Source organism: Falco punctatus, assembly GCF_963210335.1.
Source record: "Falco punctatus genome assembly, contig: scaffold_27, whole genome shotgun sequence".
In the NCBI taxonomy this organism is placed as follows: Eukaryota; Metazoa; Chordata; class Aves; order Falconiformes; family Falconidae; genus Falco; species Falco punctatus.
This window is the reverse complement of record NW_027660117.1, coordinates 1047200-1117834: the sequence shown is the minus strand read 5'-3', so window position 1 is coordinate 1117834 and position 70635 is coordinate 1047200. Positions and strand designations below refer to the sequence as shown.

The 70635-nt window shown below is 43.4% G+C and overlaps 1 protein-coding gene across 6 annotated transcripts; it reads left to right on the top strand.

The window, feature by feature from the left end:
• Positions 1–16162: 16162 nt before the first annotated feature.
• LOC308057944 (uncharacterized protein) lies at positions 16163–70342 on the top strand. 6 transcript variants are annotated; one of them, XM_080411956.1, is made up of 4 exons: positions 16163–16608; positions 64131–64255; positions 67642–67868; positions 68714–70342. In XM_080411956.1, the coding sequence occupies exons 1-4, from the start codon at positions 16476–16478 to the stop codon at positions 68883–68885; spliced, it is 657 nt and encodes a 218-aa protein (XP_080268082.1). In that variant the 5' UTR covers positions 16163–16475; the 3' UTR covers positions 68886–70342. The 6 variants fall into 6 exon arrangements, with proteins under 6 accessions (XP_080268082.1, XP_080268084.1, XP_080268086.1 ...); XM_080411958.1 differs by having other exon boundaries at positions 16171–16608; positions 64131–64216; XM_080411960.1 differs by lacking the exon at positions 16163–16608 and adding an exon at positions 58105–58603.
• The last annotated feature ends 293 nt before the right edge of the window (positions 70343–70635 follow it).

The window sequence follows — 70635 nt, the reverse complement described above, 5'->3', positions numbered from 1 at the left end:
AGCTGCTGAAAAGCGCGGCTGAGAGCAATTCAGTGGACAGAGCCTGCCTGCTTGCTGCAGCCACTGCCCTCTGTACCAGCCATGGGGGTTGCAAGGCCACCTGTGCCCTCTTAGTGCTTGTGGGTGTGATGTGTGTTGTGAGTGACCACTGGATACAGCTGCATTTCAGGGCTTCATCGTGTTGGAAGACTTGATATCATTGGAAGTAGAGGTGAAGAATAGGAAATAATGCAAAGTAACGGCAAAAATGTGTGCATTGGTTGTATGACTATCTCAGGTTTGCTCCTCAGGATTTCCAAAAGCAAAATCTTGCACCAGGAACATGGCAAGTATCACACATACAAGTTCCTTCCATAAAGTGGGTCCTGTAGCCCATAAGACCTCCCGAAAGTGTGCTTGATACAGCATCAGTTAGGAGCAGGCAGCTTTCAGAGGTGGTCTAGCAAAACCTTCAGCCTCACTGACAAAGATGGGCAAAAGTCAGCACAGAGCTGGAAGCACTGCAGGCACAATGCCAGCTAGTCATGGATCCTGGGTCAGAGCTCATCGCTAAGGGAGATTTACCCTGTCAGCTGCCTGTCAGACTGAACTCCAGCGCTTTCATTGCTTGGCTTGTAGCTGCTGGGTTGTCGGCTCAAGGGCCATTCAAAGTGTGTACTGCCAACCTGCTGTTTCCCAGTGGGGTTGTTTCGTGGCTGCTCAGCATCAGCAGTTCTCTTCTACTCTGTAGGTGATCAGCATAGCAGCAGCAGGAGCAGGAACAGAATCTGGGCAGTGTCCCCAGGGTTGGGTGGCAAAAGAAGTTCGGTGTTACTGGAGGCCTCTTGCAGGGACAGGCAACCCTGAACACCGGTGTTCTCTGCCAGCCTGTTCCCTGAAGTGGATCTTCTGTGGAGCACAGCAGGCCTTGCTCCAAGCAGAGCCGTCTCCTGTTGACAGACTGAGAGGCTTGGTTGAGGAGGACAGCAACAAGTCCACAAGTTTTCTGAAGGCTTTTCTGTTTGCAGAGCTGATAGTGACTACTTCACGTCTGTCATGCTTCCTAGTGGTTGGTAGTAGCAGCTTTCAGATGATTGTGGACTCCTTCATAACCAGTCCTGGTTAGCTTTCAGATAATCTCAGCCATTCATTTCTTCAGAGATGAAGGATCCTGCATGTTTACATGGGAATTTCTCAAAAGTGGTGGTAGTTGCTCTTGAGCTACTCCTCTGTCAGTGCTCCAGTCTGTTCCCTGTCTGTAGCAAGACATTACAAGTGCTTTGAAGTTTTATGTATTTCTCTCATCCTCATCTTTGTTGCAGTGGAGGAGGCTTTTCAGCTGCCCTGTAACAAGTATCTGTGTTACAGATTACTGTGTTTCTGCATCACCTGCCACTGCATTTGTGTACCTCTCCCTTTCCATTCCCCCGTAGCCAGGGAGCTGTTGTGCTTCTGCCTCAGCAAGGTTGGTTGAGCTTTCCTAAATACAAGAAGGACCTACCCACAGTGATGTGGTTCAGAGCCAGTGCTGGTGTTCCCCTCAGTTCTTGAGGAACTGTGGGATTGTTACTGCATCACCTTCAAGGGAGGAAGGTCCCAGCTGTTTTCTAGCTTGTCTTCTGCTCTGTTGGGACAGGTGTCCTGCAGAGCAGCAGGTGCTTTGCCTTTGCACAGAGTGAAGCTTGTGCTGATTTGTGCCTCTGACTTAGGGGGAAACACATGCAAGGACTTTCTGGGCAATTTCTTTCAATATAAGTAGGCTGGTTAATTGACATCAGACCCAAGGTGTTCTGTGGTTTGAAGGAGTCCTTTTCTTTCTGGCAAGGCTTTAACTTGAAGAAAAGAGTTTCATTTTCTTATGCTGGTCATGTATTATGGAAACACAGTATTCCCTCCCTGGAGAGGACTTCCTCTGTAGTAGGCTTATTATGACTATTGTAGTTATACATATCTGAAGGATCAGGTATTACTTTCCTGTACTCAGGATTACAGTGTTCTGTCTGGTTTGCTGCATGTTATGGGGGGCACTTTGGTGCAAGTGAGTACTTGGTTTTGTTGCAGTAGTAAGCAAGCTAGAGAAAAAGCAGAAATTCTTGAAGTGCAGGGAAACGCTAATACTCTTTATATAAAGCCCATCTACATCTCTGATACTTCTGGCACATGAATAATTACAGAACTTAGAGGGTTGCTTGCCATAGTTCTCAGATTCCCAAACTTTGGTCTTTTTTGCTGCACCACAGGTGTAGTCCTGCTGGAGGCAGTGACCAACACCTGGGCACAGGAATCTGTGCAGATTAAGTTCTAGAGTGAAGGAAATGGCACCTTACTAAGCAGATGCTGCGGAGGGGTTTTGCTGGCCAGTCTCGGGTGTTTGGTGCGCAACTGCTGTTACTGGTAACGGAATGAGAAATCATTTCTTAAGCTTGCTTTGTGCAAAGTGAAACTTGTGGTCATATCAATTTATCAGAGCCTGAAATTATTTCTCTAGTTGTCTGTTTGTGCTAATTTAATATGTTTAATTTTTAGGACACCTCTGCATCTTGCTTCTGCGAATGGCCATGTGAATGTTGTTACATATCTCGTAGAAAACAAGTGTAAACTAAATCTTACTGACAGTGATAACAGATCGCCGCTGATGAAGGTATTTGGAATATGTTATGCTCTTTCAAGTGGGGCTTGCCAACTAAATGAGAGGTGGCTGGTAGGATTCTTTACACAGCTCAGCGTAGAAGCATGCATCTGGTAATCAGCGTGGAATAGGCATATGTTAGCTCAGCTTTGTAGGTGCTCTTATTTTCCAGCATTGGGAAGCTGGGGCAATTGTAACAGAGTGCTGGCAGTTCTTCCTTTTTTGCGTGTTGTTCCCAGGCAGTACAGTGCCAGCAAGAAGAATGTGTAGCTATTCTGCTAGAGCACGGTGCCAACCCACATCTGGCAGATGCTGACGGCAACACTGCCCTTCACCTTGCTGTCCGATCTCCTAATACAGCTGTAGTGGGGCTGTTACTTGAGCATAATGCCAATATTGATGCTCGGAATAAGGTAAATTTTTGTATTTGTTGAAGAAGTTCTTTCAAAAAGTTGTACTAGTATTTCTCTTGTAGGGTTGTTTTTTTTACTTTTATTTTTAAATGTATTTATCTGTCCTTTCAGGAGGGAAACACTCCGCTTATTCTTGCTATCTCTGAACGTCATGAAGATATAGCAGAGTTTCTTCTGCAGAGAGGAGCTGATGTGCATGCTCGAGATCACTGTGAAAGGTGAGTGGTTTGTCAAAACTCTGCATGGGTCTCTTCAGTATTCTTTAGGTTGGATTAATCGGAGGCCTGAGAATGAGCTCTGAAAAAAAAAACAACCCAGGGAGCCACATAGCAGCTATTTCTGTGTGACTTGTGAAAGAACATCTGCACTTGGCTGTTGTCATACCTCGGTGGGTGCTTTCCTCGTAGAGGATTACAAGAAGGCATTGTCTGTGGTGGCCCTTCTGGCAGGAAACATGCTGTTAACTCAGCAGCACTGCCTCGGTTTGAAAAGACATCTCCTGCATAGTGGCATAGTTTGTATGTGAGTGTTGTCTATGTGGAAGCTTTGTCTGAAGATTGAACGTTTGGTTGTTTTGACTCCCTCTTGCATTTTATGGTTGCTGTTAATATTTAATGAAAACTGCGTTTTCTTTTGCTCATTCAGTAATGAGGACAGTAGTTTTTGAGAGCAAATAGGAATAAAAATAATTACAGTGTCTGTGTCAAATGATCTACTTCATAACATATTTTTGGTGTTTCAGAACCCCACTTATGACTGCAGCATCTAGTGGACAGCTTAATTTAATAAAAGTTCTTCTTCGATATGGTGCTGATCTTTTCCATAAAGACACTAATGGATGGACAGCTGAGGATTATGCTGTTATTCATGGATATTCTAGGTAAATTTTTGACTTTATTGTTAGAATAGGTTGTCAGTTGTCAGTGTGGCTTTTGAATGTTTTCGGTAATAGCAGCACGGTTTAATGGTGTGTTGAAAGCTGTCCTGAAGCTGTGCTCAGTGGCGTCTTCTGATACATATCGTTCCCTGTGTCTAGTATTAATCTGGATGTTGAAGAAAATTTCCGCCCTGAATTGTCTGTAGATTTTAAGTTTTGACGCTAAGCTTGCACCTGCCCAATACAAACTCTAAAACATGTCTGTATCCTACAGTTACCCAGAGGTAGAACGTGGCAAACTGAAATGCATGTCAGTCCTCTCCTCAGACCAGCACCATTGTCCTTACTGACTTCCACTACAATGAGCAGGAACTACCAGCCTTTTGTTTCAGAGATCTAACATATCCCTTTTGTTAAAGTCTTAAGCAGTTTCACCCCTCTTATGGATAGCTTTGTACCTGTGCGTATCCCTTCTCTAAGGTGGTTATGTGTGCTTAACAGCTAAGCTGAAAATACTGTGCCGAGCGGGAGCTAATAGCTTCGTAGGTGTGGATATGCACCTCTAGAGTGAACATGACTGTAGTGAATATTGAAGTATGTAGTAGTCGTGCAGTAAGTTCTGTGTGTATTACTCTCAGTGAATGCATACAAGTATACGAATTCATACGGCTATGAATATGTGTAGGGTGGATAAGTGGCTGTTAACTGTTCTATTAAACTGTGTAAGCAAGTATGTGGTTGTTTTTACCAAATATGTTTCTTCTCTTTCCCTATATAGTCTTTGTAAACAACTGGTGGAATACGCATTCTGGGGAGACAGAGACGAAGGTGGTGCACAAGGCGACACAGTACCTGGCATTCCTCACCGGGCCAGAGCTGCTGGCTTGACGTTGGGTGCACCTGCTGTGGACAGAGGAGGTAGGATCTTTAATCACGCAGGAGCTCACGAGGAAAATCACTGTGGCCTTTCCTTTAGGGGGTTTGTGTTGTCAGCGCTCACTGTGTTTGCCGTTGACTTTAGTGGAGGCATCAGGTGGGGTAGCGCAAGAAGCTTTGTGAATATGCTGATTTGTTGCTGGTTGGAGGTGCTTCTTGTCAGGGGTGAAGGCAGCTGCGGTTTGTGTGCTACGGGCCCACTTACCGGGTTGTTGCGTTCTGCCTGCCAGATTGCCCATCTGTATAGGTTTTCATACAGAGAGAGAAGGGGGACAGGGAAGGAACTAGGTGAGAGTGGTTTTGGTTTTGGGGTGTGTACTTGTACCTGTAGATGGCCATTCAGATTGTGAAAATGAATTGCAAAAGCAGTAGGTTCGTCCTGAGTAGTTGTTCATCTTCCTGTAGCTGGGAAGCAACAGATGAGTTAGCAGGGCCGTACATGTCTTGTTGATTTCCACTGAGTTTGTGCGATGGTGTTTTAATATTAATAGTTTCACCTGCACTAAGCTGCCTTTAGTGAGTTGTCTTATTTCTCAGCATCAGTTACGATTGTTGCTGTGTAGGTGCTGTAGAGACATACTTAGGAAAAATCGTCTTGGAAAAGTCACTTTGTTAGAAACAATAATGCAACTTCTGTGTGTACTGTATCTTCATGGACATAGTTTGATTCCAGTAAAAATAAATAACACTTCTACTTCCAGTAATTTTATGAAATAAACATTAAAAAGTCCATATTAACTTGTGATCCAGAAAAACAATTGAATTGCCTTGTTATCAAAAAATTAGCTCCTTCAGTGAGTTCATTTTAAATTAAAAAAACCAACTCCTTAATTTTTAAGATCCAGTCTATGCTTACGAGCTCATATAGCCCTAGAGGAATCTTAGAAAACTAATCTTTTAATATAGTACAAGACAGTTTGATCTTTACCTCTCAGGCCCTACAGTGGGAAGTTCTATCCTTTCTGGTTTTTTTAAGGGTGTTACATCAGAACTTTGTGGCAAATGGGCAGCAGACAGTGTTCAAACACAGTTTATTACTCCTTTTTTAAATATGTCATGAAATATGAGCAAAACATGGGATATTTTTTCCGAATTCACTTTTCCCAGATAGGGGAGTTTAATTTAGAGCCAATCTTTGTTCCTTTGACTTGGAATAGTTGCTTTGATCTAGTCAGAGATTTGTAAAGTTTCTTGATAGATTGAAGGAAGATGTAGAGGTTTTTATTTTTTTTTTTATTTTGTTTTTGGAAAGCGCATGGTACAGGTAGTTTAATCAAGAAAATGTTGCTTTTACCCAAACAGCACTCTGTGGCTGCCTCCTGTGCACATAGATAATTGCTGTGGTACCACATTGTGATGACTGACAGGCCTGGGTTATGTTAAAGTATGTGGCTTGAAGAATAATACTGTTGTATATTCATTTTGGAATCACACCCTCAGGGAAATATGGCTTCTTGAACCAAGTAATTTGCTCGGTTCCTTGAAAACAGTAATACTACTAGCATAAGTCAACAATGTTACGGGAAATCCTCACTTGAAGAGGCCTAGTAAGTGTGAAGAGCATATTTATGTGGGTTAAGGACTTGGGAGGAGAAAGAGTGCGCTGTGGTCTCAGACTGTTTATAGTAGGGCTTGTTTTTCTTGAGTAGTACGAATCTTTTTCTCCTTGTGCTCAGTCTCCTAGAAAATGACCCCGGCCTGTTGAGTGAGAGGGATTAGTAGCATGCAGGGAACACTTGGTGGCATTGATTCTGCAGTCTCTTGCTTGCACACACAAAGCACAGGTCCTGCATCCTGAGTCCCTTTGATAGGCTGCAGTAAAAGCTTTGAAGCCCCTGTTAGAGGAGAAGCTAGACTGATCTTGAGACAACGCAGGAATACCCACTTTGAATTCTTTGTTTTAATCTTGCTCTTCATTCCTGTTTTTCTGGGATCTTCAATGTAGTCCTTATTCCTTTTGCACTTGTTGAACATTCTTCAAAATACTCGCTTCTAGTGAGCAAGTCGGTATATTTAAGAGGTTGGCTCATGCTTATTTGAGTGTTTACTTTTTGTCAGAACATGAACCTTTTCGTTGATTACAGACAGACTTGCAAAAACCTCCAAATGAATGGCTTCCACCTCTAGCATATCGAATGACAGACTTTTCAGATTTGAAGCTGGAATTTCTTTGGCAAAAAGTAATTATGCATTTTTTCTAAAAGCGAAGGTTCAGATTTCTAGTATGTCTTCAGTGGCAGCTTTTTTTAGCTGCCACACTGCATATTGGTGTATTGTTCCTTCAGCGTTTCCCTGAGTCCCTACAGAAACCATTGGTTTTTCATCATAGAGCTCTTGGAAAAGAAACAAGTGCTTCAGTGTGTTTCACATTGCTTCTTCATTTCTCGATTTTTGTAAAAAGTGATACAGGAGATATAAATCAATCTTGAGGTCCTTTTTTTAACTCTTACATGTGTATTTTCGATAGGAGTCCTCTTGCCACATCCATTCCATGTATTTGTGGTAACATCAATATAAGCGGGACTCCCTGTTGCTCTGAGGCAAATGTTATGGCCTTGTCACACAGACATTTGGTGTTGGGTAGCTGCAATAACAACCACACCATTCATTGACATAAAAAATAAAATTTTACTAAGTAGGATGGGTAGAGCAGGTGCATGGTGATTTATATTCTAAAGCTTCTGTTCCACAACATAGACACGCGTACACACACAAGCACACATGCATGACACTCACACCAGTCAGTGCACCCGTTCTGGCCCAGTTGTGGCCTGCCCTATAGCCCTGGGGGAACAGGATATTCACTCTGACTGCTTGTCATGCCTGCGTTCTGGCTGGTGGCGTAGCTTCTCTATGTGAACAGTTCAGCATGGTCAAATCAATATATGCAGGGCTTTTACCTTCAGACTGAGGTAGGAGGGGGCTGTGTTTGCTTCAGGCACCATCTGACACAACTGGCTAGCATATCTCCAAAGTTTGTTGGCACCTACAGATTTTTGGGATGCTTAGAGGGATTTTAAGTGTGCCGTATGTATAAAACACTCTACAAATACGAAGGAATTGCATTGGCAGTCAGTGCTGGGCAAGGACCAGTCAAGCTGAGAGAAATTCAAAGTTGACAGTACAGTAAACTGTCAAGAATCTGTTTCAGTGTTTCAAAATATTGGAATATAGGTATTCTACAATGGAGCAAGTAAATTAAGTTACACTGTTTGACACTGTCCCTTAAGAGTAGAGTTCTGTAGGTTGTGATAGGTTTGGCTTCTACTTCTTGTAACTGTAGAGTAGGCTGATGGTCACAGTACATTCTCCCATTGCTATAGCTTTGTTAATGTACTGGTTAGGTTTTCCAAATTTCTGGGAATTCACATTTATTCTGGTGCCCTTGTTTGGTCTGTCCTTGACACGCCTTTCCCTAAATGGATATAGGAATGCCACAATCTCCTAGCCAGACATCAAGAACAGGAAAAACAAAGAAAGGTATTCTATACAGTAGCATTTCAACTATGGAACATGTTGTGTGATGTACAAATACTAACACACCTGTGATGTTTATTATCTTAGAGGTCTCTATTCTGATGGTTTTGGTTTTATAAATCAGGTTTGAGAGCAGGGTTTGGGCACTTTTTGTTTGCGTGTTTTGCACGGGTCCTTTATTACTGAATTGAGTGATTGCTTTGTGTCATTAGTGATAGTAAATAATATTAAAAAAAATATATATGCTCTTCTGTTACTCCACAATGAAAATGGACTTCAATTAAAGTAGAAACAAGTGATCCCTAGATACTACTTTTCTAGATCCCATTTCTACAGTAGGGCATCAAGATCTGTCTGAAAACTAGCTCATAAACTTTCTCTCTTGCTTTTTAAAGGAGAATGGGAACTGGTTTTGATCATTGCTTAAAGTTACTATCCATGGAAAGCAAAAGTTCAGATAACTTACTCAACATGATATGCCCTTTGTTTTCTTTTCCTTCTAATGATTTTGTCTAAGACATTTTGTCTAAGGTTTGGCTGTCATCATACAACTTTATGGAAGGCCACCAATCTTCTATTTATAAGCAACTTCATTTTGTGATGATAGTTAACGAGAACTAATTATCGAGGACTTGAGGAATGCTGAAATAGATACGATGTGGAGGCTCTATTTGTTTTTTTCCTTTCTGTCCTGGGAATTGAAGAGGCCTTTTATTTCATCTTAGTTGTTGGTAATTGAGAGGTTTTCGCACTCTTCAGGCTGGATTCCTAGAGTTCAGGTTTCTTTAGTACATCAGTGGTGTGCTAGAGTGCGCTATCGTTGAGTTTGCAACATGTGCATCTGGGCCACGCTGCCATTCGGAGGGATCTTGACAAGCTGGGTAAATGGACTGTCAGGCCTGTCTTAACAGAATTCAGCAAGGGCAGATGCCAAGTCCTGCACATGGAAAGGAACAACCATTTGCTACAGCACGTGCTGGAGCTGCCTGGCTGGAGAGCTGCTTTGCTGGGAATAGCCAGAGGGTCTTGGCAGAAAGCGAGCTGAGAATGAGCCAGCAGGGTGCCCTGCCGGCTGAGAAGGTTAACGGTGTCCTGGGCTGTATGAAGAGCAGCATAGCCAGGGGACTGAGGAAGGGGATTGTACGCTGCTACCTGGCAGTCCCTGGGTTGTGTCCAGCTCCCTGGGTATAATTTTGAGCCCCCAGTGCAAGAGAGAGTGGTCTTTCATCCGTGAGCGAGTTCAGTGGAGGGCCATCAAACTTTGCCAGGAGCAGGACTACTTGCCTTTTGGGGAGAGACTGGGGGAACTGGGCTTGTTCAGTGTAGAGAAGAGATGACTTTGAAGGGGACCCAGCAGCAGCAGCTTCCAGTACGTGTATGGAGAAGACAGAGACAGGTGCCTCCCAGTGGTGTGTCACATGAAGCAAAGGTACAAGAGGCATAAATGGAAACAAGAGAATTTCTAACAGAATGTGGGCAGCTTCACCATGGTGAGAACAGTAAAACAGAGAGGTTGTGCAGTCTCCTTGAATGGTTCAAGATCAGACTGGCTAAAGCCCTGTGCAGCCTCATCTGACCTCAGAGCTGAGTCTGCTTTGAGGAGGCGGTTGGCTGAGAGACTTGCCGAGGTCCCTTGTGACCTGATTTATCCTGTGATCCTGTGTGCAAGTTGCTGTCTTAACATGGATGAAAGCTTGGAGCGTAGTATAGAGTGCCCTGGTTACGCCTGTTTTGCCTGTTGAATACCCTTTTTGGTGCAGTGTAGAGAACTGCTGGGGATTCTTCTATGTGAGGATAAGCTTTAGATCTTGGTTATGCTTTTTGATGTTTTTTACCTTTTCAGGATAACCTGTAAGTGGGTAGAGCACCAGCTAGTATAGTATATAAACCAGTAAAATCTCTGTCAACAGTGTGTGCTTGTGTGTGCAGTAGGAGTACTTCAGCAGTTCATTTATTTACTGTCTTGCTAAAGCACCAGTATTTTGTTAACTGTTTATTAACACAGCATATTCATGCTATGCTGGCTTTTTTTAGTTTAGAGGTAGTTCTTAAACTTTTGGGTATAAAAGTTCAAAGGAGATAAAACTCTGGTCTTTTTTGTTTTGTCAATTCAGTGTGACTTGAAAAAGCAGTTGTTTGGAAATGCATGCATTCATTCATGCTGTCTTACGTTAAGTTGACTCCCCAAAGTTTCATTCTGTTATGACATGTAGAGTTGTCCAGGTTAAATGTTTGTATGTGCTGGTTAATTTTTAGCATGCCAAATCTAATTTCAACATGTCAATTCGTGTTTGCACAGCAATAGATGACTTGTCGCAAGGAGACTCAATCAGGTAAGACTTTAAACATACCCAGCACATACCTGAGGAATGACTGGAGAGACACAGTACTCATTTTGCTTTACTTTTTAAGAAGCTTGGAGAAAGAGGGGAGTGATGTCAGTTGGCATACTTCTGAGGAAGAACTCGATTTTACTCCCAAGGTATGGTGTATTTACAGTAAATGTCCTATAGAAATAAGTGATCTGAAGGCAAGTTTTCTGGGGGATTGAAAGAAACTACAGTTCTAGCCAATATTGTTTTCTCCTTAGAAGCACTCTCTGACCTGCCAGCCTTTCTTCTGCTGTGAGTTTTTCCTAAAAGACCTTGTAGCTGTGGCAGATCATGCAGCAGATTTGTGGTTTGAGGCAAAAGAGCAATAGGCGACGAGATAAATCACCACAGTTTTATTTGTTCTTGGTCATTTGAGTCAGATTTTAAGTTTATAAGTTACTAATATAACCTGTTCTGTTCTTCCCCAAACACTGTTAATGTTTCCTGTAAATTTTTAGATAGAATCCTAACCGATAAAGGGCACTTTTTAGCGAAGATGTACTGAAATCCTTCATCACTTAGTTCTCCTTTCCTCCTCATCAGGTTACTCAAGAGTGCTCAGTGGATGAGTAACTCAAATGGGTCATGTTTTTTCTTCTATTGAGATGGCATTCTGTGCTTGCACGTAATCTCACACTGCATGTTTTCCCTCTTCTTTTTTTTTGAATGCTTAGGTAGTATTCTTTTTGTCAGCTACAAGCTCTCAGGCCTGCTTTTTTTGCTAGTGTTCTGAAGAATTATTAACTTCTGCAGTGATGTCTGGAACATCTGTTCTGTTGCTCTGGGATTCTGCAGCAATGAGGAACCAGTGTTCTAGTTCAGCCTACTCTGTAATACTGGAGGTGCAAGCATGTTTAGTTTTAACATGATTTCATTTTCTTGCACTGATTTAAATATAAATTATGCATTTTTTGGCATGTTTTTGAAATTTCAGGATATTCTGGTAAGTGTACTTGCAGGGACTAATTAATGCATTAAACCTAGGGTTCTTAACAGTTACTTCCCTTGTGCACAATTGCAAGTAATCATCCAGAAGCTGCGATCTTAAATATAACTGAATTTTACTGAAGTACTACAAATATTAAACCCAGATTTTTAAAACTGCTATGCATGTAACCATAGTTTTGGAAACAATTTTCAGAAGGGTGCCTGCATGGTATTTTGGGGGTGAAATACTCACTGAATTGCATATGTGAGGAGTGTTTTTGTAGTTAGAAGTATAGGATGGAGCCAGCACCTGACCACTATCAAAAGGACAGCCTGATTACATTTAGTGTTCAAGGTTTGATGTGACCAAAGGATTTGTTGTTGTCGTTAGTGTTCTAAAAGAAAATAATCATTTATTTACAGAAGCTGCAGAAGCCAAATTTGACATTGTTAATGAATGTTTCCCAGCAGTTCAGGAAAAACAGTAAGCTATTTGGAAAAGATTGCATAGTATACTAATATATAAAAGTAGATTTGCTAAGTAGTTTTTTAAACAATTCTTTTCCTATAGTAAATGAGAAAAGTAGCATTTTGAAAACACAGCACTTAGGCATTTCAGAAAAAATAAGTCATGCTGTTAAAATGAAGGTATTAATCCCCTCCTAAGCCTTTGTCCCTGGCCAAGTCCTTCCTCCATCCTGCCCATCCTTGACTTGGTTCCTTTTCCAGACATTCCCAGATTACTCCATTAATCTGGTAACATGCCTGTTGCCATTTACATAACTCCTTTTGTTGTTTTGACATAACTGCCATGTCTCCGAAGACGGTGAATAATGAAGTATCTTGCAAGTCAGTACCAAAGCAAACTGTCTGTCAAAATCTAAATAATTTGCAAGATAAACCAGAAAGTTGGAACAAGAAAAGCATGATTCAGGCGAAGTTTCACAGAAATGATGACTCCCTTTTTGCAGAATCTAAGATGACAAACTGGAAAAAAGAGACACCTCGGCTTCTCTCAGATAGTTGTGGTCTTAAGGAGAAAAAGTCAAGCTTCAGTAATGGCTTTGAAAGTGATAATAGTTCTTTGTCAGCAGGAAAAAACCCAAGGCTTGAAAGTCAAAGACCAAACTCTGTCTGTCTTGAACATGTGGATGATGAAGATACAGAAGAAGAGCAATGTGAAGTAGATAATAAAGTCTGTGAAGCACCGAAACAAGAAAGTGAACACTTGTGCTTGAATAGGCATGAAGAAAATGTAAGAGCAGCATTTCACTCAGGCACCAAAGTAAGTTATATAAGGATGATTCAATCACAAAGGTATTTTCTAAGGGGAATAAAGGTAAGAACGAAAAGGTAAACTGGATTTCTGTTGATATTTCACGTATATCCATCTTTTGATCATCCTTTTTTTATAATAGAAAATGCCTTTACTCCTAACCAAAGCAGTTTCTTAGGTATAAGAATAATATTGGGCAGTATTTTCAATATTTTTTTATTGGTTGCAGTGGTTTTGCAGGAAAACAAATAGGCAGTATAGTTTTTCTGAAATAAATTAATTTTTTTCTCAGTTGTATGTACAGTTTTTATCTGTCAAGATTTATTGCCATTTAGTAAAATGCCTGGTGTGATGGCTGAAAATGAGGAACGAAAAAGTTTGAGTAAGATTGAGAGCAGGAAGTTAGTGATTTTCCTGGAGCAAAGTAGAGGAAAAGGAGCATGTTCCAAAACAATGTAACTGAAATGAAAGCTAGAGTTAGGCTGACATGAAGAATTGCTTCTCTGGAGCTTTGCAGAGCCAGGGCTAATGACTTAGGGCTAATGTCATTGCTGTCTCCTCAGAGATTCCCATGGAAAAACTGAAGGCCTTGTAAAACAAAGCTCAACAAAGTTTCCCTGTTGTCTTACACAGGAGAAGCATTTTTAAAGTTGTCAATGGGTGGCTAAGAAGGTGCTTGTTTCTGCTATTTCCAGCTGTTTGGTCAATCTCTTTTAGGAAAAATCACCTGAACAGGAAGAAGAGGAGAAGGAGCAGGAAAAGGAAGACACTGGTGAAGGGCTACAAACTGCAGTTGTTGAGGGTGTGAAAAACTCTATTTGTAATGATAGCCATCAAGTCCACAGTGCTTCCAAAGACAACACTGGTGAGAGAAGTGAGTTAGTGAATACTGATCCCAGTTCTTCCTCTATAAATATTAATGCACAGTAAATGAACTGAAATGGTGATTGACTTCTGAAACAGTAAGTTTTTCCCTTGCCTGTGAACCCTAGTGGGCATTGGCAAGGAGGAAAGTAGCTTTTGTTCCTTTTCGTTCGTTCCTGAAGAACAAATTGTGGCCTTGGATTCCAAATGATGCTACATGGAGCACGTGTCATTCTTGGTTTTGTTGCTGTGTTCTCCCTGAAGCGATCAGAACAAAATGCACAGTTGAAAAAGAGGAGGATTAGAGAGTCTTGGGTGTGACAGTGGTATTCCCCTTTCTGGCCCGTACTGTCAGACTGAAAAGTTGTGATTGCTCTTGGCTGAAGCCTGGGAAAGATTTGAGTCGATCTGAGAGAAAGCTGTTCTGTTCCAGTGCCTCACCTTGTCCAGTTTTAAAACGTAGAAAGTCTCTCCAGTGCCACGCTTGAGTGTGCTTGAAAGCATTGCCATGTCAGTCAGGGCTGAGCACTCTGGTACTCACCTCAGGTCTTGGAGCAGGAGGAGAAGGCACACTTTCCACTGTCTGTCTCCAGAGAGTAGAGTGGTGTGGTAGATGTTACCAGAGCGTGTGTAGCTGCTGATCAAATGCTACAGAGCGGGCCTGGCAGAACCTGCTGTATTCCAGGTGTTGTGCCTATACATGCTCTTCTGTCGGTGCATTTTACCATAAGCCTGCATTTGGCACAGTGTGAGTAGTCCTAGCTGAGGCTGGAACCAGCAGTTCCCCTCTGCTAGGACGGGTGCCCTCACTGGTCTCTAGCTCCTTTCCCATTTTTTGTGTGCATGTCTCCACAAGAGCGAATCCTGAATCAGTTTTACCTAACGGACTAGCTTAAAACAGAGAAATGAAGATAGTTTAATCTGGCCAGGAACCTACTGAGACTGAGCCTTGCGTGTGCCTAGTAGAGAAGAGATTCGGATGTTAGCCCCCTGAGATAGAGACAAGTTGTGTGTTTGGGGTGAGATTTTGGGCTGTGAGCCTCTCCTCCTTTCAATGGCAATGCTTAGGTGTCTACCTTCTGGGAAGGTGCAGGGTAAAAACTGCTAGTCAAGGAAGGTCTTTTCTGGTAGTGCTACAAAAGGAGCATTGTTTCTTGGTGATTTTAGCGTGAAGATGTGTCGGGTGGTGTTTCTATGGTACTTCTTGTACAGTGGATGGTGGTAGTCAGTGGCAATTTCTGGAGCTGTGGACTGGAGAACAGGTGACCTAAACTCTGTATGCCACAGGGCTGCAGCGTGCTGGAGCCTTTTCCTGAGTGTGACCCAAACACGTCTTCAGTGCTGCTTGTAGCTGTGTCAGCTGTTGTGCATAGCCATCTTCTGCTGGAGAGGTGGCAATCCAAAGGAAGTACCATGATGTTGTGTGCTGGGTGTGAAGAAACCCTTGAATTCAACACTCACTCCTTAGTTTGTCCTCAGCAACAGAGCCGCTGTGCATCTTTTGGGTGCAGGGGTGCTGGGGAAAAGCAGAGTGAAATAGAAGGGCTCAGTGTCTCACCTCTTACTGCCTTTGTAGGTGCCCTGACTGCGGTGGGAGCAGAGGAAGAGGAAGATGCTGAATCTCCCTGGGATTCTGAGGTATTTCCCGTGAAGGACACCGGGGTTCCCAGTGGGGCGGGGGTGGGGAGCGAGATCCAGAAGCACTCGGAGCTTGGGCCCTGCCGCGGCTGAGGCTTATTTCCCCTTCTCCTGGTTCTGCTGTATGTTTGTAACTGGGGGCCCTTGAAATACTTGTGCTGTGTGCTAGCTGTTCAGCGAGGCTTGGGGTGAAGGTAGGTCGAGCTAATGATTTGGGTCTCATGGCAGCTGGCCCTTGGAGTTGGGTTTCTGGTACAGTATTGCGGCAGTGAAGTTTCTTGCTGCTTAAAATAGTCTGAGCTCCTCAGCGGGGCTGGCGGGATTGTTGCTTTTTCACCACACAACTCTATTCCGCTGACGTGTTCAGTGGTTGCCCTTAGGGTCTGCAGCCTAGATGATGAGCTGCTTTGGGAAAGAGCCTTTCTACCGTTTTGGCCCTTTTTGAAAGTAATGTTCAACAGAGATACCACACGTGCTGGCTGTGTTTGCCCTTTTAGTTCTTCCTGTCTGTGGGAATGGGTTAGAAGAAAGCGGGCAGAGTCTGTAGCTTACGCCCTCTGACTTCTCTTGTGAGGAAGAAGGAACTCTTCCCCACCCGCTTCTTAAAAATACAAGGCTAAAATGCTGCTGTGTTGTTTTGGGTTTTTTTTGTAGCCTTGGTTTCTGTAAGCTTTGTCTTGCTCGTCTTTGTTCAACCCTTGCAACTGGGAGTAGCAATGTGTTCGCTCCCCACTGCAGGACGTGTGCCTGGGGAACGTCAGCACAAATTTGAGTATCGGGTACCAGTTCAGTCCGAAAGTTGGGTCCCCCCCAGACCTGCAGTTACGGGTTGGCAACCCACAGCTCGAGTTACCGTGTTAATTCTCCCTTGCGGCTGTGCAGTTTGCCAGCGTGACAGACTAGTTTAGATGAGTTGTGAGGTTTTTGCCTAAGATCTGAAAACACACAAGTCTGCTGTGATTTTCCAATATACTGTGTCTTGACGTGCCCTTTCCAAGGGGCTGATCAAAGGCTTTTGTGATTCCATGCTGTGCAAGTTGGCTTAGCAGGAACATTTTGCGTAGAAATGAGTTGAGAATTTGTACCGATGCTCACGCCCGTGTTTTATGCTCTACAGACGGATTCTGAAAGTCCGGAAGAAGGATCACCTGGTGTGTTGCTTCCAGCTGCAGACAGACACGGAGCACGCTCACGGATTGTTTCAGGGGAGCGCCACACCGGTAACTTCCTGGTGGACTAAATGTTTGTCTGTAAACACGTACAGGCTGAAGTGAGCTTTTATCGATGTCTGCCTTAGGAATGCACTTACGGTGTGGGTGCGCGCTATAGCAATGAAGTGCTTAGTATTTGTTAATTAACACCAGCTGTCACGGCGCTTGCTGGCAAGTTGTAAAGGAAGTTACCTTGTTTGCGTTACGTGTGCCCTTTGGATGTGTTTGTATCTCTTTGGGTTCGGGTTCTTGTGGCATAGTGCTGAAAGTGTATGTGGTTTAGGGCTGACCTGTCTGAACACCTGGACATTCTTGGATGATAACGTAGCAGAAGAAAGCTATGATCTGGCCAAGCACTTTTCCCCCCGTCTTAATTTTTGATACCTTACTGTTACGCTTTGCCTAGGAGCTAAAACGTGACTGAAAGTTCAGGGTTTGTTGTGAAGGGCTTCTGCCTGTAGTTTGCGACGCTGTCTCTTGAGCATCTGGAGTGTAGAATGGCAGGGAAGTTTTGCTGTTGGCGTAGAACTCTCATCTGAAGGATTTCTCCTTTACTAAACGGTCAGTCCTGCTTGTAGTGTAAGTACAATAGAATAGCTGAAGAAGCGAATCCAGTTTTAGTTTAGTAAGCTGGAAGCAAAACTTTAAAAGCTCCTGGGAGCTTGTAAATCCCCTTGCTGAGTAGTTGTCGTGCTTTGTATGATTCTACTGAGAGAAGTTTAAAATCGGTGTAAAAAGGAGGTAAAAGGTGATTACGCTAATCTTTCTAAGGTTTTTCTATACTGCTAGACCACCAAGTTTACTGAAATCAAATGCTGTTTGCTTTTTAACCGTTTTTGTAAACATGAAAATAATGCTGTGGAGCCATTCTTAGTAACATTTCATGCACTTCTTTCATGAGAGGACTCAAACTGTAAGATGACTAAAGCAGAGGACTTGAGAAATATAGGTGGGCCAGTAGATTGTGTGGGTTTGTAAATGATTTCCATGTTGGACAAAAATTTTTTAAAAATTACATATTTGGAACTGTGCTATAAATGCAGATTACAACCAATTGTAATGGGTTGGTTTTTTTCCTTTCCACACAAGCTGGACCCGAACAACCTGATAAGAACTAGTTTGCTTCTACCTCATTGAATGATGTGTATGAGGTGTCTGTGTCTGCACCCACGTTTCCTCTGTCCCATCGATGGAAAGGAAAACACTCCTCAACATTAAACACTTGTAGGATAATCGCAGTCGTAGTGCTGCTGGACTGTTTTACGGTAGTTCGTTACAGCAGACCAGCTTTGGCTTTTGAAATGATCTTTGTAGAAGGCAGGGTTCAGCTCCTCAAAAGAAGTATTTTGATCTTGTTGTGCTAACAAGCATGTCCTTACTGCTTCCTATGGCTTGTCCTGGTTCTGTGAGTATTGTTTCTTAAATCCAAGGCGCACGATGGGAAGCGTGCATTGTCCATTTCTTGTATACTGATACAAATGCTGGATGTTGAAGTAGATTGAATGTTAAGTATCGCAGTCTCGATGGAATAAAGCTTGCGAGTAATACTTAGTTGTAGAAACTGCTGATGTTGAATGGAGTGAAAGGTGCCTTCAATTAAATGAAATAACACTTTCCAAAACATTTTTTACCTCCAGGCATTTTGGAGAACCCCGACAATTCCCAGGTAAGTATTTGTTCGTGTCAGACTGACTACTTGTCCTGCTCGTTAAATATTATGTAGTTACTTCAAGTCTGAATTTTTTTTTTTTTTTTTTTTTTTTTTTTTTTTTTTTGTCATTGGATTGTCTTTCATAGCTGAAGACCCCTGAATCTGTTTTGGAAATGAATGAAACCTCTCCTAAAAAAATGCAGCAGAAATCAGGTAATGTTCACGGCATGTAGTTCTGGGTTTAGCTTTGTAATCTTTCTAGATGGGAGTATTTAATAAAGCATCTGATTGATTTGTTTTGCGGATCTGTTGGAGGAATTTGGTTTAGGACACGCAGAAGATATTGAAGGTGTTCATAACAATCTCTTTGTAGTGTTCTTTTATGAACAGACCCATTGTACTTGCAATTTTCTTTCTAATACGAAATGAATGGCTCTAGCAAGGCATCCCGGGAGCAGAAGGTGTACTGAAATAATCCTCGGTGTATGTGTTTGCTCCCTCCTCTAGTCTGCTGTTCAGCACTGTCCATACCCTTCCGTGATGTACGCTTCCTACACCGTACTTGCTGTCATCTCCCCTTTTCAGGCAGTCCTGAAGTCTGCTTTTCTTTCCGTGGCTCACCCCCCCCCCCCCCCCTCCTGATTGTCTTGGTCCTTTGAGCATGTGCTGTGGCTGATTCCAGGCTAGGGATCTGTAGGCTAGGCTGTCCAGGAGCTGCCCGTGAGCCACAAAGGGTAATTCTTGGGCTCGTGCCGTAGCTGTAGTTTTCAGGAAATATTACTTGCCTGGCTTTATCTCTACCTGCCTGGCAGTTGTTTTGAAACATGTACAAACACGTTCCTCTGAGGCTTCCCTCTCTTGTTTCATGGAAAATGACCAGCAGGCTCAGAGGCAGGGGAGGGAGGTGAGGAAGAGAGACAAGATGGGAGGAAATTAGTGTCAGCGTGTTGTCAGGAATTCTTTTTTCTTTGGAAACAAGGCTAAAGTTGAGGCGGCTAGCTGGTCGGCTATGTATTGGAGAGAGGATATGTAACCTTAATGGGGTTTTTTTGTTTCTTTGTTCTGAGGTTTATTGATTTGTATAGTTGATAATTTGTGTTGTATTTTGTATTAATCACACTTGTTAATCGGATGAGAAACAATTTGCCATTCAGGTTTTAGAGTTTCTACAACTGTCTATTGACAATATAAACCAGAGAGAGGTGAACAGATATGCAGAAAAGTAAGCGGACTTGGAACTATTTGTGTTCTATACTTAGAAGTTACAAGTTCTTTGGCATCTTTGCTTTAGGCGAAGAAAAAAACCAGTATTGTTGTTCTTTTGACAATAATAGAGATGAAACTTCTCTCTAGGAGATGTATCTTCCTCCTTCTCCTCTCGCTCTTCTCCCTCTCCTGTATTTGCAATGGGTAAGCAACAGGTCCTCTCTTGCCCTTTATTTTGCAGTGACAGTGTTCTGGTAAGACACACAAATACTTGTTAGAGGTTGTTCGGTTAAAACTTGAGTTTTGGTTATGTCTGTATTCCACGGTAACGTGAAGTGTAGCCCCACAACGGACCAGTATGTTACGATATTACAAACACAGAAAGGTTGCCTTTTCGTGGCTCATTTCATGTCGGCTGTTTTTCCTGTGTGGCTTTATTCACCTGCGTCATGCTGGTTTTTAGCCATATGTTACCTTGAAGGTCGGGTGCTAAGAAGTAGGTGTAGATGTAAAAATTTCTTTCTTTCAAACAGTTTATGTTTGGATTTGGGTTTAAGGAATTTAGGTTGCTTCAGCAAAGCATCATGATTCCTGCAGCGCAAATATTTCTGACTCTAAAAGGGTTGAAATGCCATCCTTGACAACTTGATTTCATAAATCTGGAGAACAGGTACAGTATCTTTCACAATTAAATGTTCAGTGAGAGCTGGAATTTCCCATCCTATTTACTTTGTTACTGTTGCATAGTAATACATCCTTAAAATCTATTTTTGAGGCAAAGTAGTGGTGTTCTCGTGTTTTCTGCATAGAAGAGTAGCTGCTGTCCACTGCAATCTGCCAAAAGTCATTATGTAAGACAATTTATGAGGAGGGAAGTCTCAGAATAGAGTGGAGAGGTGAGGACTAATTGGAAAGAACTAAGATGACCAGAAGTCATTTTTCAATGCTAGCTAGAGAGCAGACCAGAGTAAAAGGTGGGGGATTTGCATCTTTTTGTATGCGCTGCACTGCAGGCATCCGTTAATAAAAATGCATGGTAGCAATAAATGACAGGCAAAAATACTGGAATCTGGTTTACCCTGTGAATTTTTTATATACGTTTTTTTGAATGGTGGGCTCTTCAGAAGCCTTGGAGTAGGGTTCTGCCAGTGTTTTAACTAAGACTTTCTCCCTGTGCTAAAAGTGAAGAACTCTTGACAGTGAGGAGTCCTCCTCTTTCACAGTGTTGACAGAAGCCAATAGAAGCCAGTGTTGGCAGAAAATAGACTCGTGAATTACTGCTCCAAGGAAAGAAGAAATTTTACTTGCAACAGCTAATGGGAGAAGTCCTTATCTTTTTAGTTTATGTTTTTGAGTTATTTTTCCAGTGGTTGGAAAAATAATTAACTGACTAGAGTTACCGACACGATGAGAACTGGAATTTTGCAGATAGAAGAACACTGTAGCCTTTCATCTTTCCTGCTTCTTCCTTGTTCTGTACCCATCATACAGAAATGTCAAGATTGATTAAACCCTGTGGAAAAGGATTCTTAGGGGCTCCAATGTTGTTAAAATTTTACCTAAAAAGGGAGACTTCAGGCTCAAATAGCTGCTGCTGAACACCTTCCTGTTGACCGTGACGGGCAAGGCTGAAGAGGAGTTAAGGGTTGCTTTTCATTCTAGCAGCATGGCGCCTAATTTTGAAGTGACTGCACTCTGAAACAGAATCCAGAAGACGAAGACACCTACGTACTCTGAACAGAGAATGTGACTTGCATCCTTAGAAGGCCCGTACAAAACAAAACCCTGGGTGCTCGCAGGTCTGCTTTTATCCAGCTTTCAGGCAGATACAGTTGACCAGAAAAGCTGGTCATTCAGCCTGTGCTGTGCACAGGGGAGGTGTCACAGCTCTCCTGCATCCACATCTAAGTCTTATCTTCTAAGCAAAATTGTGGTGTCCATGTTACATGATGGGAGTGATGGCGCGTATCAAATTGCATGGTAGGAAGCTGCCTGCATTTTTCTGTTTGTGACCTGAGTGAACATTGGTGAAGTGACAGAAGAAGTCTGGTAAGCGTACCTTCATGGAAGGAGAGTAGGAGCAGCCCCGTCTGTCTGACCGACTGACCACCCGCTGCTGTACGTGGGTGGAGAGGCTTCTAGGAGTAGCACGTAGACAATGAAAGTTTGTAAAAGGAGTCGCCTACAGGAGAAAATGCCAAAAGCGAGGCTGGCCCTGTGATTCATCAATAGTAGACCCTTTTGTATTTTTATGATGTTCCGGATTTTCTTCCTGTCTTGCTCGCTTTTCTTGTGCGAAGAATGTTGCGTCCCTCTCTAGCAGCAAAGCTTTGTGCATAGCCATCTCCTGCTGGAGAGGAGGCAAGAGAGGTGGCGATCCAAAGGAAGTACCGTGGTCTGTTGTGTGCTGGGTGTGAAGAAACCCTTGAATTCAACACTCACTGCTTAGTTTGTCCTCAGCAACAGAACCGCTGTGCATCTTTTGGGCGCAGGGGTGATGGGGAAAAGCAGAGTGAAATAGAAGGGCTCAGTGTCTCACCTCTTACTGCCTTTGTAGGTGCCCTGACTGCGGTGGGAGCAGAGGAAGAGGAAGGTGCTGAATCTCCCTGGGATTCTGAGGTATTTCCCGTGAAGGACACCGGGGTTCCCAGTGGGGCGGGGGTGGGGAGCGAGATCCAGAAGCACTCGGAGCTTGGGCCCTGCCGCGGCTGAGGCTTATTTCCCCTTCTCCTGGTTCTGCTGTATGTTTGTAACTGGGGGCCCTTGAAATACTTGTGCTGTGTGCTAGCTGTTCAGCGAGGCTTGGGGTGAAGGTAGGTCGAGCTAATGATTTGGGTCTCATGGCAGCTGGCCCTTGGAGTTGGGTTTCTGGTACAGTATTGCGGCAGTGAAGTTTCTTGCTGCTTAAAATAGTCTGAGCTTCTCAGCGGGGCTGGCGGGATTGTTGCTTTTTCACCACACAACTCTATTCCGCTGACGTGTTCAGTGGTTGCCCTTAGGGTCTGCAGCCTAGATGATGAGCTGCTTTGGGAAAGAGCCTTTCTACCGTTTTGGCCCTTTTTGAGAGTAGCGTTCAACAGAAATACCACACGTGCTGGCTGTGTTTGCCCTTTTAGTTCTTCCTGTCTGTGGGAATGGGTTAGAAGAAAGCGGGCAGAGTCTGTAGCTTACGCCCTCTGACTTCTCTTGTGAGGAAGAAGGAACTCTTCCCCACCCGCTTCTTAAAAATACAAGGCTAAAACGCTGCTGGGTTGTTTTGGGTTTTTTTTTTTTTGTAGCCTTGGTTTCTGTAAGCTTTGTCTTGCTCGTCTTTGTTCAACCCTTGCAACTGGGAGTAGCAATGTGTTCGCTCCCCACTGCAGGACGTGTGCCTGGGGAACGTCAGCACAAATTTGAGTATCGGGTACCAGTTCAGTCCGAAAGTTGGGTCCCCCCCAGACCTGCAGTTACGGGTTGGCAACCCACAGCTCGAGTTACCGTGTTAATTCTCCCTTGCGGCTGTGCAGTTTGCCAGCGTGACAGACTAGTTTAGATGAGTTGTGAGGTTTTTGCCTAAGATCTGAAAACACACAAGTCTGCTGTGATTTTCCAATATACTGTGTCTTGACGTGCCCTTTCCAAGGGGCTGATCAAAGGCTTTTGTGATTCCATGCTGTGCAAGTTGGCTTAGCAGGAACATTTTGCGTAGAAATGAGTTGAGAATTTGTACCGATGCTCACGCCCGTGTTTTATGCTCTACAGACGGATTCTGAAAGTCCGGAAGAAGGATCACCTGGTGTGTTGCTTCCAGCTGCAGACAGACACGGAGCGCGCTCACGGATTGTTTCAGGGGAGCGCCACACCGGTAACTTCCTGGTGGACTAAATGTTTGTCTGTAAACACGTACAGGCTGAAGTGAGCTTTTATCGATGTCTGCCTTAGGAATGCACTTACGGTGTGGGTGCGCGCTATAGCAATGAAGTGCTTAGTATTTGTTAATTAACACCAGCTGTCACGGCGCTTGCTGGCAAGTTGTAAAGGAAGTTACCTTGTTTGCGTTACGTGTGCCCTTTGGATGTGTTTGTATCTCTTTGGGTTCGGGTTCTTGTGGCATAGTGCTGAAAGTGTATGTGGTTTAGGGCTGACCTGTCTGAACACCTGGACATTCTTGGATGATAACGTAGCAGAAGAAAGCTATGATCTGGCCAAGCACTTTTCCCCCCGTCTTAATTTTTGATACCTTACTGTTACGCTTTGCCTAGGAGCTAAAACGTGACTGAAAGTTCAGGGTTTGTTGTGAAGGGCTTCTGCCTGTAGTTTGCGACGCTGTCTCTTGAGCATCTGGAGTGTAGAATGGCAGGGAAGTTTTGCTGTTGGCGTAGAACTCTCATCTGAAGGATTTCTCCTTTACTAAACGGTCAGTCCTGCTTGTAGTGTAAGTACAATAGAATAGCTGAAGAAGCGAATCCAGTTTTAGTTTAGTAAGCTGGAAGCAAAACTTTAAAAGCTCCTGGGAGCTTGTAAATCCCCTTGCTGAGTAGTTGTCGTGCTTTGTATGATTCTACTGAGAGAAGTTTAAAATCGGTGTAAAAAGGAGGTAAAAGGTGATTACGCTAATCTTTCTAAGGTTTTTCTATACTGCTAGACCACCAAGTTTACTGAAATCAAATGCTGTTTGCTTTTTAACCGTTTTTGTAAACATGAAAATAATGCTGTGGAGCCATTCTTAGTAACATTTCATGCACTTCTTTCATGAGAGGACTCAAACTGTAAGATGACTAAAGCAGAGGACTTGAGAAATATAGGTGGGCCAGTAGATTGTGTGGGTTTGTAAATGATTTCCATGTTGGACAAAAATTTTTTAAAAATTACATATTTGGAACTGTGCTATAAATGCAGATTACAACCAATTGTAATGGGTTGGTTTTTTTCCTTTCCACACAAGCTGGACCCGAACAACCTGATAAGAACTAGTTTGCTTCTACCTCATTGAATGATGTGTATGAGGTGTCTGTGTCTGCACCCACGTTTCCTCTGTCCCATCGATGGAAAGGAAAACACTCCTCAACATTAAACACTTGTAGGATAATCGCAGTCGTAGTGCTGCTGGACTGTTTTACGGTAGTTCGTTACAGCAGACCAGCTTTGGCTTTTGAAATGATCTTTGTAGAAGGCAGGGTTCAGCTCCTCAAAAGAAGTATTTTGATCTTGTTGTGCTAACAAGCATGTCCTTACTGCTTCCTATGGCTTGTCCTGGTTCTGTGAGTATTGTTTCTTAAATCCAAGGCGCACGATGGGAAGCGTGCATTGTCCATTTCTTGTATACTGATACAAATGCTGGATGTTGAAGTAGATTGAATGTTAAGTATCGCAGTCTCGATGGAATAAAGCTTGCGAGTAATACTTAGTTGTAGAAACTGCTGATGTTGAATGGAGTGAAAGGTGCCTTCAATTAAATGAAATAACACTTTCCAAAACATTTTTTACCTCCAGGCATTTTGGAGAACCCCGACAATTCCCAGGTAAGTATTTGTTCGTGTCAGACTGACTACTTGTCCTGCTCGTTAAATATTATGTAGTTACTTCAAGTCTGAATTTTTTTTTTTTTTTTTTTTTTTTTTTTTTTTTGTCATTGGATTGTCTTTCATAGCTGAAGACCCCTGAATCTGTTTTGGAAATGAATGAAACCTCTCCTAAAAAAATGCAGCAGAAATCAGGTAATGTTCACGGCATGTAGTTCTGGGTTTAGCTTTGTAATCTTTCTAGATGGGAGTATTTAATAAAGCATCTGATTGATTTGTTTTGCGGATCTGTTGGAGGAATTTGGTTTAGGACACGCAGAAGATATTGAAGGTGTTCATAACAATCTCTTTGTAGTGTTCTTTTATGAACAGACCCATTGTACTTGCAATTTTCTTTCTAATACGAAATGAATGGCTCTAGCAAGGCATCCCGGGAGCAGAAGGTGTACTGAAATAATCCTCGGTGTATGTGTTTGCTCCCTCCTCTAGTCTGCTGTTCAGCACTGTCCATACCCTTCCGTGATGTACGCTTCCTACACCGTACTTGCTGTCATCTCCCCTTTTCAGGCAGTCCTGAAGTCTGCTTTTCTTTCCGTGGCTCACCCCCCCCCCCCCCCCTCCTGATTGTCTTGGTCCTTTGAGCATGTGCTGTGGCTGATTCCAGGCTAGGGATCTGTAGGCTAGGCTGTCCAGGAGCTGCCCGTGAGCCACAAAGGGTAATTCTTGGGCTCGTGCCGTAGCTGTAGTTTTCAGGAAATATTACTTGCCTGGCTTTATCTCTACCTGCCTGGCAGTTGTTTTGAAACATGTACAAACACGTTCCTCTGAGGCTTCCCTCTCTTGTTTCATGGAAAATGACCAGCAGGCTCAGAGGCAGGGGAGGGAGGTGAGGAAGAGAGACAAGATGGGAGGAAATTAGTGTCAGCGTGTTGTCAGGAATTCTTTTTTCTTTGGAAACAAGGCTAAAGTTGAGGCGGCTAGCTGGTCGGCTATGTATTGGAGAGAGGATATGTAACCTTAATGGGGTTTTTTTGTTTCTTTGTTCTGAGGTTTATTGATTTGTATAGTTGATAATTTGTGTTGTATTTTGTATTAACCACACTTGTTAATCGGATGAGAAACAATTTGCCATTCAGGTTTTAGAGTTTCTACAACTGTCTATTGACAATATAAACCAGAGAGAGGTGAACAGATATGCAGAAAAGTAAGCGGACTTGGAACTATTTGTGTTCTATACTTAGAAGTTACAAGTTCTTTGGCATCTTTGCTTTAGGCGAAGAAAAAAACCAGTATTGTTGTTCTTTTGACAATAATAGAGATGAAACTTCTCTCTAGGAGATGTATCTTCCTCCTTCTCCTCTCGCTCTTCTCCCTCTCCTGTATTTGCAATGGGTAAGCAACAGGTCCTCTCTTGCCCTTTATTTTGCAGTGACAGTGTTCTGGTAAGACACACAAATACTTGTTAGAGGTTGTTCGGTTAAAACTTGAGTTTTGGTTATGTCTGTATTCCACGGTAACGTGAAGTGTAGCCCCACAACGGACCAGTATGTTACGATATTACAAACACAGAAAGGTTGCCTTTTCGTGGCTCATTTCATGTCGGCTGTTTTTCCTGTGTGGCTTTATTCACCTGCGTCATGCTGGTTTTTAGCCATATGTTACCTTGAAGGTCGGGTGCTAAGAAGTAGGTGTAGATGTAAAAATTTCTTTCTTTCAAACAGTTTATGTTTGGATTTGGGTTTAAGGAATTTAGGTTGCTTCAGCAAAGCATCATGATTCCTGCAGCGCAAATATTTCTGACTCTAAAAGGGTTGAAATGCCATCCTTGACAACTTGATTTCATAAATCTGGAGAACAGGTACAGTATCTTTCACAATTAAATGTTCAGTGAGAGCTGGAATTTCCCATCCTATTTACTTTGTTACTGTTGCATAGTAATACATCCTTAAAATCTATTTTTGAGGCAAAGTAGTGGTGTTCTCGTGTTTTCTGCATAGAAGAGTAGCTGCTGTCCACTGCAATCTGCCAAAAGTCATTATGTAAGACAATTTATGAGGAGGGAAGTCTCAGAATAGAGTGGAGAGGTGAGGACTAATTGGAAAGAACTAAGATGACCAGAAGTCATTTTTCAATGCTAGCTAGAGAGCAGACCAGAGTAAAAGGTGGGGGATTTGCATCTTTTTGTATGCGCTGCACTGCAGGCATCCGTTAATAAAAATGCATGGTAGCAATAAATGACAGGCAAAAATACTGGAATCTGGTTTACCCTGTGAATTTTTTATATACGTTTTTTTGAATGGTGGGCTCTTCAGAAGCCTTGGAGTAGGGTTCTGCCAGTGTTTTAACTAAGACTTTCTCCCTGTGCTAAAAGTGAAGAACTCTTGACAGTGAGGAGTCCTCCTCTTTCACAGTGTTGACAGAAGCCAATAGAAGCCAGTGTTGGCAGAAAATAGACTCGTGAATTACTGCTCCAAGGAAAGAAGAAATTTTACTTGCAACAGCTAATGGGAGAAGTCCTTATCTTTTTAGTTTATGTTTTTGAGTTATTTTTCCAGTGGTTGGAAAAATAATTAACTGACTAGAGTTACCGACACGATGAGAACTGGAATTTTGCAGATAGAAGAACACTGTAGCCTTTCATCTTTCCTGCTTCTTCCTTGTTCTGTACCCATCATACAGAAATGTCAAGATTGATTAAACCCTGTGGAAAAGGATTCTTAGGGGCTCCAATGTTGTTAAAATCTTACCTAAAAAGGGAGACTTCAGGCTCAAATAGCTGCTGCTGAACACCTTCCTGTTGACCGTGACGGGCAAGGCTGAAGAGGAGTTAAGGGTTGCTTTTCATTCTAGCAGCATGGCGCCTAATTTTGAAGTGACTGCACTCTGAAACAGAATCCAGAAGACGAAGACACCTACGTACTCTGAACAGAGAATGTGACTTGCATCCTTAGAAGGCCCGTACAAAACAAAACCCTGGGTGCTCGCAGGTCTGCTTTTATCCAGCTTTCAGGCAGATACAGTTGACCAGAAAAGCTGGTCATTCAGCCTGTGCTGTGCACAGGGGAGGTGTCACAGCTCTCCTGCATCCACATCTAAGTCTTATCTTCTAAGCAAAATTGTGGTGTCCATGTTACATGATGGGAGTGATGGCGCGTATCAAATTGCATGGTAGGAAGCTGCCTGCATTTTTCTGTTTGTGACCTGAGTGAACATTGGTGAAGTGACAGAAGAAGTCTGGTAAGCGTACCTTCATGGAAGGAGAGTAGGAGCAGCCCCGTCTGTCTGACCGACTGACCACCCGCTGCTGTACGTGGGTGGAGAGGCTTCTAGGAGTAGCACGTAGACAATGAAAGTTTGTAAAAGGAGTCGCCTACAGGAGAAAATGCCAAAAGCGAGGCTGGCCCTGTGATTCATCAATAGTAGACCCTTTTGTATTTTTATGATGTTCCGGATTTTCTTCCTGTCTTGCTCGCTTTTCTTGTGCGAAGAATGTTGCGTCCCTCTCTAGCAGCAAAGCTTTGTGCATAGCCATCTCCTGCTGGAGAGGAGGCAAGAGAGGTGGCGATCCAAAGGAAGTACCGTGGTCTGTTGTGTGCTGGGTGTGAAGAAACCCTTGAATTCAACACTCACTGCTTAGTTTGTCCTCAGCAACAGAACCGCTGTGCATCTTTTGGGCGCAGGGGTGATGGGGAAAAGCAGAGTGAAATAGAAGGGCTCAGTGTCTCACCTCTTACTGCCTTTGTAGGTGCCCTGACTGCGGTGGGAGCAGAGGAAGAGGAAGGTGCTGAATCTCCCTGGGATTCTGAGGTATTTCCCGTGAAGGACACCGGGGTTCCCAGTGGGGCGGGGGTGGGGAGCGAGATCCAGAAGCACTCGGAGCTTGGGCCCTGCCGCGGCTGAGGCTTATTTCCCCTTCTCCTGGTTCTGCTGTATGTTTGTAACTGGGGGCCCTTGAAATACTTGTGCTGTGTGCTAGCTGTTCAGCGAGGCTTGGGGTGAAGGTAGGTCGAGCTAATGATTTGGGTCTCATGGCAGCTGGCCCTTGGAGTTGGGTTTCTGGTACAGTATTGCGGCAGTGAAGTTTCTTGCTGCTTAAAATAGTCTGAGCTTCTCAGCGGGGCTGGCGGGATTGTTGCTTTTTCACCACACAACTCTATTCCGCTGACGTGTTCAGTGGTTGCCCTTAGGGTCTGCAGCCTAGATGATGAGCTGCTTTGGGAAAGAGCCTTTCTACCGTTTTGGCCCTTTTTGAGAGTAGCGTTCAACAGAAATACCACACGTGCTGGCTGTGTTTGCCCTTTTAGTTCTTCCTGTCTGTGGGAATGGGTTAGAAGAAAGCGGGCAGAGTCTGTAGCTTACGCCCTCTGACTTCTCTTGTGAGGAAGAAGGAACTCTTCCCCACCCGCTTCTTAAAAATACAAGGCTAAAACGCTGCTGGGTTGTTTTGGGTTTTTTTTTTTTTGTAGCCTTGGTTTCTGTAAGCTTTGTCTTGCTCGTCTTTGTTCAACCCTTGCAACTGGGAGTAGCAATGTGTTCGCTCCCCACTGCAGGACGTGTGCCTGGGGAACGTCAGCACAAATTTGAGTATCGGGTACCAGTTCAGTCCGAAAGTTGGGTCCCCCCCAGACCTGCAGTTACGGGTTGGCAACCCACAGCTCGAGTTACCGTGTTAATTCTCCCTTGCGGCTGTGCAGTTTGCCAGCGTGACAGACTAGTTTAGATGAGTTGTGAGGTTTTTGCCTAAGATCTGAAAACACACAAGTCTGCTGTGATTTTCCAATATACTGTGTCTTGACGTGCCCTTTCCAAGGGGCTGATCAAAGGCTTTTGTGATTCCATGCTGTGCAAGTTGGCTTAGCAGGAACATTTTGCGTAGAAATGAGTTGAGAATTTGTACCGATGCTCACGCCCGTGTTTTATGCTCTACAGACGGATTCTGAAAGTCCGGAAGAAGGATCACCTGGTGTGTTGCTTCCAGCTGCAGACAGACACGGAGCGCGCTCACGGATTGTTTCAGGGGAGCGCCACACCGGTAACTTCCTGGTGGACTAAATGTTTGTCTGTAAACACGTACAGGCTGAAGTGAGCTTTTATCGATGTCTGCCTTAGGAATGCACTTACGGTGTGGGTGCGCGCTATAGCAATGAAGTGCTTAGTATTTGTTAATTAACACCAGCTGTCACGGCGCTTGCTGGCAAGTTGTAAAGGAAGTTACCTTGTTTGCGTTACGTGTGCCCTTTGGATGTGTTTGTATCTCTTTGGGTTCGGGTTCTTGTGGCATAGTGCTGAAAGTGTATGTGGTTTAGGGCTGACCTGTCTGAACACCTGGACATTCTTGGATGATAACGTAGCAGAAGAAAGCTATGATCTGGCCAAGCACTTTTCCCCCCGTCTTAATTTTTGATACCTTACTGTTACGCTTTGCCTAGGAGCTAAAACGTGACTGAAAGTTCAGGGTTTGTTGTGAAGGGCTTCTGCCTGTAGTTTGCGACGCTGTCTCTTGAGCATCTGGAGTGTAGAATGGCAGGGAAGTTTTGCTGTTGGCGTAGAACTCTCATCTGAAGGATTTCTCCTTTACTAAACGGTCAGTCCTGCTTGTAGTGTAAGTACAATAGAATAGCTGAAGAAGCGAATCCAGTTTTAGTTTAGTAAGCTGGAAGCAAAACTTTAAAAGCTCCTGGGAGCTTGTAAATCCCCTTGCTGAGTAGTTGTCGTGCTTTGTATGATTCTACTGAGAGAAGTTTAAAATCGGTGTAAAAAGGAGGTAAAAGGTGATTACGCTAATCTTTCTAAGGTTTTTCTATACTGCTAGACCACCAAGTTTACTGAAATCAAATGCTGTTTGCTTTTTAACCGTTTTTGTAAACATGAAAATAATGCTGTGGAGCCATTCTTAGTAACATTTCATGCACTTCTTTCATGAGAGGACTCAAACTGTAAGATGACTAAAGCAGAGGACTTGAGAAATATAGGTGGGCCAGTAGATTGTGTGGGTTTGTAAATGATTTCCATGTTGGACAAAAATTTTTTAAAAATTACATATTTGGAACTGTGCTATAAATGCAGATTACAACCAATTGTAATGGGTTGGTTTTTTTCCTTTCCACACAAGCTGGACCCGAACAACCTGATAAGAACTAGTTTGCTTCTACCTCATTGAATGATGTGTATGAGGTGTCTGTGTCTGCACCCACGTTTCCTCTGTCCCATCGATGGAAAGGAAAACACTCCTCAACATTAAACACTTGTAGGATAATCGCAGTCGTAGTGCTGCTGGACTGTTTTACGGTAGTTCGTTACAGCAGACCAGCTTTGGCTTTTGAAATGATCTTTGTAGAAGGCAGGGTTCAGCTCCTCAAAAGAAGTATTTTGATCTTGTTGTGCTAACAAGCATGTCCTTACTGCTTCCTATGGCTTGTCCTGGTTCTGTGAGTATTGTTTCTTAAATCCAAGGCGCACGATGGGAAGCGTGCATTGTCCATTTCTTGTATACTGATACAAATGCTGGATGTTGAAGTAGATTGAATGTTAAGTATCGCAGTCTCGATGGAATAAAGCTTGCGAGTAATACTTAGTTGTAGAAACTGCTGATGTTGAATGGAGTGAAAGGTGCCTTCAATTAAATGAAATAACACTTTCCAAAACATTTTTTACCTCCAGGCATTTTGGAGAACCCCGACAATTCCCAGGTAAGTATTTGTTCGTGTCAGACTGACTACTTGTCCTGCTCGTTAAATATTATGTAGTTACTTCAAGTCTGAATTTTTTTTTTTTTTTTTTTTTTTTTTTTTTTTTTTGTCATTGGATTGTCTTTCATAGCTGAAGACCCCTGAATCTGTTTTGGAAATGAATGAAACCTCTCCTAAAAAAATGCAGCAGAAATCAGGTAATGTTCACGGCATGTAGTTCTGGGTTTAGCTTTGTAATCTTTCTAGATGGGAGTATTTAATAAAGCATCTGATTGATTTGTTTTGCGGATCTGTTGGAGGAATTTGGTTTAGGACACGCAGAAGATATTGAAGGTGTTCATAACAATCTCTTTGTAGTGTTCTTTTATGAACAGACCCATTGTACTTGCAATTTTCTTTCTAATACGAAATGAATGGCTCTAGCAAGGCATCCCGGGAGCAGAAGGTGTACTGAAATAATCCTCGGTGTATGTGTTTGCTCCCTCCTCTAGTCTGCTGTTCAGCACTGTCCATACCCTTCCGTGATGTACGCTTCCTACACCGTACTTGCTGTCATCTCCCCTTTTCAGGCAGTCCTGAAGTCTGCTTTTCTTTCCGTGGCTCACCCCCCCCCCCCCCCTCCTGATTGTCTTGGTCCTTTGAGCATGTGCTGTGGCTGATTCCAGGCTAGGGATCTGTAGGCTAGGCTGTCCAGGAGCTGCCCGTGAGCCACAAAGGGTAATTCTTGGGCTCGTGCCGTAGCTGTAGTTTTCAGGAAATATTACTTGCCTGGCTTTATCTCTACCTGCCTGGCAGTTGTTTTGAAACATGTACAAACACGTTCCTCTGAGGCTTCCCTCTCTTGTTTCATGGAAAATGACCAGCAGGCTCAGAGGCAGGGGAGGGAGGTGAGGAAGAGAGACAAGATGGGAGGAAATTAGTGTCAGCGTGTTGTCAGGAATTCTTTTTTCTTTGGAAACAAGGCTAAAGTTGAGGCGGCTAGCTGGTCGGCTATGTATTGGAGAGAGGATATGTAACCTTAATGGGGTTTTTTTGTTTCTTTGTTCTGAGGTTTATTGATTTGTATAGTTGATAATTTGTGTTGTATTTTGTATTAACCACACTTGTTAATCGGATGAGAAACAATTTGCCATTCAGGTTTTAGAGTTTCTACAACTGTCTATTGACAATATAAACCAGAGAGAGGTGAACAGATATGCAGAAAAGTAAGCGGACTTGGAACTATTTGTGTTCTATACTTAGAAGTTACAAGTTCTTTGGCATCTTTGCTTTAGGCGAAGAAAAAAACCAGTATTGTTGTTCTTTTGACAATAATAGAGATGAAACTTCTCTCTAGGAGATGTATCTTCCTCCTTCTCCTCTCGCTCTTCTCCCTCTCCTGTATTTGCAATGGGTAAGCAACAGGTCCTCTCTTGCCCTTTATTTTGCAGTGACAGTGTTCTGGTAAGACACACAAATACTTGTTAGAGGTTGTTCGGTTAAAACTTGAGTTTTGGTTATGTCTGTATTCCACGGTAACGTGAAGTGTAGCCCCACAACGGACCAGTATGTTACGATATTACAAACACAGAAAGGTTGCCTTTTCGTGGCTCATTTCATGTCGGCTGTTTTTCCTGTGTGGCTTTATTCACCTGCGTCATGCTGGTTTTTAGCCATATGTTACCTTGAAGGTCGGGTGCTAAGAAGTAGGTGTAGATGTAAAAATTTCTTTCTTTCAAACAGTTTATGTTTGGATTTGGGTTTAAGGAATTTAGGTTGCTTCAGCAAAGCATCATGATTCCTGCAGCGCAAATATTTCTGACTCTAAAAGGGTTGAAATGCCATCCTTGACAACTTGATTTCATAAATCTGGAGAACAGGTACAGTATCTTTCACAATTAAATGTTCAGTGAGAGCTGGAATTTCCCATCCTATTTACTTTGTTACTGTTGCATAGTAATACATCCTTAAAATCTATTTTTGAGGCAAAGTAGTGGTGTTCTCGTGTTTTCTGCATAGAAGAGTAGCTGCTGTCCACTGCAATCTGCCAAAAGTCATTATGTAAGACAATTTATGAGGAGGGAAGTCTCAGAATAGAGTGGAGAGGTGAGGACTAATTGGAAAGAACTAAGATGACCAGAAGTCATTTTTCAATGCTAGCTAGAGAGCAGACCAGAGTAAAAGGTGGGGGATTTGCATCTTTTTGTATGCGCTGCACTGCAGGCATCCGTTAATAAAAATGCATGGTAGCAATAAATGACAGGCAAAAATACTGGAATCTGGTTTAGCCTGTGAATTTTTTATATACGTTTTTTTGAATGGTGGGCTCTTCAGAAGCCTTGGAGTAGGGTTCTGCCAGTGTTTTAACTAAGACTTTCTCCCTGTGCTAAAAGTGAAGAACTCTTGACAGTGAGGAGTCCTCCTCTTTCACAGTGTTGACAGAAGCCAATAGAAGCCAGTGTTGGCAGAAAATAGACTCGTGAATTACTGCTCCAAGGAAAGAAGAAATTTTACTTGCAACAGCTAATGGGAGAAGTCCTTATCTTTTTAGTTTATGTTTTTGAGTTATTTTTCCAGTGGTTGGAAAAATAATTAACTGACTAGAGTTACCGACACGATGAGAACTGGAATTTTGCAGATAGAAGAACACTGTAGCCTTTCATCTTTCCTGCTTCTTCCTTGTTCTGTACCCATCATACAGAAATGTCAAGATTGATTAAACCCTGTGGAAAAGGATTCTTAGGGGCTCCAATGTTGTTAAAATTTTACCTAAAAAGGGAGACTTCAGGCTCAAATAGCTGCTGCTGAACACCTTCCTGTTGACCGTGACGGGCAAGGCTGAAGAGGAGTTAAGGGTTGCTTTTCATTCTAGCAGCATGGCGCCTAATTTTGAAGTGACTGCACTCTGAAACAGAATCCAGAAGACGAAGACACCTACGTACTCTGAACAGAGAATGTGACTTGCATCCTTAGAAGGCCCGTACAAAACAAAACCCTGGGTGCTCGCAGGTCTGCTTTTATCCAGCTTTCAGGCAGATACAGTTGACCAGAAAAGCTGGTCATTCAGCCTGTGCTGTGCACAGGGGAGGTGTCACAGCTCTCCTGCATCCACATCTAAGTCTTATCTTCTAAGCAAAATTGTGGTGTCCATGTTACATGATGGGAGTGATGGCGCGTATCAAATTGCATGGTAGGAAGCTGCCTGCATTTTTCTGTTTGTGACCTGAGTGAACATTGGTGAAGTGACAGAAGAAGTCTGGTAAGCGTACCTTCATGGAAGGAGAGTAGGAGCAGCCCCGTCTGTCTGACCGACTGACCACCCGCTGCTGTACGTGGGTGGAGAGGCTTCTAGGAGTAGCACGTAGACAATGAAAGTTTGTAAAAGGAGTCGCCTACAGGAGAAAATGCCAAAAGCGAGGCTGGCCCTGTGATTCATCAATAGTAGACCCTTTTGTATTTTTATGATGTTCCGGATTTTCTTCCTGTCTTGCTCGCTTTTCTTGTGCGAAGAATGTTGCGTCCCTCTCTAGCAGCAAAGCTTTGTGCATAGCCATCTCCTGCTGGAGAGGAGGCAAGAGAGGTGGCGATCCAAAGGAAGTACCGTGGTCTGTTGTGTGCTGGGTGTGAAGAAACCCTTGAATTCAACACTCACTGCTTAGTTTGTCCTCAGCAACAGAACCGCTGTGCATCTTTTGGGCGCAGGGGTGATGGGGAAAAGCAGAGTGAAATAGAAGGGCTCAGTGTCTCACCTCTTACTGCCTTTGTAGGTGCCCTGACTGCGGTGGGAGCAGAGGAAGAGGAAGGTGCTGAATCTCCCTGGGATTCTGAGGTATTTCCCGTGAAGGACACCGGGGTTCCCAGTGGGGCGGGGGTGGGGAGCGAGATCCAGAAGCACTCGGAGCTTGGGCCCTGCCGCGGCTGAGGCTTATTTCCCCTTCTCCTGGTTCTGCTGTATGTTTGTAACTGGGGGCCCTTGAAATACTTGTGCTGTGTGCTAGCTGTTCAGCGAGGCTTGGGGTGAAGGTAGGTCGAGCTAATGATTTGGGTCTCATGGCAGCTGGCCCTTGGAGTTGGGTTTCTGGTACAGTATTGCGGCAGTGAAGTTTCTTGCTGCTTAAAATAGTCTGAGCTTCTCAGCGGGGCTGGCGGGATTGTTGCTTTTTCACCACACAACTCTATTCCGCTGACGTGTTCAGTGGTTGCCCTTAGGGTCTGCAGCCTAGATGATGAGCTGCTTTGGGAAAGAGCCTTTCTACCGTTTTGGCCCTTTTTGAGAGTAGCGTTCAACAGAAATACCACACGTGCTGGCTGTGTTTGCCCTTTTAGTTCTTCCTGTCTGTGGGAATGGGTTAGAAGAAAGCGGGCAGAGTCTGTAGCTTACGCCCTCTGACTTCTCTTGTGAGGAAGAAGGAACTCTTCCCCACCCGCTTCTTAAAAATACAAGGCTAAAACGCTGCTGGGTTGTTTTGGGTTTTTTTTTTTTTGTAGCCTTGGTTTCTGTAAGCTTTGTCTTGCTCGTCTTTGTTCAACCCTTGCAACTGGGAGTAGCAATGTGTTCGCTCCCCACTGCAGGACGTGTGCCTGGGGAACGTCAGCACAAATTTGAGTATCGGGTACCAGTTCAGTCCGAAAGTTGGGTCCCCCCCAGACCTGCAGTTACGGGTTGGCAACCCACAGCTCGAGTTACCGTGTTAATTCTCCCTTGCGGCTGTGCAGTTTGCCAGCGTGACAGACTAGTTTAGATGAGTTGTGAGGTTTTTGCCTAAGATCTGAAAACACACAAGTCTGCTGTGATTTTCCAATATACTGTGTCTTGACGTGCCCTTTCCAAGGGGCTGATCAAAGGCTTTTGTGATTCCATGCTGTGCAAGTTGGCTTAGCAGGAACATTTTGCGTAGAAATGAGTTGAGAATTTGTACCGATGCTCACGCCCGTGTTTTATGCTCTACAGACGGATTCTGAAAGTCCGGAAGAAGGATCACCTGGTGTGTTGCTTCCAGCTGCAGACAGACACGGAGCGCGCTCACGGATTGTTTCAGGGGAGCGCCACACCGGTAACTTCCTGGTGGACTAAATGTTTGTCTGTAAACACGTACAGGCTGAAGTGAGCTTTTATCGATGTCTGCCTTAGGAATGCACTTACGGTGTGGGTGCGCGCTATAGCAATGAAGTGCTTAGTATTTGTTAATTAACACCAGCTGTCACGGCGCTTGCTGGCAAGTTGTAAAGGAAGTTACCTTGTTTGCGTTACGTGTGCCCTTTGGATGTGTTTGTATCTCTTTGGGTTCGGGTTCTTGTGGCATAGTGCTGAAAGTGTATGTGGTTTAGGGCTGACCTGTCTGAACACCTGGACATTCTTGGATGATAACGTAGCAGAAGAAAGCTATGATCTGGCCAAGCACTTTTCCCCCCGTCTTAATTTTTGATACCTTACTGTTACGCTTTGCCTAGGAGCTAAAACGTGACTGAAAGTTCAGGGTTTGTTGTGAAGGGCTTCTGCCTGTAGTTTGCGACGCTGTCTCTTGAGCATCTGGAGTGTAGAATGGCAGGGAAGTTTTGCTGTTGGCGTAGAACTCTCATCTGAAGGATTTCTCCTTTACTAAACGGTCAGTCCTGCTTGTAGTGTAAGTACAATAGAATAGCTGAAGAAGCGAATCCAGTTTTAGTTTAGTAAGCTGGAAGCAAAACTTTAAAAGCTCCTGGGAGCTTGTAAATCCCCTTGCTGAGTAGTTGTCGTGCTTTGTATGATTCTACTGAGAGAAGTTTAAAATCGGTGTAAAAAGGAGGTAAAAGGTGATTACGCTAATCTTTCTAAGGTTTTTCTATACTGCTAGACCACCAAGTTTACTGAAATCAAATGCTGTTTGCTTTTTAACCGTTTTTGTAAACATGAAAATAATGCTGTGGAGCCATTCTTAGTAACATTTCATGCACTTCTTTCATGAGAGGACTCAAACTGTAAGATGACTAAAGCAGAGGACTTGAGAAATATAGGTGGGCCAGTAGATTGTGTGGGTTTGTAAATGATTTCCATGTTGGACAAAAATTTTTTAAAAATTACATATTTGGAACTGTGCTATAAATGCAGATTACAACCAATTGTAATGGGTTGGTTTTTTTCCTTTCCACACAAGCTGGACCCGAACAACCTGATAAGAACTAGTTTGCTTCTACCTCATTGAATGATGTGTATGAGGTGTCTGTGTCTGCACCCACGTTTCCTCTGTCCCATCGATGGAAAGGAAAACACTCCTCAACATTAAACACTTGTAGGATAATCGCAGTCGTAGTGCTGCTGGACTGTTTTACGGTAGTTCGTTACAGCAGACCAGCTTTGGCTTTTGAAATGATCTTTGTAGAAGGCAGGGTTCAGCTCCTCAAAAGAAGTATTTTGATCTTGTTGTGCTAACAAGCATGTCCTTACTGCTTCCTATGGCTTGTCCTGGTTCTGTGAGTATTGTTTCTTAAATCCAAGGCGCACGATGGGAAGCGTGCATTGTCCATTTCTTGTATACTGATACAAATGCTGGATGTTGAAGTAGATTGAATGTTAAGTATCGCAGTCTCGATGGAATAAAGCTTGCGAGTAATACTTAGTTGTAGAAACTGCTGATGTTGAATGGAGTGAAAGGTGCCTTCAATTAAATGAAATAACACTTTCCAAAACATTTTTTACCTCCAGGCATTTTGGAGAACCCCGACAATTCCCAGGTAAGTATTTGTTCGTGTCAGACTGACTACTTGTCCTGCTCGTTAAATATTATGTAGTTACTTCAAGTCTGAATTTTTTTTTTTTTTTTTTTTTTTTTTTTTTTTTTTGTCATTGGATTGTCTTTCATAGCTGAAGACCCCTGAATCTGTTTTGGAAATGAATGAAACCTCTCCTAAAAAAATGCAGCAGAAATCAGGTAATGTTCACGGCATGTAGTTCTGGGTTTAGCTTTGTAATCTTTCTAGATGGGAGTATTTAATAAAGCATCTGATTGATTTGTTTTGCGGATCTGTTGGAGGAATTTGGTTTAGGACACGCAGAAGATATTGAAGGTGTTCATAACAATCTCTTTGTAGTGTTCTTTTATGAACAGACCCATTGTACTTGCAATTTTCTTTCTAATACGAAATGAATGGCTCTAGCAAGGCATCCCGGGAGCAGAAGGTGTACTGAAATAATCCTCGGTGTATGTGTTTGCTCCCTCCTCTAGTCTGCTGTTCAGCACTGTCCATACCCTTCCGTGATGTACGCTTCCTACACCGTACTTGCTGTCATCTCCCCTTTTCAGGCAGTCCTGAAGTCTGCTTTTCTTTCCGTGGCTCACCCCCCCCCCCCCCCTCCTGATTGTCTTGGTCCTTTGAGCATGTGCTGTGGCTGATTCCAGGCTAGGGATCTGTAGGCTAGGCTGTCCAGGAGCTGCCCGTGAGCCACAAAGGGTAATTCTTGGGCTCGTGCCGTAGCTGTAGTTTTCAGGAAATATTACTTGCCTGGCTTTATCTCTACCTGCCTGGCAGTTGTTTTGAAACATGTACAAACACGTTCCTCTGAGGCTTCCCTCTCTTGTTTCATGGAAAATGACCAGCAGGCTCAGAGGCAGGGGAGGGAGGTGAGGAAGAGAGACAAGATGGGAGGAAATTAGTGTCAGCGTGTTGTCAGGAATTCTTTTTTCTTTGGAAACAAGGCTAAAGTTGAGGCGGCTAGCTGGTCGGCTATGTATTGGAGAGAGGATATGTAACCTTAATGGGGTTTTTTTGTTTCTTTGTTCTGAGGTTTATTGATTTGTATAGTTGATAATTTGTGTTGTATTTTGTATTAACCACACTTGTTAATCGGATGAGAAACAATTTGCCATTCAGGTTTTAGAGTTTCTACAACTGTCTATTGACAATATAAACCAGAGAGAGGTGAACAGATATGCAGAAAAGTAAGCGGACTTGGAACTATTTGTGTTCTATACTTAGAAGTTACAAGTTCTTTGGCATCTTTGCTTTAGGCGAAGAAAAAAACCAGTATTGTTGTTCTTTTGACAATAATAGAGATGAAACTTCTCTCTAGGAGATGTATCTTCCTCCTTCTCCTCTCGCTCTTCTCCCTCTCCTGTATTTGCAATGGGTAAGCAACAGGTCCTCTCTTGCCCTTTATTTTGCAGTGACAGTGTTCTGGTAAGACACACAAATACTTGTTAGAGGTTGTTCGGTTAAAACTTGAGTTTTGGTTATGTCTGTATTCCACGGTAACGTGAAGTGTAGCCCCACAACGGACCAGTATGTTACGATATTACAAACACAGAAAGGTTGCCTTTTCGTGGCTCATTTCATGTCGGCTGTTTTTCCTGTGTGGCTTTATTCACCTGCGTCATGCTGGTTTTTAGCCATATGTTACCTTGAAGGTCGGGTGCTAAGAAGTAGGTGTAGATGTAAAAATTTCTTTCTTTCAAACAGTTTATGTTTGGATTTGGGTTTAAGGAATTTAGGTTGCTTCAGCAAAGCATCATGATTCCTGCAGCGCAAATATTTCTGACTCTAAAAGGGTTGAAATGCCATCCTTGACAACTTGATTTCATAAATCTGGAGAACAGGTACAGTATCTTTCACAATTAAATGTTCAGTGAGAGCTGGAATTTCCCATCCTATTTACTTTGTTACTGTTGCATAGTAATACATCCTTAAAATCTATTTTTGAGGCAAAGTAGTGGTGTTCTCGTGTTTTCTGCATAGAAGAGTAGCTGCTGTCCACTGCAATCTGCCAAAAGTCATTATGTAAGACAATTTATGAGGAGGGAAGTCTCAGAATAGAGTGGAGAGGTGAGGACTAATTGGAAAGAACTAAGATGACCAGAAGTCATTTTTCAATGCTAGCTAGAGAGCAGACCAGAGTAAAAGGTGGGGGATTTGCATCTTTTTGTATGCGCTGCACTGCAGGCATCCGTTAATAAAAATGCATGGTAGCAATAAATGACAGGCAAAAATACTGGAATCTGGTTTACCCTGTGAATTTTTTATATACGTTTTTTTGAATGGTGGGCTCTTCAGAAGCCTTGGAGTAGGGTTCTGCCAGTGTTTTAACTAAGACTTTCTCCCTGTGCTAAAAGTGAAGAACTCTTGACAGTGAGGAGTCCTCCTCTTTCACAGTGTTGACAGAAGCCAATAGAAGCCAGTGTTGGCAGAAAATAGACTCGTGAATTACTGCTCCAAGGAAAGAAGAAATTTTACTTGCAACAGCTAATGGGAGAAGTCCTTATCTTTTTAGTTTATGTTTTTGAGTTATTTTTCCAGTGGTTGGAAAAATAATTAACTGACTAGAGTTACCGACACGATGAGAACTGGAATTTTGCAGATAGAAGAACACTGTAGCCTTTCATCTTTCCTGCTTCTTCCTTGTTCTGTACCCATCATACAGAAATGTCAAGATTGATTAAACCCTGTGGAAAAGGATTCTTAGGGGCTCCAATGTTGTTAAAATTTTACCTAAAAAGGGAGACTTCAGGCTCAAATAGCTGCTGCTGAACACCTTCCTGTTGACCGTGACGGGCAAGGCTGAAGAGGAGTTAAGGGTTGCTTTTCATTCTAGCAGCATGGCGCCTAATTTTGAAGTGACTGCACTCTGAAACAGAATCCAGAAGACGAAGACACCTACGTACTCTGAACAGAGAATGTGACTTGCATCCTTAGAAGGCCCGTACAAAACAAAACCCTGGGTGCTCGCAGGTCTGCTTTTATCCAGCTTTCAGGCAGATACAGTTGACCAGAAAAGCTGGTCATTCAGCCTGTGCTGTGCACAGGGGAGGTGTCACAGCTCTCCTGCATCCACATCTAAGTCTTATCTTCTAAGCAAAATTGTGGTGTCCATGTTACATGATGGGAGTGATGGCGCGTATCAAATTGCATGGTAGGAAGCTGCCTGCATTTTTCTGTTTGTGACCTGAGTGAACATTGGTGAAGTGACAGAAGAAGTCTGGTAAGCGTACCTTCATGGAAGGAGAGTAGGAGCAGCCCCGTCTGTCTGACCGACTGACCACCCGCTGCTGTACGTGGGTGGAGAGGCTTCTAGGAGTAGCACGTAGACAATGAAAGTTTGTAAAAGGAGTCGCCTACAGGAGAAAATGCCAAAAGCGAGGCTGGCCCTGTGATTCATCAATAGTAGACCCTTTTGTATTTTTATGATGTTCCGGATTTTCTTCCTGTCTTGCTCGCTTTTCTTGTGCGAAGAATGTTGCGTCCCTCTCTAGCAGCAAAGCTTTGTGCATAGCCATCTCCTGCTGGAGAGGAGGCAAGAGAGGTGGCGATCCAAAGGAAGTACCGTGGTCTGTTGTGTGCTGGGTGTGAAGAAACCCTTGAATTCAACACTCACTGCTTAGTTTGTCCTCAGCAACAGAACCGCTGTGCATCTTTTGGGCGCAGGGGTGATGGGGAAAAGCAGAGTGAAATAGAAGGGCTCAGTGTCTCACCTCTTACTGCCTTTGTAGGTGCCCTGACTGCGGTGGGAGCAGAGGAAGAGGAAGGTGCTGAATCTCCCTGGGATTCTGAGGTATTTCCCGTGAAGGACACCGGGGTTCCCAGTGGGGCGGGGGTGGGGAGCGAGATCCAGAAGCACTCGGAGCTTGGGCCCTGCCGCGGCTGAGGCTTATTTCCCCTTCTCCTGGTTCTGCTGTATGTTTGTAACTGGGGGCCCTTGAAATACTTGTGCTGTGTGCTAGCTGTTCAGCGAGGCTTGGGGTGAAGGTAGGTCGAGCTAATGATTTGGGTCTCATGGCAGCTGGCCCTTGGAGTTGGGTTTCTGGTACAGTATTGCGGCAGTGAAGTTTCTTGCTGCTTAAAATAGTCTGAGCTTCTCAGCGGGGCTGGCGGGATTGTTGCTTTTTCACCACACAACTCTATTCCGCTGACGTGTTCAGTGGTTGCCCTTAGGGTCTGCAGCCTAGATGATGAGCTGCTTTGGGAAAGAGCCTTTCTACCGTTTTGGCCCTTTTTGAGAGTAGCGTTCAACAGAAATACCACACGTGCTGGCTGTGTTTGCCCTTTTAGTTCTTCCTGTCTGTGGGAATGGGTTAGAAGAAAGCGGGCAGAGTCTGTAGCTTACGCCCTCTGACTTCTCTTGTGAGGAAGAAGGAACTCTTCCCCACCCGCTTCTTAAAAATACAAGGCTAAAACGCTGCTGGGTTGTTTTGGGTTTTTTTTTTTTTGTAGCCTTGGTTTCTGTAAGCTTTGTCTTGCTCGTCTTTGTTCAACCCTTGCAACTGGGAGTAGCAATGTGTTCGCTCCCCACTGCAGGACGTGTGCCTGGGGAACGTCAGCACAAATTTGAGTATCGGGTACCAGTTCAGTCCGAAAGTTGGGTCCCCCCCAGACCTGCAGTTACGGGTTGGCAACCCACAGCTCGAGTTACCGTGTTAATTCTCCCTTGCGGCTGTGCAGTTTGCCAGCGTGACAGACTAGTTTAGATGAGTTGTGAGGTTTTTGCCTAAGATCTGAAAACACACAAGTCTGCTGTGATTTTCCAATATACTGTGTCTTGACGTGCCCTTTCCAAGGGGCTGATCAAAGGCTTTTGTGATTCCATGCTGTGCAAGTTGGCTTAGCAGGAACATTTTGCGTAGAAATGAGTTGAGAATTTGTACCGATGCTCACGCCCGTGTTTTATGCTCTACAGACGGATTCTGAAAGTCCGGAAGAAGGATCACCTGGTGTGTTGCTTCCAGCTGCAGACAGACACGGAGCGCGCTCACGGATTGTTTCAGGGGAGCGCCACACCGGTAACTTCCTGGTGGACTAAATGTTTGTCTGTAAACACGTACAGGCTGAAGTGAGCTTTTATCGATGTCTGCCTTAGGAATGCACTTACGGTGTGGGTGCGCGCTATAGCAATGAAGTGCTTAGTATTTGTTAATTAACACCAGCTGTCACGGCGCTTGCTGGCAAGTTGTAAAGGAAGTTACCTTGTTTGCGTTACGTGTGCCCTTTGGATGTGTTTGTATCTCTTTGGGTTCGGGTTCTTGTGGCATAGTGCTGAAAGTGTATGTGGTTTAGGGCTGACCTGTCTGAACACCTGGACATTCTTGGATGATAACGTAGCAGAAGAAAGCTATGATCTGGCCAAGCACTTTTCCCCCCGTCTTAATTTTTGATACCTTACTGTTACGCTTTGCCTAGGAGCTAAAACGTGACTGAAAGTTCAGGGTTTGTTGTGAAGGGCTTCTGCCTGTAGTTTGCGACGCTGTCTCTTGAGCATCTGGAGTGTAGAATGGCAGGGAAGTTTTGCTGTTGGCGTAGAACTCTCATCTGAAGGATTTCTCCTTTACTAAACGGTCAGTCCTGCTTGTAGTGTAAGTACAATAGAATAGCTGAAGAAGCGAATCCAGTTTTAGTTTAGTAAGCTGGAAGCAAAACTTTAAAAGCTCCTGGGAGCTTGTAAATCCCCTTGCTGAGTAGTTGTCGTGCTTTGTATGATTCTACTGAGAGAAGTTTAAAATCGGTGTAAAAAGGAGGTAAAAGGTGATTACGCTAATCTTTCTAAGGTTTTTCTATACTGCTAGACCACCAAGTTTACTGAAATCAAATGCTGTTTGCTTTTTAACCGTTTTTGTAAACATGAAAATAATGCTGTGGAGCCATTCTTAGTAACATTTCATGCACTTCTTTCATGAGAGGACTCAAACTGTAAGATGACTAAAGCAGAGGACTTGAGAAATATAGGTGGGCCAGTAGATTGTGTGGGTTTGTAAATGATTTCCATGTTGGACAAAAATTTTTTAAAAATTACATATTTGGAACTGTGCTATAAATGCAGATTACAACCAATTGTAATGGGTTGGTTTTTTTCCTTTCCACACAAGCTGGACCCGAACAACCTGATAAGAACTAGTTTGCTTCTACCTCATTGAATGATGTGTATGAGGTGTCTGTGTCTGCACCCACGTTTCCTCTGTCCCATCGATGGAAAGGAAAACACTCCTCAACATTAAACACTTGTAGGATAATCGCAGTCGTAGTGCTGCTGGACTGTTTTACGGTAGTTCGTTACAGCAGACCAGCTTTGGCTTTTGAAATGATCTTTGTAGAAGGCAGGGTTCAGCTCCTCAAAAGAAGTATTTTGATCTTGTTGTGCTAACAAGCATGTCCTTACTGCTTCCTATGGCTTGTCCTGGTTCTGTGAGTATTGTTTCTTAAATCCAAGGCGCACGATGGGAAGCGTGCATTGTCCATTTCTTGTATACTGATACAAATGCTGGATGTTGAAGTAGATTGAATGTTAAGTATCGCAGTCTCGATGGAATAAAGCTTGCGAGTAATACTTAGTTGTAGAAACTGCTGATGTTGAATGGAGTGAAAGGTGCCTTCAATTAAATGAAATAACACTTTCCAAAACATTTTTTACCTCCAGGCATTTTGGAGAACCCCGACAATTCCCAGGTAAGTATTTGTTCGTGTCAGACTGACTACTTGTCCTGCTCGTTAAATATTATGTAGTTACTTCAAGTCTGAATTTTTTTTTTTTTTTTTTTTTTTTTTTTTTTTTTGTCATTGGATTGTCTTTCATAGCTGAAGACCCCTGAATCTGTTTTGGAAATGAATGAAACCTCTCCTAAAAAAATGCAGCAGAAATCAGGTAATGTTCACGGCATGTAGTTCTGGGTTTAGCTTTGTAATCTTTCTAGATGGGAGTATTTAATAAAGCATCTGATTGATTTGTTTTGCGGATCTGTTGGAGGAATTTGGTTTAGGACACGCAGAAGATATTGAAGGTGTTCATAACAATCTCTTTGTAGTGTTCTTTTATGAACAGACCCATTGTACTTGCAATTTTCTTTCTAATACGAAATGAATGGCTCTAGCAAGGCATCCCGGGAGCAGAAGGTGTACTGAAATAATCCTCGGTGTATGTGTTTGCTCCCTCCTCTAGTCTGCTGTTCAGCACTGTCCATACCCTTCCGTGATGTACGCTTCCTACACCGTACTTGCTGTCATCTCCCCTTTTCAGGCAGTCCTGAAGTCTGCTTTTCTTTCCGTGGCTCACCCCCCCCCCCCCCCCCTCCTGATTGTCTTGGTCCTTTGAGCATGTGCTGTGGCTGATTCCAGGCTAGGGATCTGTAGGCTAGGCTGTCCAGGAGCTGCCCGTGAGCCACAAAGGGTAATTCTTGGGCTCGTGCCGTAGCTGTAGTTTTCAGGAAATATTACTTGCCTGGCTTTATCTCTACCTGCCTGGCAGTTGTTTTGAAACATGTACAAACACGTTCCTCTGAGGCTTCCCTCTCTTGTTTCATGGAAAATGACCAGCAGGCTCAGAGGCAGGGGAGGGAGGTGAGGAAGAGAGACAAGATGGGAGGAAATTAGTGTCAGCGTGTTGTCAGGAATTCTTTTTTCTTTGGAAACAAGGCTAAAGTTGAGGCGGCTAGCTGGTCGGCTATGTATTGGAGAGAGGATATGTAACCTTAATGGGGTTTTTTTGTTTCTTTGTTCTGAGGTTTATTGATTTGTATAGTTGATAATTTGTGTTGTATTTTGTATTAATCACACTTGTTAATCGGATGAGAAACAATTTGCCATTCAGGTTTTAGAGTTTCTACAACTGTCTATTGACAATATAAACCAGAGAGAGGTGAACAGATATGCAGAAAAGTAAGCGGACTTGGAACTATTTGTGTTCTATACTTAGAAGTTACAAGTTCTTTGGCATCTTTGCTTTAGGCGAAGAAAAAAACCAGTATTGTTGTTCTTTTGACAATAATAGAGATGAAACTTCTCTCTAGGAGATGTATCTTCCTCCTTCTCCTCTCGCTCTTCTCCCTCTCCTGTATTTGCAATGGGTAAGCAACAGGTCCTCTCTTGCCCTTTATTTTGCAGTGACAGTGTTCTGGTAAGACACACAAATACTTGTTAGAGGTTGTTCGGTTAAAACTTGAGTTTTGGTTATGTCTGTATTCCACGGTAACGTGAAGTGTAGCCCCACAACGGACCAGTATGTTACGATATTACAAACACAGAAAGGTTGCCTTTTCGTGGCTCATTTCATGTCGGCTGTTTTTCCTGTGTGGCTTTATTCACCTGCGTCATGCTGGTTTTTAGCCATATGTTACCTTGAAGGTCGGGTGCTAAGAAGTAGGTGTAGATGTAAAAATTTCTTTCTTTCAAACAGTTTATGTTTGGATTTGGGTTTAAGGAATTTAGGTTGCTTCAGCAAAGCATCATGATTCCTGCAGCGCAAATATTTCTGACTCTAAAAGGGTTGAAATGCCATCCTTGACAACTTGATTTCATAAATCTGGAGAACAGGTACAGTATCTTTCACAATTAAATGTTCAGTGAGAGCTGGAATTTCCCATCCTATTTACTTTGTTACTGTTGCATAGTAATACATCCTTAAAATCTATTTTTGAGGCAAAGTAGTGGTGTTCTCGTGTTTTCTGCATAGAAGAGTAGCTGCTGTCCACTGCAATCTGCCAAAAGTCATTATGTAAGACAATTTATGAGGAGGGAAGTCTCAGAATAGAGTGGAGAGGTGAGGACTAATTGGAAAGAACTGAGATGACCAGAAGTCATTTTTCAATGCTAGCTAGAGAGCAGACCAGAGTAAAAGGTGGGGGATTTGCATCTTTTTGTATGCGCTGCACTGCAGGCATCCGTTAATAAAAATGCATGGTAGCAATAAATGACAGGCAAAAATACTGGAATCTGGTTTACCCTGTGAATTTTTTATATACGTTTTTTTGAATGGTGGGCTCTTCAGAAGCCTTGGAGTAGGGTTCTGCCAGTGTTTTAACTAAGACTTTCTCCCTGTGCTAAAAGTGAAGAACTCTTGACAGTGAGGAGTCCTCCTCTTTCACAGTGTTGACAGAAGCCAATAGAAGCCAGTGTTGGCAGAAAATAGACTCGTGAATTACTGCTCCAAGGAAAGAAGAAATTTTACTTGCAACAGCTAATGGGAGAAGTCCTTATCTTTTTAGTTTATGTTTTTGAGTTATTTTTCCAGTGGTTGGAAAAATAATTAACTGACTAGAGTTACCGACACGATGAGAACTGGAATTTTGCAGATAGAAGAACACTGTAGCCTTTCATCTTTCCTGCTTCTTCCTTGTTCTGTACCCATCATACAGAAATGTCAAGATTGATTAAACCCTGTGGAAAAGGATTCTTAGGGGCTCCAATGTTGTTAAAATCTTACCTAAAAAGGGAGACTTCAGGCTCAAATAGCTGCTGCTGAACACCTTCCTGTTGACCGTGACGGGCAAGGCTGAAGAGGAGTTAAGGGTTGCTTTTCATTCTAGCAGCATGGCGCCTAATTTTGAAGTGACTGCACTCTGAAACAGAATCCAGAAGACGAAGACACCTACGTACTCTGAACAGAGAATGTGACTTGCATCCTTAGAAGGCCCGTACAAAACAAAACCCTGGGTGCTCGCAGGTCTGCTTTTATCCAGCTTTCAGGCAGATACAGTTGACCAGAAAAGCTGGTCATTCAGCCTGTGCTGTGCACAGGGGAGGTGTCACAGCTCTCCTGCATCCACATCTAAGTCTTATCTTCTAAGCAAAATTGTGGTGTCCATGTTACATGATGGGAGTGATGGCGCGTATCAAATTGCATGGTAGGAAGCTGCCTGCATTTTTCTGTTTGTGACCTGAGTGAACATTGGTGAAGTGACAGAAGAAGTCTGGTAAGCGTACCTTCATGGAAGGAGAGTAGGAGCAGCCCCGTCTGTCTGACCGACTGACCACCCGCTGCTGTACGTGGGTGGAGAGGCTTCTAGGAGTAGCACGTAGACAATGAAAGTTTGTAAAAGGAGTCGCCTACAGGAGAAAATGCCAAAAGCGAGGCTGGCCCTGTGATTCATCAATAGTAGACCCTTTTGTATTTTTATGATGTTCCGGATTTTCTTCCTGTCTTGCTCGCTTTTCTTGTGCGAAGAATGTTGCGTCCCTCTCTAGCAGCAAAGCTTTGTGCATAGCCATCTCCTGCTGGAGAGGAGGCAAGAGAGGTGGCGATCCAAAGGAAGTACCGTGGTCTGTTGTGTGCTGGGTGTGAAGAAACCCTTGAATTCAACACTCACTGCTTAGTTTGTCCTCAGCAACAGAACCGCTGTGCATCTTTTGGGCGCAGGGGTGATGGGGAAAAGCAGAGTGAAATAGAAGGGCTCAGTGTCTCACCTCTTACTGCCTTTGTAGGTGCCCTGACTGCGGTGGGAGCAGAGGAAGAGGAAGGTGCTGAATCTCCCTGGGATTCTGAGGTATTTCCCGTGAAGGACACCGGGGTTCCCAGTGGGGCGGGGGTGGGGAGCGAGATCCAGAAGCACTCGGAGCTTGGGCCCTGCCGCGGCTGAGGCTTATTTCCCCTTCTCCTGGTTCTGCTGTATGTTTGTAACTGGGGGCCCTTGAAATACTTGTGCTGTGTGCTAGCTGTTCAGCGAGGCTTGGGGTGAAGGTAGGTCGAGCTAATGATTTGGGTCTCATGGCAGCTGGCCCTTGGAGTTGGGTTTCTGGTACAGTATTGCGGCAGTGAAGTTTCTTGCTGCTTAAAATAGTCTGAGCTCCTCAGCGGGGCTGGCGGGATTGTTGCTTTTTCACCACACAACTCTATTCCGCTGACGTGTTCAGTGGTTGCCCTTAGGGTCTGCAGCCTAGATGATGAGCTGCTTTGGGAAAGAGCCTTTCTACCGTTTTGGCCCTTTTTGAGAGTAGCGTTCAACAGAAATACCACACGTGCTGGCTGTGTTTGCCCTTTTAGTTCTTCCTGTCTGTGGGAATGGGTTAGAAGAAAGCGGGCAGAGTCTGTAGCTTACGCCCTCTGACTTCTCTTGTGAGGAAGAAGGAACTCTTCCCCACCCGCTTCTTAAAAATACAAGGCTAAAACGCTGCTGGGTTGTTTTGGGTTTTTTTTTTTTTGTAGCCTTGGTTTCTGTAAGCTTTGTCTTGCTCGTCTTTGTTCAACCCTTGCAACTGGGAGTAGCAATGTGTTCGCTCCCCACTGCAGGACGTGTGCCTGGGGAACGTCAGCACAAATTTGAGTATCGGGTACCAGTTCAGTCCGAAAGTTGGGTCCCCCCCAGACCTGCAGTTACGGGTTGGCAACCCACAGCTCGAGTTACCGTGTTAATTCTCCCTTGCGGCTGTGCAGTTTGCCAGCGTGACAGACTAGTTTAGATGAGTTGTGAGGTTTTTGCCTAAGATCTGAAAACACACAAGTCTGCTGTGATTTTCCAATATACTGTGTCTTGACGTGCCCTTTCCAAGGGGCTGATCAAAGGCTTTTGTGATTCCATGCTGTGCAAGTTGGCTTAGCAGGAACATTTTGCGTAGAAATGAGTTGAGAATTTGTACCGATGCTCACGCCCGTGTTTTATGCTCTACAGACGGATTCTGAAAGTCCGGAAGAAGGATCACCTGGTGTGTTGCTTCCAGCTGCAGACAGACACGGAGCGCGCTCACGGATTGTTTCAGGGGAGCGCCACACCGGTAACTTCCTGGTGGACTAAATGTTTGTCTGTAAACACGTACAGGCTGAAGTGAGCTTTTATCGATGTCTGCCTTAGGAATGCACTTACGGTGTGGGTGCGCGCTATAGCAATGAAGTGCTTAGTATTTGTTAATTAACACCAGCTGTCACGGCGCTTGCTGGCAAGTTGTAAAGGAAGTTACCTTGTTTGCGTTACGTGTGCCCTTTGGATGTGTTTGTATCTCTTTGGGTTCGGGTTCTTGTGGCATAGTGCTGAAAGTGTATGTGGTTTAGGGCTGACCTGTCTGAACACCTGGACATTCTTGGATGATAACGTAGCAGAAGAAAGCTATGATCTGGCCAAGCACTTTTCCCCCCGTCTTAATTTTTGATACCTTACTGTTACGCTTTGCCTAGGAGCTAAAACGTGACTGAAAGTTCAGGGTTTGTTGTGAAGGGCTTCTGCCTGTAGTTTGCGACGCTGTCTCTTGAGCATCTGGAGTGTAGAATGGCAGGGAAGTTTTGCTGTTGGCGTAGAACTCTCATCTGAAGGATTTCTCCTTTACTAAACGGTCAGTCCTGCTTGTAGTGTAAGTACAATAGAATAGCTGAAGAAGCGAATCCAGTTTTAGTTTAGTAAGCTGGAAGCAAAACTTTAAAAGCTCCTGGGAGCTTGTAAATCCCCTTGCTGAGTAGTTGTCGTGCTTTGTATGATTCTACTGAGAGAAGTTTAAAATCGGTGTAAAAAGGAGGTAAAAGGTGATTACGCTAATCTTTCTAAGGTTTTTCTATACTGCTAGACCACCAAGTTTACTGAAATCAAATGCTGTTTGCTTTTTAACCGTTTTTGTAAACATGAAAATAATGCTGTGGAGCCATTCTTAGTAACATTTCATGCACTTCTTTCATGAGAGGACTCAAACTGTAAGATGACTAAAGCAGAGGACTTGAGAAATATAGGTGGGCCAGTAGATTGTGTGGGTTTGTAAATGATTTCCATGTTGGACAAAAATTTTTTAAAAATTACATATTTGGAACTGTGCTATAAATGCAGATTACAACCAATTGTAATGGGTTGGTTTTTTTCCTTTCCACACAAGCTGGACCCGAACAACCTGATAAGAACTAGTTTGCTTCTACCTCATTGAATGATGTGTATGAGGTGTCTGTGTCTGCACCCACGTTTCCTCTGTCCCATCGATGGAAAGGAAAACACTCCTCAACATTAAACACTTGTAGGATAATCGCAGTCGTAGTGCTGCTGGACTGTTTTACGGTAGTTCGTTACAGCAGACCAGCTTTGGCTTTTGAAATGATCTTTGTAGAAGGCAGGGTTCAGCTCCTCAAAAGAAGTATTTTGATCTTGTTGTGCTAACAAGCATGTCCTTACTGCTTCCTATGGCTTGTCCTGGTTCTGTGAGTATTGTTTCTTAAATCCAAGGCGCACGATGGGAAGCGTGCATTGTCCATTTCTTGTATACTGATACAAATGCTGGATGTTGAAGTAGATTGAATGTTAAGTATCGCAGTCTCGATGGAATAAAGCTTGCGAGTAATACTTAGTTGTAGAAACTGCTGATGTTGAATGGAGTGAAAGGTGCCTTCAATTAAATGAAATAACACTTTCCAAAACATTTTTTACCTCCAGGCATTTTGGAGAACCCCGACAATTCCCAGGTAAGTATTTGTTCGTGTCAGACTGACTACTTGTCCTGCTCGTTAAATATTATGTAGTTACTTCAAGTCTGAATTTTTTTTTTTTTTTTTTTTTTTTTTTTTTTTTGTCATTGGATTGTCTTTCATAGCTGAAGACCCCTGAATCTGTTTTGGAAATGAATGAAACCTCTCCTAAAAAAATGCAGCAGAAATCAGGTAATGTTCACGGCATGTAGTTCTGGGTTTAGCTTTGTAATCTTTCTAGATGGGAGTATTTAATAAAGCATCTGATTGATTTGTTTTGCGGATCTGTTGGAGGAATTTGGTTTAGGACACGCAGAAGATATTGAAGGTGTTCATAACAATCTCTTTGTAGTGTTCTTTTATGAACAGACCCATTGTACTTGCAATTTTCTTTCTAATACGAAATGAATGGCTCTAGCAAGGCATCCCGGGAGCAGAAGGTGTACTGAAATAATCCTCGGTGTATGTGTTTGCTCCCTCCTCTAGTCTGCTGTTCAGCACTGTCCATACCCTTCCGTGATGTACGCTTCCTACACCGTACTTGCTGTCATCTCCCCTTTTCAGGCAGTCCTGAAGTCTGCTTTTCTTTCCGTGGCTCACCCCCCCCCCCCCCCCTCCTGATTGTCTTGGTCCTTTGAGCATGTGCTGTGGCTGATTCCAGGCTAGGGATCTGTAGGCTAGGCTGTCCAGGAGCTGCCCGTGAGCCACAAAGGGTAATTCTTGGGCTCGTGCCGTAGCTGTAGTTTTCAGGAAATATTACTTGCCTGGCTTTATCTCTACCTGCCTGGCAGTTGTTTTGAAACATGTACAAACACGTTCCTCTGAGGCTTCCCTCTCTTGTTTCATGGAAAATGACCAGCAGGCTCAGAGGCAGGGGAGGGAGGTGAGGAAGAGAGACAAGATGGGAGGAAATTAGTGTCAGCGTGTTGTCAGGAATTCTTTTTCCTTTGGAAACAAGGCTAAAGTTGAGGCGGCTAGCTGGTCGGCTATGTATTGGAGAGAGGATATGTAACCTTAATGGGGTTTTTTTGTTTCTTTGTTCTGAGGTTTATTGATTTGTATAGTTGATAATTTGTGTTGTATTTTGTATTAACCACACTTGTTAATCGGATGAGAAACAATTTGCCATTCAGGTTTTAGAGTTTCTACAACTGTCTATTGACAATATAAACCAGAGAGAGGTGAACAGATATGCAGAAAAGTAAGCGGACTTGGAACTATTTGTGTTCTATACTTAGAAGTTACAAGTTCTTTGGCATCTTTGCTTTAGGCGAAGAAAAAAACCAGTATTGTTGTTCTTTTGACAATAATAGAGATGAAACTTCTCTCTAGGAGATGTATCTTCCTCCTTCTCCTCTCGCTCTTCTCCCTCTCCTGTATTTGCAATGGGTAAGCAACAGGTCCTCTCTTGCCCTTTATTTTGCAGTGACAGTGTTCTGGTAAGACACACAAATACTTGTTAGAGGTTGTTCGGTTAAAACTTGAGTTTTGGTTATGTCTGTATTCCACGGTAACGTGAAGTGTAGCCCCACAACGGACCAGTATGTTACGATATTACAAACACAGAAAGGTTGCCTTTTCGTGGCTCATTTCATGTCGGCTGTTTTTCCTGTGTGGCTTTATTCACCTGCGTCATGCTGGTTTTTAGCCATATGTTACCTTGAAGGTCGGGTGCTAAGAAGTAGGTGTAGATGTAAAAATTTCTTTCTTTCAAACAGTTTATGTTTGGATTTGGGTTTAAGGAATTTAGGTTGCTTCAGCAAAGCATCATGATTCCTGCAGCGCAAATATTTCTGACTCTAAAAGGGTTGAAATGCCATCCTTGACAACTTGATTTCATAAATCTGGAGAACAGGTACAGTATCTTTCACAATTAAATGTTCAGTGAGAGCTGGAATTTCCCATCCTATTTACTTTGTTACTGTTGCATAGTAATACATCCTTAAAATCTATTTTTGAGGCAAAGTAGTGGTGTTCTCGTGTTTTCTGCATAGAAGAGTAGCTGCTGTCCACTGCAATCTGCCAAAAGTCATTATGTAAGACAATTTATGAGGAGGGAAGTCTCAGAATAGAGTGGAGAGGTGAGGACTAATTGGAAAGAACTAAGATGACCAGAAGTCATTTTTCAATGCTAGCTAGAGAGCAGACCAGAGTAAAAGGTGGGGGATTTGCATCTTTTTGTATGCGCTGCACTGCAGGCATCCGTTAATAAAAATGCATGGTAGCAATAAATGACAGGCAAAAATACTGGAATCTGGTTTACCCTGTGAATTTTTTATATACGTTTTTTTGAATGGTGGGCTCTTCAGAAGCCTTGGAGTAGGGTTCTGCCAGTGTTTTAACTAAGACTTTCTCCCTGTGCTAAAAGTGAAGAACTCTTGACAGTGAGGAGTCCTCCTCTTTCACAGTGTTGACAGAAGCCAATAGAAGCCAGTGTTGGCAGAAAATAGACTCGTGAATTACTGCTCCAAGGAAAGAAGAAATTTTACTTGCAACAGCTAATGGGAGAAGTCCTTATCTTTTTAGTTTATGTTTTTGAGTTATTTTTCCAGTGGTTGGAAAAATAATTAACTGACTAGAGTTACCGACACGATGAGAACTGGAATTTTGCAGATAGAAGAACACTGTAGCCTTTCATCTTTCCTGCTTCTTCCTTGTTCTGTACCCATCATACAGAAATGTCAAGATTGATTAAACCCTGTGGAAAAGGATTCTTAGGGGCTCCAATGTTGTTAAAATCTTACCTAAAAAGGGAGACTTCAGGCTCAAATAGCTGCTGCTGAACACCTTCCTGTTGACCGTGACGGGCAAGGCTGAAGAGGAGTTAAGGGTTGCTTTTCATTCTAGCAGCATGGCGCCTAATTTTGAAGTGACTGCACTCTGAAACAGAATCCAGAAGACGAAGACACCTACGTACTCTGAACAGAGAATGTGACTTGCATCCTTAGAAGGCCCGTACAAAACAAAACCCTGGGTGCTCGCAGGTCTGCTTTTATCCAGCTTTCAGGCAGATACAGTTGACCAGAAAAGCTGGTCATTCAGCCTGTGCTGTGCACAGGGGAGGTGTCACAGCTCTCCTGCATCCACATCTAAGTCTTATCTTCTAAGCAAAATTGTGGTGTCCATGTTACATGATGGGAGTGATGGCGCGTATCAAATTGCATGGTAGGAAGCTGCCTGCATTTTTCTGTTTGTGACCTGAGTGAACATTGGTGAAGTGACAGAAGAAGTCTGGTAAGCGTACCTTCATGGAAGGAGAGTAGGAGCAGCCCCGTCTGTCTGACCGACTGACCACCCGCTGCTGTACGTGGGTGGAGAGGCTTCTAGGAGTAGCACGTAGACAATGAAAGTTTGTAAAAGGAGTCGCCTACAGGAGAAAATGCCAAAAGCGAGGCTGGCCCTGTGATTCATCAATAGTAGACCCTTTTGTATTTTTATGATGTTCCGGATTTTCTTCCTGTCTTGCTCGCTTTTCTTGTGCGAAGAATGTTGCGTCCCTCTCTAGCAGCAAAGCTTTGTGCATAGCCATCTCCTGCTGGAGAGGAGGCAAGAGAGGTGGCGATCCAAAGGAAGTACCGTGGTCTGTTGTGTGCTGGGTGTGAAGAAACCCTTGAATTCAACACTCACTGCTTAGTTTGTCCTCAGCAACAGAACCGCTGTGCATCTTTTGGGCGCAGGGGTGATGGGGAAAAGCAGAGTGAAATAGAAGGGCTCAGTGTCTCACCTCTTACTGCCTTTGTAGGTGCCCTGACTGCGGTGGGAGCAGAGGAAGAGGAAGGTGCTGAATCTCCCTGGGATTCTGAGGTATTTCCCGTGAAGGACACCGGGGTTCCCAGTGGGGCGGGGGTGGGGAGCGAGATCCAGAAGCACTCGGAGCTTGGGCCCTGCCGCGGCTGAGGCTTATTTCCCCTTCTCCTGGTTCTGCTGTATGTTTGTAACTGGGGGCCCTTGAAATACTTGTGCTGTGTGCTAGCTGTTCAGCGAGGCTTGGGGTGAAGGTAGGTCGAGCTAATGATTTGGGTCTCATGGCAGCTGGCCCTTGGAGTTGGGTTTCTGGTACAGTATTGCGGCAGTGAAGTTTCTTGCTGCTTAAAATAGTCTGAGCTTCTCAGCGGGGCTGGCGGGATTGTTGCTTTTTCACCACACAACTCTATTCCGCTGACGTGTTCAGTGGTTGCCCTTAGGGTCTGCAGCCTAGATGATGAGCTGCTTTGGGAAAGAGCCTTTCTACCGTTTTGGCCCTTTTTGAGAGTAGCGTTCAACAGAAATACCACACGTGCTGGCTGTGTTTGCCCTTTTAGTTCTTCCTGTCTGTGGGAATGGGTTAGAAGAAAGCGGGCAGAGTCTGTAGCTTACGCCCTCTGACTTCTCTTGTGAGGAAGAAGGAACTCTTCCCCACCCGCTTCTTAAAAATACAAGGCTAAAACGCTGCTGGGTTGTTTTGGGTTTTTTTTTTTTTGTAGCCTTGGTTTCTGTAAGCTTTGTCTTGCTCGTCTTTGTTCAACCCTTGCAACTGGGAGTAGCAATGTGTTCGCTCCCCACTGCAGGACGTGTGCCTGGGGAACGTCAGCACAAATTTGAGTATCGGGTACCAGTTCAGTCCGAAAGTTGGGTCCCCCCCAGACCTGCAGTTACGGGTTGGCAACCCACAGCTCGAGTTACCGTGTTAATTCTCCCTTGCGGCTGTGCAGTTTGCCAGCGTGACAGACTAGTTTAGATGAGTTGTGAGGTTTTTGCCTAAGATCTGAAAACACACAAGTCTGCTGTGATTTTCCAATATACTGTGTCTTGACGTGCCCTTTCCAAGGGGCTGATCAAAGGCTTTTGTGATTCCATGCTGTGCAAGTTGGCTTAGCAGGAACATTTTGCGTAGAAATGAGTTGAGAATTTGTACCGATGCTCACGCCCGTGTTTTATGCTCTACAGACGGATTCTGAAAGTCCGGAAGAAGGATCACCTGGTGTGTTGCTTCCAGCTGCAGACAGACACGGAGCGCGCTCACGGATTGTTTCAGGGGAGCGCCACACCGGTAACTTCCTGGTGGACTAAATGTTTGTCTGTAAACACGTACAGGCTGAAGTGAGCTTTTATCGATGTCTGCCTTAGGAATGCACTTACGGTGTGGGTGCGCGCTATAGCAATGAAGTGCTTAGTATTTGTTAATTAACACCAGCTGTCACGGCGCTTGCTGGCAAGTTGTAAAGGAAGTTACCTTGTTTGCGTTACGTGTGCCCTTTGGATGTGTTTGTATCTCTTTGGGTTCGGGTTCTTGTGGCATAGTGCTGAAAGTGTATGTGGTTTAGGGCTGACCTGTCTGAACACCTGGACATTCTTGGATGATAACGTAGCAGAAGAAAGCTATGATCTGGCCAAGCACTTTTCCCCCCGTCTTAATTTTTGATACCTTACTGTTACGCTTTGCCTAGGAGCTAAAACGTGACTGAAAGTTCAGGGTTTGTTGTGAAGGGCTTCTGCCTGTAGTTTGCGACGCTGTCTCTTGAGCATCTGGAGTGTAGAATGGCAGGGAAGTTTTGCTGTTGGCGTAGAACTCTCATCTGAAGGATTTCTCCTTTACTAAACGGTCAGTCCTGCTTGTAGTGTAAGTACAATAGAATAGCTGAAGAAGCGAATCCAGTTTTAGTTTAGTAAGCTGGAAGCAAAACTTTAAAAGCTCCTGGGAGCTTGTAAATCCCCTTGCTGAGTAGTTGTCGTGCTTTGTATGATTCTACTGAGAGAAGTTTAAAATCGGTGTAAAAAGGAGGTAAAAGGTGATTACGCTAATCTTTCTAAGGTTTTTCTATACTGCTAGACCACCAAGTTTACTGAAATCAAATGCTGTTTGCTTTTTAACCGTTTTTGTAAACATGAAAATAATGCTGTGGAGCCATTCTTAGTAACATTTCATGCACTTCTTTCATGAGAGGACTCAAACTGTAAGATGACTAAAGCAGAGGACTTGAGAAATATAGGTGGGCCAGTAGATTGTGTGGGTTTGTAAATGATTTCCATGTTGGACAAAAATTTTTTAAAAATTACATATTTGGAACTGTGCTATAAATGCAGATTACAACCAATTGTAATGGGTTGGTTTTTTTCCTTTCCACACAAGCTGGACCCGAACAACCTGATAAGAACTAGTTTGCTTCTACCTCATTGAATGATGTGTATGAGGTGTCTGTGTCTGCACCCACGTTTCCTCTGTCCCATCGATGGAAAGGAAAACACTCCTCAACATTAAACACTTGTAGGATAATCGCAGTCGTAGTGCTGCTGGACTGTTTTACGGTAGTTCGTTACAGCAGACCAGCTTTGGCTTTTGAAATGATCTTTGTAGAAGGCAGGGTTCAGCTCCTCAAAAGAAGTATTTTGATCTTGTTGTGCTAACAAGCATGTCCTTACTGCTTCCTATGGCTTGTCCTGGTTCTGTGAGTATTGTTTCTTAAATCCAAGGCGCACGATGGGAAGCGTGCATTGTCCATTTCTTGTATACTGATACAAATGCTGGATGTTGAAGTAGATTGAATGTTAAGTATCGCAGTCTCGATGGAATAAAGCTTGCGAGTAATACTTAGTTGTAGAAACTGCTGATGTTGAATGGAGTGAAAGGTGCCTTCAATTAAATGAAATAACACTTTCCAAAACATTTTTTACCTCCAGGCATTTTGGAGAACCCCGACAATTCCCAGGTAAGTATTTGTTCGTGTCAGACTGACTACTTGTCCTGCTCGTTAAATATTATGTAGTTACTTCAAGTCTGAATTTTTTTTTTTTTTTTTTTTTTTTTTTTTTTTTTTGTCATTGGATTGTCTTTCATAGCTGAAGACCCCTGAATCTGTTTTGGAAATGAATGAAACCTCTCCTAAAAAAATGCAGCAGAAATCAGGTAATGTTCACGGCATGTAGTTCTGGGTTTAGCTTTGTAATCTTTCTAGATGGGAGTATTTAATAAAGCATCTGATTGATTTGTTTTGCGGATCTGTTGGAGGAATTTGGTTTAGGACACGCAGAAGATATTGAAGGTGTTCATAACAATCTCTTTGTAGTGTTCTTTTATGAACAGACCCATTGTACTTGCAATTTTCTTTCTAATACGAAATGAATGGCTCTAGCAAGGCATCCCGGGAGCAGAAGGTGTACTGAAATAATCCTCGGTGTATGTGTTTGCTCCCTCCTCTAGTCTGCTGTTCAGCACTGTCCATACCCTTCCGTGATGTACGCTTCCTACACCGTACTTGCTGTCATCTCCCCTTTTCAGGCAGTCCTGAAGTCTGCTTTTCTTTCCGTGGCTCACCCCCCCCCCCCCCCTCCTGATTGTCTTGGTCCTTTGAGCATGTGCTGTGGCTGATTCCAGGCTAGGGATCTGTAGGCTAGGCTGTCCAGGAGCTGCCCGTGAGCCACAAAGGGTAATTCTTGGGCTCGTGCCGTAGCTGTAGTTTTCAGGAAATATTACTTGCCTGGCTTTATCTCTACCTGCCTGGCAGTTGTTTTGAAACATGTACAAACACGTTCCTCTGAGGCTTCCCTCTCTTGTTTCATGGAAAATGACCAGCAGGCTCAGAGGCAGGGGAGGGAGGTGAGGAAGAGAGACAAGATGGGAGGAAATTAGTGTCAGCGTGTTGTCAGGAATTCTTTTTTCTTTGGAAACAAGGCTAAAGTTGAGGCGGCTAGCTGGTCGGCTATGTATTGGAGAGAGGATATGTAACCTTAATGGGGTTTTTTTGTTTCTTTGTTCTGAGGTTTATTGATTTGTATAGTTGATAATTTGTGTTGTATTTTGTATTAACCACACTTGTTAATCGGATGAGAAACAATTTGCCATTCAGGTTTTAGAGTTTCTACAACTGTCTATTGACAATATAAACCAGAGAGAGGTGAACAGATATGCAGAAAAGTAAGCGGACTTGGAACTATTTGTGTTCTATACTTAGAAGTTACAAGTTCTTTGGCATCTTTGCTTTAGGCGAAGAAAAAAACCAGTATTGTTGTTCTTTTGACAATAATAGAGATGAAACTTCTCTCTAGGAGATGTATCTTCCTCCTTCTCCTCTCGCTCTTCTCCCTCTCCTGTATTTGCAATGGGTAAGCAACAGGTCCTCTCTTGCCCTTTATTTTGCAGTGACAGTGTTCTGGTAAGACACACAAATACTTGTTAGAGGTTGTTCGGTTAAAACTTGAGTTTTGGTTATGTCTGTATTCCACGGTAACGTGAAGTGTAGCCCCACAACGGACCAGTATGTTACGATATTACAAACACAGAAAGGTTGCCTTTTCGTGGCTCATTTCATGTCGGCTGTTTTTCCTGTGTGGCTTTATTCACCTGCGTCATGCTGGTTTTTAGCCATATGTTACCTTGAAGGTCGGGTGCTAAGAAGTAGGTGTAGATGTAAAAATTTCTTTCTTTCAAACAGTTTATGTTTGGATTTGGGTTTAAGGAATTTAGGTTGCTTCAGCAAAGCATCATGATTCCTGCAGCGCAAATATTTCTGACTCTAAAAGGGTTGAAATGCCATCCTTGACAACTTGATTTCATAAATCTGGAGAACAGGTACAGTATCTTTCACAATTAAATGTTCAGTGAGAGCTGGAATTTCCCATCCTATTTACTTTGTTACTGTTGCATAGTAATACATCCTTAAAATCTATTTTTGAGGCAAAGTAGTGGTGTTCTCGTGTTTTCTGCATAGAAGAGTAGCTGCTGTCCACTGCAATCTGCCAAAAGTCATTATGTAAGACAATTTATGAGGAGGGAAGTCTCAGAATAGAGTGGAGAGGTGAGGACTAATTGGAAAGAACTAAGATGACCAGAAGTCATTTTTCAATGCTAGCTAGAGAGCAGACCAGAGTAAAAGGTGGGGGATTTGCATCTTTTTGTATGCGCTGCACTGCAGGCATCCGTTAATAAAAATGCATGGTAGCAATAAATGACAGGCAAAAATACTGGAATCTGGTTTACCCTGTGAATTTTTTATATACGTTTTTTTGAATGGTGGGCTCTTCAGAAGCCTTGGAGTAGGGTTCTGCCAGTGTTTTAACTAAGACTTTCTCCCTGTGCTAAAAGTGAAGAACTCTTGACAGTGAGGAGTCCTCCTCTTTCACAGTGTTGACAGAAGCCAATAGAAGCCAGTGTTGGCAGAAAATAGACTCGTGAATTACTGCTCCAAGGAAAGAAGAAATTTTACTTGCAACAGCTAATGGGAGAAGTCCTTATCTTTTTAGTTTATGTTTTTGAGTTATTTTTCCAGTGGTTGGAAAAATAATTAACTGACTAGAGTTACCGACACGATGAGAACTGGAATTTTGCAGATAGAAGAACACTGTAGCCTTTCATCTTTCCTGCTTCTTCCTTGTTCTGTACCCATCATACAGAAATGTCAAGATTGATTAAACCCTGTGGAAAAGGATTCTTAGGGGCTCCAATGTTGTTAAAATCTTACCTAAAAAGGGAGACTTCAGGCTCAAATAGCTGCTGCTGAACACCTTCCTGTTGACCGTGACGGGCAAGGCTGAAGAGGAGTTAAGGGTTGCTTTTCATTCTAGCAGCATGGCGCCTAATTTTGAAGTGACTGCACTCTGAAACAGAATCCAGAAGACTAAGACACCTACGTACTCTGAACAGAGAATGTGACTTGCATCCTTAGAAGGCCCGTACAAAACAAAACCCTGGGTGCTCGCAGGTCTGCTTTTATCCAGCTTTCAGGCAGATACAGTTGACCAGAAAAGCTGGTCATTCAGCCTGTGCTGTGCACAGGGGAGGTGTCACAGCTCTCCTGCATCCACATCTAAGTCTTATCTTCTAAGCAAAATTGTGGTGTCCATGTTACATGATGGGAGTGATGGCGCGTATCAAATTGCATGGTAGGAAGCTGCCTGCATTTTTCTGTTTGTGACCTGAGTGAACATTGGTGAAGTGACAGAAGAAGTCTGGTAAGCGTACCTTCATGGAAGGAGAGTAGGAGCAGCCCCGTCTGTCTGACCGACTGACCACCCGCTGCTGTACGTGGGTGGAGAGGCTTCTAGGAGTAGCACGTAGACAATGAAAGTTTGTAAAAGGAGTCGCCTACAGGAGAAAATGCCAAAAGCGAGGCTGGCCCTGTGATTCATCAATAGTAGACCCTTTTGTATTTTTATGATGTTCCGGATTTTCTTCCTGTCTTGCTCGCTTTTCTTGTGCGAAGAATGTTGCGTCCCTCTCTAGCAGCAAAGCTTTGTGCATAGCCATCTCCTGCTGGAGAGGAGGCAAGAGAGGTGGCGATCCAAAGGAAGTACCGTGGTCTGTTGTGTGCTGGGTGTGAAGAAACCCTTGAATTCAACACTCACTGCTTAGTTTGTCCTCAGCAACAGAACCGCTGTGCATCTTTTGGGCGCAGGGGTGATGGGGAAAAGCAGAGTGAAATAGAAGGGCTCAGTGTCTCACCTCTTACTGCCTTTGTAGGTGCCCTGACTGCGGTGGGAGCAGAGGAAGAGGAAGGTGCTGAATCTCCCTGGGATTCTGAGGTATTTCCCGTGAAGGACACCGGGGTTCCCAGTGGGGCGGGGGTGGGGAGCGAGATCCAGAAGCACTCGGAGCTTGGGCCCTGCCGCGGCTGAGGCTTATTTCCCCTTCTCCTGGTTCTGCTGTATGTTTGTAACTGGGGGCCCTTGAAATACTTGTGCTGTGTGCTAGCTGTTCAGCGAGGCTTGGGGTGAAGGTAGGTCGAGCTAATGATTTGGGTCTCATGGCAGCTGGCCCTTGGAGTTGGGTTTCTGGTACAGTATTGCGGCAGTGAAGTTTCTTGCTGCTTAAAATAGTCTGAGCTCCTCAGCGGGGCTGGCGGGATTGTTGCTTTTTCACCACACAACTCTATTCCGCTGACGTGTTCAGTGGTTGCCCTTAGGGTCTGCAGCCTAGATGATGAGCTGCTTTGGGAAAGAGCCTTTCTACCGTTTTGGCCCTTTTTGAGAGTAGCGTTCAACAGAAATACCACACGTGCTGGCTGTGTTTGCCCTTTTAGTTCTTCCTGTCTGTGGGAATGGGTTAGAAGAAAGCGGGCAGAGTCTGTAGCTTACCCCCTCTGACTTCTCTTGTGAGGAAGAAGGAACTCTTCCCCACCCGCTTCTTAAAAATACAAGGCTAAAACGCTGCTGGGTTGTTTTGGGTTTTTTTTTTTTTGTAGCCTTGGTTTCTGTAAGCTTTGTCTTGCTCGTCTTTGTTCAACCCTTGCAACTGGGAGTAGCAATGTGTTCGCTCCCCACTGCAGGACGTGTGCCTGGGGAACGTCAGCACAAATTTGAGTATCGGGTACCAGTTCAGTCCGAAAGTTGGGTCCCCCCCAGACCTACAGTTACGGGTTGGCAACCCACAGCTCGAGTTACCGTGTTAATTCTCCCTTGCGGCTGTGCAGTTTGCCAGCGTGACAGACTAGTTTAGATGAGTTGTGAGGTTTTTGCCTAAGATCTGAAAACACACAAGTCTGCTGTGATTTTCCAATATACTGTGTCTTGACGTGCCCTTTCCAAGGGGCTGATCAAAGGCTTTTGTGATTCCATGCTGTGCAAGTTGGCTTAGCAGGAACATTTTGCGTAGAAATGAGTTGAGAATTTGTACCGATGCTCACGCCCGTGTTTTATGCTCTACAGACGGATTCTGAAAGTCCGGAAGAAGGATCACCTGGTGTGTTGCTTCCAGCTGCAGACAGACACGGAGCGCGCTCACGGATTGTTTCAGGGGAGCGCCACACCGGTAACTTCCTGGTGGACTAAATGTTTGTCTGTAAACACGTACAGGCTGAAGTGAGCTTTTATCGATGTCTGCCTTAGGAATGCACTTACGGTGTGGGTGCGCGCTATAGCAATGAAGTGCTTAGTATTTGTTAATTAACACCAGCTGTCACGGCGCTTGCCGGCAAGTTGTAAAGGAAGTTACCTTGTTTGCGTTACGTGTGCCCTTTGGATGTGTTTGTATCTCTTTGGGTTCGGGTTCTTGTGGCATAGTGCTGAAAGTGTATGTGGTTTAGGGCTGACCTGTCTGAACACCTGGACATTCTTGGATGATAACGTAGCAGAAGAAAGCTATGATCTGGCCAAGCACTTTTCCCCCCGTCTTAATTTTTGATACCTTACTGTTACGCTTTGCCTAGGAGCTAAAACGTGACTGAAAGTTCAGGGTTTGTTGTGAAGGGCTTCTGCCTGTAGTTTGCGACGCTGTCTCTTGAGCATCTGGAGTGTAGAATGGCAGGGAAGTTTTGCTGTTGGCGTAGAACTCTCATCTGAAGGATTTCTCCTTTACTAAACGGTCAGTCCTGCATGTAGTATTTTTTTTTATTTTGTGTTAAGTTTTTTGTCACAAGTAGGATGATTCAGGATGCACTCTAGGTGTAAATAAGTAATATGAAGTCTTGATGGTTATAAAAATGTGTGGTTTTTCACTGCAGGTGAGAACTCGGGATCTACCTTTCATATGTCATCATCAGCTGAAAAAGAAGACATGAAAGATGGCATTGAATATTATGGTGTGCGGGTATGTAAACCCAAATATTTTGGATTGCAGTCTGATTCAGTAGGCTGTATTATACACTAAGGTAAAGAAAACTTACCAGTCAATGAATAATGCAGAAGGGACGTCCTGTAGGTGAAGGCTGTGTTTACCGTCCGAAATAAAGTTGGATACAGTCTTCTTATGGTGGGGTTAAATCCTTGTCACTATGTCGGATGCTTGTTGTTTTCAGTTGGTTTGCTTAAATTTTGAGCGGTGTTTCTCCTCTTGTGCACTGCTGAGAAACAGTGCCACCAAATGTGGGTTTTATTGCCTGTGCAAAATGCACGTTCAAGTGAAGAGGGAGATTTGTCTATAATATGCTGATCTGTTTGATGAAACATGCCGGTCTTCCTCTTTGTAAGACAAAGATCAAAGAGAACACCTTGAAATATCGCGACCTTTCTGATGCTTCCCCAGCCTCTGCAAAATACGCTCTTGTTTGGCCACGTGAAGTGTTTGAAAAGGGTTTTCTCAGAGGGTATCCTAGAGGGGAATAAGGCAGGCGTCCTGCTTGTGGCGGGTGTGCGGGGCAGGGCTGCACAGCGGGGTCTGGCGTCCTCTGGAACGAACACCCGAAGGGACAGCGTAGCAAATGATTTCCACCCCACAGCCGGGCGTCACGAGAGAGGGACGTGCCTAATTCCAACAGGCAAAGCGCAGGACTTAAGCCTGTTGCAAGGTGGTAGTAGTTGGCCAGTGAGCTTGGGAAGGGGGAGGGTGAGACAGGTGGTGTCTGGCTGAGGTGCTCCTTCCCTCTTGTGAGCGGAGGGGTCTTTGCCGCGGGAGAACAGGGCCTGGCTGACGAGAGGAGCGCGAGGAGCATGACGGTCTCAGCCCGCTGGGACACCAAGGCTGCAGGCCCTCTTCAGGAGGCACCACGAGGGGAAGGGGCGTGTGGGCAGGACTGTGACACGGGGCAGAAGCCGTCGGTGCTGTTGAGAAACAGAGCGTGGGGACAGGGACTTGAGGGGGCTGGGTAGGATTAAGGTGTGGTGCGGTTTTCCTGCGAGCTTGGGTTCCTGATTCCTGGGATGAGGGCAGGAGCAGGCAGGTTCCCCTAATAAATCCTTTCCTTTGCACCTTGGAGTGGAATTCATTATTTCTGAAGCTTGGGTGAAGAAATAATCCTCCCTTAGCCAGTTCTCCGTGTGGTGAACAGTAAGAAGCTTGTCATGTTCATTCCCGTTGGGTTAGCTTAGGTGGCCGGGGACTGTACAATGCCAGACGGTAGAGCGCGATGGAGGGAGGAGGGTAGGTGAGGAAAATGTTGGCAGTTTTAATGAAAAATGGTATTAAAGCAATAAACCGTGAAAAATAAACATGCTCTGTGACAAATGCCAGCAGTTACAGCAAGCAAGCAGGCTAAAAGGTAAAAGCAACCCTAATGCCTAGGCAAACCTAACCCAAGAAACTGCTGTCTCTGAGTCCTTCTCTTGTTAAGAAGATGGTGTGCAGTGAACCTTTCATTTAGTGTCCCTTGATTTTTTTTAATGAAAATGGCTTTCAAAATGCCTTATTTCTATTATAGGATGAGTTTGCAACAGAAATTGCATAGATTAACTGTAGTAATTTTTCTTGATAATCTTTCTGTCTGTACCTGTTTACTTAAGGATAAATATATTTTAGAAACTACCAACTTGATAGAAAAAAACAGCACATGAAAACCACACTGGTAAGGCAGAAGTTTTACATCAGAAATTTCACAGCAGAAAATGAGGAATTGCACAGTGCTGACAAGCAGTTAAGTCCAAGACCTTGGAAAGAAAGATATGCAAGAATGTGGGTTGAAAATGAGAAAAGGGAATTGAAAACAAATTGTAAAAATGTTACAGCAGAGCTAAAGCAGCTGCTTGGTGAAATTAATGAAACTGGGAGAACTACTTCCCTTGTGGAAGAAATGTCAGAAGATGGCTTCAGTGCTGAATTGAAGAGTTCTCATGTTGTTTCATCTCATGCAACGGAATCAAGTAACAGCTTAGAAAGTAAAGTGAATTTGGAGATATTAAACTTATGCTAGGTGGAAAAGTACCCAAAATGGAAACTGTATTCCGAGTCTTGGTGTCCTTTCTGATCAAGATAACTGAAATGCAAACATGGAAGATACCTGGAGTACAGATGAAGAAGATTGCACAAACAATATCGATGATACAAAGATGCCTCTAGCAGAAGGAGGGAGAGAGAAAGAGAGAGAAAAAAATGCCTTGTATGGAAATGGAAGAGAATGAAACTGAAAGTAGTTGAAATGCAGTGGGAAGTCCTGAATACTCCCTGAGATACAGCTTTAAAACAAGTCTTTTGGATGACATTTCTAATATTATTCCTAAAATAAGACCAGTTTCTACATGTGATGAAAATGCACTTTCTGTAACAGAGGAAACTTGGAAAAGACTCTGGATTTAGTGATGATTTTCCCAGGGACTGCTTTATTAACAACAAAATAGGAGAAACAGAAATGGAAAGACTTTTTGCAAATGCTCAGCAATCATACGTCATGCTGAAAAGGAATCTTGATGAAGAACTAAAACAAGATACGGGAAGATTTAAGGGTAGGGTAGGAATGCTGCAAATAGTATTCCTGGCTTTGGAGAAAGAGAAGGTACAGCTGCTAAAAGAGGTGGTTCACCTGCTACTCTTTATTCTTTAATCTCGCTCTGGATCAACGGTCCTGTTCACTTTAGCTATTCATCATTAAAGGAGGATGCTTCCTACAAATTGGGGTTTGTTCTAATTAAATTGGTGACTGGTGAATAAAGAGAGCAGTAGAGAGTTGTCTTTTTTCCCCATTTTTGGAAAACGGAATGCATTATTGTTCCAGTTTAACAATAGGTGGCACTTGGTTCCAGTGCAAGTAGTTATCTCTTCATTGCCATAAAAAGAAATCCAGGTTCTGATTCTGAATCAAAGAATGAAAATAGCTTCTGAACAGGGTCCTGACTAATAATTCATGTGCTGTGATATCTGCGTGGTGTGTCTTCATTGCCTTTCACTAAAATTCCTCTTTCCTGTGAAACCAGTTGTGTTTGTGGGTTTGGGATCTTTTTTTCTTTCCTCCCCTTGTTCGCAGTTCCACTTGATTTTTTTCTGGTGGTGTTACAACGAACATTGTGCAGTCCTCCTAACGCTTTGTCCATCAGTACTGTTTTCACTTTTTTCTTGTTCATGTTTTAAGAGACACTATTGTTTTCTTTCTAAGGGCTGTATTTTTGTTATGTCTTGCATCATGAGTGAATTCAAAGTACTTTCAATGGCATAATACACCTTGTAGTGTAGTTTTGTGAAAATGCTTCTCTATGAATTAAAAAAAAGATCATTTTATATTATTTCAGGGGTAAACTCTGAATTAATCAATCTTGGATGTGGTGTTTCTGTCTTCTAGAAATACGTGAAGCTTAACTTTGTTTTTATAGGTTAAGAAGGAAAAAAGCAAACAAAGATGTTCAAAAGTGCAGGCCGTGGCAAAACAGGAATGTGTGGATAAATTAAATAACATCACTAATCGGCAAATGAAACAAAAGATTACTGTAAGGAAGAATGACTGTTTGAAAATGGAGAATGAAAACACGATAGAAGAAAAAGACAAAAAGAGTTTTTCATCTGGGGAGAGCTCAAAATTGATTAAAATGCCAATGAAAGGGTAAGCTAAGGAAATAATCTCTAGCTCTTATTTGTAGTACTATGTAAGTGTCTTAGGTTTTCTGATACTGTGGTAGTTGAAGTAGTTTCCTCAGTGGTGAAAGCCATAGTGAGTAGTCCACTGCTTCTCAAAAAATGAAGAAAAATTCTTTTTAGACAAAATGAAGCGCACGATGGAGGTTCAAATTTATTGCCTGCTCTAAAAAAAGAAAAGGGGAAAACAAAAGAAAACGCCCACCTAAATTCCTGTGATTTCCATGTCAACACTGAGGTAAAATGCATCTTCAAAACCAGAACTGAAGACTGGAAAAAGCAGTTATTTTTGTAGGAAATGGCCACCTAGAAAAGAAAAGTAGGAACTTGGGGTTTGCTACTACTCCCTTTTCTAGGTGATTTTAGTGATCTCCGTGCAGTTGGTGTTTTCCTTTTCATTAAGTTAATATGCCCTTTGTCGGGAGAGGGGAAAAGATGATATTACCAAACCAATCTCAAAAGTCTAAAGAAGGCACACGTATTTTTATGCAGACCTAAGCAGGAGCTTTTTCTGTCTGTCCTTCAAAGGAATCTCTGCTCTAGATGCTTTCTGTAACGTGGCTGTTGGATATAGTCCAGCTTAACCTGGATCCAGCTCAGATTCCACGTGTCCCCCTCACTCTAGGGGAAGGGTTTTAAATACTTGGGCATATTCCACGATCTTTACAGTCAAGTCTGTGATTTTATCATAGCTATTTTTTGTCTCGGTTGTTTCTGGACATCATCTTAAGTATGTCTGTTTCACAGAAATATTTTTTTATAAACCTACTCACTTGGTGTTTTGTTTTTTTTCTTTCTTTCTGTGTAATGCAGTAAAATTGCCCTGAATGCCAAAGGTGCAAAGGAAAGTAAAAGACAGCCTTCAAAGCAGAAGGCTCATCAGCAGATGAGCTCTTCCAGTGGCAATCATGGTCAAGTACCGGATGATAGCACTTCCAGTGAAACATCTGAGGATGAAGGAAGGTATGCATATAAGGAATGTTGAAAATAAAACTCACTTAATGATAAAAATTGGCCTGAGAGCTAGAGGCAAGTTTGGGGTTTTGTTGTGTGTTTAAGGTTTTTTGTAAACCTGATGCATATGAAGATTCTTGTTCTTTCGTGTGACCACCTGATGTTCTTTCTTGTTCTTTCTTGTTCTTTCCTGTGACTACCTGATGCGCTTTGTGTTGACAAACACTTCACTTCTGTTTAGAGTGCTTTTGAACATGCTGGCCAAGTCAACAATAAGGTCACGTGCACGAATTCTGATTAATTACATGAGTGTGTGTGCACAGGCATAGAAGTATTTCATGTGTTTAAAAAGGGTGAGGTATCTCAGTTTTTTCACTGCAGGTATCTCAGGATTTTTTGCCCTGCTCCCCGCTCCACCTTTTCTCTTGCAGCTGTGTACCCTCCTGACTTCTTGCCCACCCTGAACTTACTTGTGTGGGTTGTGGCAAAGTGAGAAAGAGAAGTTGTTGACACTGTTCAGCCCTAGCTAAAAATCTGGTGTGTTATCAACACTGTTTTGGTCAGAAATCTAACACACAGCCCTGTGTGGGCTGCTGTGAAGAAAATAAACTGCGTCCCAGCCAGACCCAGGACACCAGAGAATCCAAAATTACAGTTCATTGACCTGTAGGAGAAGGATTCTCGGTACTGAAGAGAGCTAAACCCCTGGTATTAAACAGGGAATGCACGTAAGCGTATAGCTACATGTCTGTAGCTGTAAGATTTCTGTCACTTTGCGTGAAGTTTAGGGAACAGTTATTTCAACTATTTGCTTAATATCTTGCGGAAAAATTAGCCTTCCAGTAGACATTAATAGCACACAATAATTGTTTCAGTCTTGAACTATATCTAGCAAAGTTACTATACCAGATTTTAGTTTAATTCAGTTCTGCAATTAAGTTTTCAAAGCAACTGTAGGTATTATTCATAATGCAAAGTAAGCATTTCAGTACTGAAATATATTTCTTGTTTTCTAGACCTGCAGCAACAACCAGGAGTGAAAGGAACGAGGTACTGTAAAACTAGTTTCTTGATAAACAGTCTCTATCAGCTTTTAATCACTTAGGTGGGAGCAGTGTTTATGTAGTGATCAACCAGATGTACAAATTGCTGCTGGTATGCAGCTTTATTGTATTTGAGACAAATCTGTGGGCTGTGAAGGAGAGAATGAATCATTCCTGCATTTGTAATGGTCTGTAATACTAGACAGTGGAATTACAGAAAGTACTGTATTTTTTGTAGGTCAGCATACCAGTGGAAGTAACTGATGACCCTGGTTTAACTCACTCATCTGACCCACCTTCAGAGGATGTCCGGTTACAAGCTTCAACCTACAAGGAGACTATGCTGCTGTTGGAAGAGCTTAGTGTGGTTCATATGGGTATGTTTTCAAGTCTCTGTCTTCAGCTGTTACAAGTTCCCCTTAAAACATGATTTCTTTGTATGCACTCCAAAGTATGTTAATTTCATATTTTGATATAGTATCTCTTTGTGACTAGAGATCCCCCTCAAAAGCTGTGAAACTGTCACTTAACCTGAGATGTTGCCTGCATTGCCAGCCGACGTGCCTTACGTTATCATTGGTTCTCTGTCTAGTCAGAGCTGGAGAAGCAGTTTCTTGCAAAGTACAGTTCAGCTCCTTCTAATGCGGTCATCAAAAGTCAGCAAGAGCTTTTTCTTCTTTATATCCCCTTGATGTGGTTTAAGCCCAGCCACACCTAAACACCTAAGCACCGCACAGC

Excerpts from the sequence above, each read along its gene's own strand:
- LOC308057944 (XM_080411956.1), top strand. The coding sequence starts at position 16,476 with ATGCTCACGCCCGTGTTTTATGCTCTACAGACGGATTCTGAAAGTCCG. Across the intron at positions 64,256-67,641 it reads TTGGATTGCAGTCTGATTCA|GTTAAGAAGGAAAAAAGCAA; the intron begins GTAGGCTGTATT and ends TTGTTTTTATAG. Across the intron at positions 67,869-68,713 it reads ATTAAAATGCCAATGAAAGG|TAAAATTGCCCTGAATGCCA; the intron begins GTAAGCTAAGGA and ends TGTGTAATGCAG.